The sequence below is a fragment of the Eupeodes corollae genome, chromosome 1 (genome assembly GCF_945859685.1).
Source record: "Eupeodes corollae chromosome 1, idEupCoro1.1, whole genome shotgun sequence".
Classification (NCBI taxonomy): domain Eukaryota; kingdom Metazoa; phylum Arthropoda; class Insecta; order Diptera; family Syrphidae; genus Eupeodes; species Eupeodes corollae.
Window position 1 is genome coordinate 149,146,211 of NC_079147.1, and position 72,089 is coordinate 149,218,299.

Below are 72,089 nucleotides of genomic sequence, written 5' to 3' on the forward strand. Positions count from 1 at the left end.
AGTTGCAAGAGTACTGAAAGACCTTGACATGCACAAATCCGCTGGCCCGGATAGTATCTCCCCAATTGTTCTGAAGAGGTGTTCTTCATCGCTGGCAAAATCACTGCGTAAACTTTTCCATCTTTCCTACTCTACAGGTCTCTTTCCGAGCGGATGAAAAATAGTATTTGTCCAGCCTGTCCCTAAAAAAGGCGAATTCTCCTCTCCCTCTAACTATCGTCCAATAGAACTCACGTCCCTTCATTCCAAGGTCATGGAAACGCTGATTAATTATCAGCTCAACAAATATCTCGAAGAACGGAAGCTTCTTAATGAGCGACAGTATGGTTTTCGTAGCAATAGGTCCACTGGGGATCTCATGGTTCATCTCACCGAATAGTGGAACAAATCTTTACATCGTTTTGGAGAAAGTGAGATTATTGCAGTTGATATTTCAAAAGCGTTTGATAGAGTTTGGCACCAAGCTCTCTTATCGAAAATGCGTGCTTTTGGTATTGATGAATCTCTTCTTCGTTGGATTAGAAATTACCTTTCTAACCATTCAATACAAGTTGTATTGGATGGTTACAAGTCTGAAATTCATAAAATAAATGCTGGTGTTCCCCAGGGCTCCGTTTTGTGTCAGGCACTCTTTCTTATATTATCCATTAACCTGACGACAGTACCCTCAGCTTCTTATACTCGTTTATAGATTCACATCCTTGTCCTTCGGATGTGGAACTTCAACGGCAGCGTATGATAAGCTCATTAAATTCTGATCTTGACAGCATTGTACAATGGGGAATCAAAAACCGTGTAGAATGTAATGCTTCGAAAACTCAATGCTGTCTCCTGTCGTTAACGCGTGACGCACCCCCGATGCCACTATCTATGGGTGGCACTTGCATCCAAGAAACTAATCAACTGTCAGTACTTGGTATATGTATCACAGATCACCTTTCATGGAACGATCATATATTTGATATTGCCAAAAATGCTGCCAGGTGCTTAGGATTTCTCCGACGGTGCAAGAAATGTTTCACCCCTTCTGATCTGGCTGTAATTTACATAGCCTCCATCCGTCCAAAACTTGAATATAATTCGCACATCTGGGCCGGTGCCCCTAAAACAAGTTTAAATCTCTTGGAAAGAATACAAAAAAGGGCTTTAAAAATGATAAGCGATAAAACAATAATGGAAACATTTACATTGCTAGAGTACCGCCGCAATGTTTTATGTTTTATCGATATACAAACAATGTTCTGTAGCCAGTTGCACTCCACACCTTAAATGATTCAGGCGTAATACTCGCACTTCCAGGAATGCCCATCAGTTTACCCTTGAGCTCAATTTCGGGCGTACTGTGAAGTATAGAGATTCTTTCTTAAATCGCACATCAAGAATGTGGAATGCTTTAGCCAACTCTGTTTTTCCGTCCCATTTTGATGTTCAGAACTTTAAGACCAATGTGCACCGGTATCTCCTTTTTAATCCTTCCCTATTTTCCTAATGCTCGCACTGTGTTTAAATATAAACATTTAAAGGGTACTAATAACCCCTTGAGTGATTGCAAATTATAAAAAAAAAAATTGATACTTTGTTTTTGTGTGGAGTTATTCCGTCGTTTCGTCCATCGTTCGCTCGTCCCAGTGTTTATAGATCCATACCTGTGGAAAAAAACTGAAGACTAGAGAAGAGGAAAAAATGCTACTTATGTAACCTCCCTGTTCAACCACTGAAGATTTTGTAGTTGAACACACCCTGGAGAAACCCAATAAACCACCAGATGGCGGAAGTCATTTTGAGGCGGTATTCAAATTTGTTCGTTGGCGAGAGAAAACGTTTTTTAGTGATTTAATAAATATATATATTTAAAGAAAATCTTTATCTTTGATTTTTAATTTTAAAGTATCTTTTAAAGCTCAGAAGTGGGATATACTCCACAAGTTATAATGTTGAATAAACTTAAAATCGGTGAGCTCCGTCAGATGTGCCAGGAATTAAATTTATCGACCAGTGGCACCAAGGCCAGGCTGCGGACAGAATAACTCAGCACAGAGAAAAGGCAAACAATTCTCAGGTGCAAGATCTTTCGAGTAAGGTAATCGCACTCGAGCAGGCAATTGCTAACCTTACTGCAAAGGAAAAGGAAGCACCGTCACCGACTGAAATGTTCCAGTCAATTGACGAACAATCACCGCAGTTTACATCGTTTCCAAAGACGACTACAGCAATATTGGGTAAACGAGGCGACAAGGTTGTGCCGCTTTTCACAACGGCGCCGTCTGACTATCTTGTTGCAACAACTGCGCCGGTGATGTGTTTTTAGGAGCGTGTCGACTAAATTAAATTAAAAACGCGACTCAATGTATTAAAAAATATATGTATGTATTTAAGTATTATTTATAAAGTATTCGATTTAATTAATTAATTGATTGAAACATGAACGACGTTATCTGGCTGAAGGCAAATCGACGAATGATGATGATGAAGCAAAAGTAAAAATGGGTAGATGAATTTGTAACGCACTCTTGCGGCCGATCCGAAATGCTCGATAATATTTCTTTGATATTCAAATTTGAATATTTGAAACAACGGGCGTTGGGTATATAGACTCCTACAACACTCCCCTTCCAGTGACTTTGTTACGATGGGATTGAAGTTAGTTCCTATTTATCCCAAGTCTGTCTGGAATTCGAACTGATCTACCTGATCTAGTTTTTCGGATGATGATGTCATCAGCTGTTTCTGGAGAGACTGGTAGAGATGTTGGTTTTTCTGAGCTGGGATTATGATTGTCTGAAAGTAGAAAAGCCGGTTTTAAACGATCGATTGAAACTGTTACCTCTTTTCCTCGAATCTTAACAACAAAAAATTTATTTGATCTTTTAACGACGGGGAATGGACCTTCATATGGTTGTTGTAGTCCGATTCTAACTGCATCTCTTCTGATGAAAACGTGAGATGATGTAGCTAGTTCTTTGAACACAAAGATTTTTCTGGATCCGTGACGGGATGCTGAAACTGGTGTTAGATGTTCAAAATGAAGTCGAAGTTGGTTGATGAAGGTTGTCGGATCACTGACGCTATCTTTTCGTGGTGACAAAAATTCACCGGGGATTCTGATGGATTCTCCATACAACATTTCGGCTACTGTAGCTTGTAAGTCTTCTTTGTATGCTGTCCTGAGCCCAAGGAGTACAACAGGAAGTTTATCGGCCCATGCTGGGGATTCATGGCACTCAATAGCGGCTTTCAATTGGCGATGGAACCTTTCAACCATGCCATTAGCGGCAGGGTGGTAAGCAGTTGTCGTCAGATGATTGATGCCAAACAATTTTGTCAAAGCCTGAAATAGATCAGACAAAAATTGTCTGCCACGGTCAGATGTAACCTTGAGTGGTACTCCAAAACGGGATATCCAATTAGCGAAGAGTGTTCTTGCAAGTGTCTCAGCAGTGGAATCTTCTAAAGGGTAAGCTTCAGGCCAGCGCGAGTACCTATCGACAACCGTAAGGCAAAATCTGAACCCTCGTGAATATGGCAGTGGTCCAACGAAGTCGACATGTATATGCTCAAACCTCGACGATGGTTGTTCAAAGTTTCCAACAGGGGATGACGTATGACGAGTTATCTTTGATCGTTGGCACGGAATGCATGACTTTGCCCATGCTCTGCAGTCTTTTCGGATTGAAGGCCAGACGAATTTTGATGAAACCAATTTAACTGAAGCGTTTCTTCCAGGATGACTCAAACTGTGCAGTGATTCAAATACTTGATGGCGAAAAGGTTTTGTTACAAACGGTCTAGCAACACCTTTTGACACATCACAAAATATTTGCAATTGAGAGTTAGGAAGCGGAACTTTTACAACCTGTAATGCAGAAGCAGATTTAATAATGTTTTTAAGTTCTCTATCACCTGTTTGAGACATTGCGAGTTCTTCAAAGTTCACTGACTTGCTGATGCCTTCAACTCTTGACAACGTATCTGCTACTATATTTTCCGTTCCAGCGATGTGTTGGATGTCAGTTGAAAATTGACCAATGAGATCAAGACATCTAAACTGTCGAGGTGATGCCTTTTCGGGCTTTTGCTTAAAGGCAAACACCAACGGTTTATGATCCGTGAAAATGGTAAAATTTCTAGCTTCTAACATAAACTTGAAGTACTTTACGGCTGAGTAGATCGCTAAAAGTTCCCTGTCATACGTGCTGTATTTACGTTGAGAGTTGTTGAAACTCTTTGCAAAATATGACAGTGGCTGCCAACCGATTGGGGTTTTCTGTTGTAGGACTGCACCCATGGCACAGTCTGATGCATCAGTGAAAAGTCCCCATTCGAGTGTCGGATCAGGATGTGCAAGCAAGGCAGCTTTAATAAGTCCCTCTTTACAAGCAGCAAAAGCTTGCAAAAGTGGTTTTGTCCAAGTGATGGATTTGTTGCCTTTGATGTCCGGTCCCTTTAAGCACTCGTTCAGTGGAGCTTGAAGGCTGGCTGCGTTTTTGACGAAGCGCCTATAGAAGTTGATAGAACCCAGAAATCTTCTAAGCTGCTTAACTGTCGTTGGTGGCTTACAATCAATAATTGCCTGGATTCGTTCTTCGGGCGGTCGTATGCCATCGCTTGATATCGAATAACCTAAAAATGTTATTTTAGACTTACCAAACTCGCATTTAGCAACATTAATGACAACGCCAAATTTGTTGAGTCTTTCGAAAAGAGTTTGAAGATGGTGAAAATGTTGCTCTTCGTCATCCGATGCCACCAAAATATCGTCCACGTATGGAAAGCAAAAGTCGAGACCATTTGTGACTTCGTCGATGAACCTCTGAAAGGTCTGGGCGGCATTTCGGAGGCCAAACGTCATGAACGCAAACTCAAACAGTCCAAATGGTGTAACTATGGCCGTTTTCTTGATGTCTTTTGGTGCGATCGGAATCTGATTGAACGCTCTTACCAAATCAATCTTGGAAAATATTTTCTTCCCTGAGAGATTAGCTGAACAATCCTGAAGATTTCTTGGAGGATAGTTGTCTGGAATCGTGCGGTCGTTTAAAGAGCGGTAATCTCCACACGGACGCCAATCACCTGACTTTTTGGCAACGAGATGAAGTGGTGATGACCAGCAGCTTTCGGAACGGCGAGCTATTCCCATTTTCAGCATTGTCTCGAACTCACTTTTTGCAATTTTCATCTTGTCAGGTGCTAAACGTCGTGATTTGCAGCTAACTGGAGGGCCTGCTTTCGTATTGATGTGATGAACGGTGGAGTGTCGGATTTCTTTGAAGCTTCCATCTGGTCGAGTCAAACTGGGATACTTTTTAAGCAGCTCGATGTACTTTGAAGTTCCGGAAACTGATTTCACATGTGATGACATCTCAAATGCGTGGCAACCCAGTGCGGAAAGTCCAGTAATTCCGTCTAGCAATCTGCTGTGTGATACGTCCACAAGAAGTTGATAGAAAGCTAGAAAGTCCGCACCGATAATAGGTTTGCTGACTTCTGCTACCACAAAACGCCATGTAAAATCTCGACGGAGGCCTAAGTTCATCTGCAAGGTCCGAAAACCGTAGGTTGGAATCGGGGTTCCGTTTGCAGCGAAAAGAGTATAGTCGGATGGTTTTGACTTTTGACGTGAACCGGTATGTGGAAACACCGAAACGTCCGAGCCCGTATCTACCAAAAATTGCAATTTTGACGTTTTGTCCGTGATGAAAAGACGGCTGGAAGTTTGGCTGTCATTCACCGTCATCAATGACATCCGTTTTCGTTTCCCGCTTGGTTGAAATCACATGGTGGGCGGCAATTTCTTGCTTTAGATCCCCAGTTACGATGGAAATAGCAAAAACTAGTTTGATTGTTGTTTTTCTTCTCGTTCGAAGTTGGTGTTGGATTTCTGTTTTGCCTAGCACGAGAGCGTGATCTCGATCTTGCCAGCCTGCGATTTTGGTCTCCTCGGTTCGTGTACATGGCTTCAACTTGCTTAGCCAGTTGTTCCACTTTCTCTGAGAGACTCAAAAATGAAGGATTTGGGTGGCTAGATGTGCTGGCAACTTGTTGCTGTGGAATGACGTCGTTGATTCTGTCTGCGATGAGACCAAGGTTATCAAGATTTGTTGGATTTTCAGCTGTACCAGGAGGATGTGCAGCAAGTATAGATTGTGTTTGGACAGGCAATCTATCAATCCAAATTGCCTTTAAAGCATCGTCAGTCATTGTACCGCCAGCTAAATCCTTCAATCGTCGAAGAAACTGAGACGGTTTCCTGTCACCTAGCTGTTCTCGATCTAGCATTTGCCTAATCTGTGTGTCTCTAGATGGGGCCAAACGAGAAATAAGTTCTTCTTTTAATCGAACATATGCATTACCTTGTGGTGGATTGATGATTACGTCTTGTACTTCTGTGGCTGTGGTCTGATCCAGATGAGCAATGACGAGGTTAAACTTTCGGGCATCAGATCGCAAATTCACCAATGTAAACTGTGCTTCGAGTTGAGCGAACCAGAGCTTCACATTTTCTCGCCAAAAAGGTGGTGGTCGCACTTGAGCATGGCTAGATTCAACCTCCGTACCTCTCGTTGCCTGCTGGGAAAGTACTTGTTGCTGGAGATCTTGCAATTGCGCTTCCAATGCTTCCATTGAATTGTCTGTCGGAGCATCAGCTTTAGCGTTCACAGGTTGGTCGTTGGTTCCAGGCATTTTCTTTGTTCACCGTGACAAAAAAAAAATCGCAACACAATATACATACGTATATATTTATTTAATTAATTAGTTGGCGTACGCGTCGGGGTCACCAATTTAGGAGCGTGTCGACTAAATTAAATTAAAAACGCGACTCAATGTATTAAAAAATATATGTATGTATTTAAGTATTATTTATAAAGTATTCGATTTAATTAATTAATTGATTGAAACATGAACGACGTTATCTGGCTGAAGGCAAATCGACGAATGATGATGATGAAGCAAAAGTAAAAATGGGTAGATGAATTTGTAACGCACTCTTGCGGCCGATCCGAAATGCTCGATAATATTTCTTTGATATTCAAATTTGAATATTTGAAACAACGGGCGTTGGGTATATAGACTCCTACATGTTCAATGACGCCTCGAGATTCTGCATCTACTGTTGCATTCTCATCTGCAACCCGTCCAACAGTAAGTATTCTTGCACCTAGTACATGCTTTTACAAAGCACAGCAAACTGTTCACCAATCTCACCCTTTTAATGTGCAACAAAATGCTGCATCGAGGGAGCACCGTAATGTTTCATATTTTGCTGCACCGAAGGAACAAAATTATATTCCATACCATGCTGCACCGAGGGAACGTAGCAACATTCCATATGCTGCACCAAGGGAACACCGTACTGTTTCAAATTATGTAGCACCGAGGGAATACGAATACGATCCATGTAACGATACACCGAGGGAACATATTAATGTACCCTATACTGCAGTACCTACGGAATATCCAAACGCCCAACGATACGAACCACCAAGACCATCCTGGTACTACTCGTCTCATGTCGCAACGCCGATACCGAACATTCGCGATATGATAGATGTGCTACCAGATTTCAGCCCACTGGACCGAACTTCGCTTAGCTCCGATCAGTTTGTGAAGCGCACAAACATGCTTATGGAAGCATATCAGCTTGGCCTGGAAATATATTACTTTTAGCACTTCCTGCGAAGACGAAGGGAGCTGCTAAGCTCTGGTTTGACAGCTTGCAAATGATTTTTCAGAGTTGGAGTCATTTTGCTCAACAGCTACAGCAAGACTTTCCGAGTGACTCAAATGATGCCGACATACATCGTGATATGGTGAACTCGTTCCAAAAACCAAACCAAAGTCCTGATCATTTTTACTATGAAATGGTAGGGATTGGGCGCATATACGGTTTAAGACACAACTCGATCATAACCTACATCATCAGAAGGTTAAGAGACAGCAAGATGCAACATGCTCTATCCGGACATCACTTTTCTTCATTGTTGGACTTACTGAGGTCAGTCAATTCGAATGGATAAGTGCAAGTTTTTGTCAACTGAAATCGTCTTCTTAGGGCACCGAGTTTCAGAAAATTCTGTTCGGCCTGGACAGGAAAAATTGTCTTCGATAGCTGATTTCCGGAAGCCCGAAAATATTCATGAAGTGCGAAGATTCCTTGGTCTAACTGTGTATTTTCGAAAGTTCGTCCAGGAATATGCCACTATATCTGCCCACAGCCCGTTGATTTCAAGTGGGAAATAGAACAGAACAAAGCATTCGATAGGTTAAAAACTATTCTTAGTTCTGACGTGGTGCTCGACATTTATGGTAATACGCATTGCTCTTTGGTGGCTCAAATTCCAGGAATTTGACTTCCAACTAGAGCACCGAAGCGCTGACCGAATGCGACACGTTGACGCACTCAGCCGTGCTCCAATCAACGAAGCGAAGGAACCCGAAATTGTTCGAAGCAGCATAATGAAAATCGAGCTTAATAATAATGACTTGATAAACACAATGCAAATGAATGACCCGAAGATAACAGATATTGTCAACATCCTTAAAAATAGGTCACCATCTGATCGTCTAGAGCAGTTATTGAAGGATTACGTTGTCGTGAGGAATTGATTATATAGACAAGTAGGAGACCAGAACAAGTTGGTGATTCCAAAGGCCGTTCGTTGGCGTATAGTGATGTACGCACATGATGACAATAGACACTTTGGATTGGAAAAGACGATGCAACGAATCCTAAAACATTTTTGGTTCTCTAAGATGAGGAAGTATGTGAAAGAATATCTGGCCGCCTGCATTAATTGTCAGTATAACAAATGTACCGGTGGAAGAACTCCAGGTGATCTTTATCTTTGGGATATTGACCCGATTCCGATTCATCGATCATCTTGGACCATTTATTCAAAGTCGTCGGGGAAACCAATACATTGTGGCCATTTCAGGCGTGAAGCCTGGTCGCACGACAAAGACGCAACTAATGATAAGGATATTGAACGAGTTACGATCCTATTTTGGAACTCCACTGAAAATCATCTCAGATCGATGTACGAGCTTCACATCGAGAAGCTTTGAACAATACTGCAAGTTGCATGGAATACAACATGTTAAGAACGCTGTACGGACTCCGAGAGCAAATGGCCAGGTGGAGCGCGCAAATAGGACTATATTGTCATTTCTTCGGACAGTAGTAGAAGTAGATCAAGATTGGGATTTGGAAATGGAAAACCTTCAGTGGACTATCAATACTCAAATCAACTTAACAACCGGGATCACACCCAACTAACTGTTATTTGAATTCGAGCTGAGGGAATCCCAACAGAACGTCCTTATTGACGCTATCAGTGATGATTGTCCAACATCGGAGGAAACGTCAATACAAATAAAACGACAACATGCTGTGGAAAATATCGAAAAATGTAAAGATGCCTGGAAGATACGTTATGACAGCAAACATTCCAAGCCCCACAAATTTAATGAAGATGACATCGTAGCTATCGAAAACGAAGCCCCATCAACTGGTGTGTCAAGGAAACTTGAACCTAAATACAAGGGCCCATATATTGTCGCACGCGTATTGGACCATGACAGGTACGTCATCCAGGATATTCCTGGTATGCAGAGATCAACTAAACCTTTTAGTTCGGTATTCACCGCGGAGAAAATGAGACCATTCTGTGAGGCGGATGATGACACCGGGACGGTGAAGAGTCAGGAAATGCCGAACTGTAACCTCCCTGTTCAACCACTGAAGATTTTGTAGTTGAACACACCCTGGAGAAACCCAATAAACCACCAGATGGCGGAAGTCATTTTGAGGCGGTATTCAAATTTGTTCGTTGGCGAGAGAAAACGTGTTTTAGTGATTTAATAAATATATATAAACGAAAATCTTTATCTTTGATTTTTAATTTTAAAGTATCTATTAAACTTAGCTTTGGCCTCGAGGATTCCTACCACTCCCAGGGTTAGAGTTATGGGTATTATGTTTCCTTCCTTCCATCTGTAGATTCTTTGTTTCTTGTGTGTTTTGGTCCGCACTCGTGCTTGTTTTTATACTTTTTTTGTTTATTCGATTTAAAATAATCACATGGAGGCACATGCGCACGGAACAAAAATTGAAATGAAATAAACAAAGTTACTATCTGACGTCTGTCATAGCTGGTTGACAAGTTAGCGAGGGCCCAAACCCAAACTATGTTAACTAATGCTAACTGATAGAGGGAGTAACTGGCTCTATCGTAATACACAACCGACGACGTCGGTAAGAGGAATCTTATGTATATACAAAAGTAGGAGCCGTTGAAACAGCTGACGGTAATTAATTTACATAAGATGGAATTGAATATGTATCGGATGAGGTGATGGATTAGGTATAGAATTATACCGTCACAAACTCAACCAGAAATAGTGGGTGGCAATCATTTCGGAGGCATCACCGAGTAAAGACGGCCGAGCAAAAAGAATAATTAATATTAATTATTTCATGAGCAGCACTTACAACCAGGAAACTAATCAACGTTCAGTACTCGTTATGTGTATCCGAGATCACCTCTTATGGAATGATCATATATTTGATATTGTCATGTACTTAGGATTTCCCCGAACGGTGCAAGAAATGTTTCACCACTTCTGATCTGGCTGTAATTTACAAAGCCATTACTCGTCCAAAACTTGAACACAAATAAATAAATTAGGTGGCGCAACAGTCCATGAAGAACCAGGGCCTAGTGACTTACAACTCTCAACCATTCCTGTGTGCGAGTAATGTTGTCAGGGATGGAAGGGACCTACAGTTTATATGCTGAAAAGTTTCTTGCCTTTCGTTCTTATACCGATATTTTTATAAACAGTGTTCTGTTAAATTAGACAGTTGCATTCCCTCCCTCAAACCAATAAGCCAGAATACTAGTACTTCTAGGAATGCATATCAGTTTAACATTTAGCTCAATTTCGGACGTGCTGTCAAGTATAGAGATTCTTTTTTTAAAAGCAGAGAATGTGGAATGCTTTACCCAGATTTCTTTTCCGTATCATTTTGATATTCAAAACCTTAAGACTTTAAGACCAATGTGCATCGGTATCTCCTCTTTAATCCTTCCCTATTTTCTTAAAGCCCGCAATGTGTTCAAGCTTTAACCATCTTAAGGGTATTCACAACCCCTTGAGTGCCCGTTAATTATTTAAAAAAAAATTAGATGACTGATATTAAGAGCATTTTGTTAAAATTTGTCAGACTGAGTCAGCCCAATGCTCCATTTAAGACATCTGATCCACGGTCTTCCTCTTCTGTGCTGTTTTGTGGGCGTGGATTCGAAGATTTTCCGGGCTGGAGCATTGTCTCTACGTGCCCCAACCATCTCAGTCGTTCGACTTTTATCCTTATGGCTAAGTCTACGTCACTTTACAGTTCATCAGCATTATGCTAATAATTGGATAGACTTTTGAAAGGTAGTGCCTCTAGTGCTAACGTGTGAGCTCTGCACTACTCTTTCAAGTTCGATGTTAAAAAAATCGCATGACAGCGCATCACCTTGTCTAAAACCTTTTTTGGCATCGAAAGGTTCTGAGGTTCATGGTACGGCAAAGAAGATTTTGAAGGCGATGTTAAGTAGACTGATTCCTCTATAGTTGGTACAGTTTAGAGATTCTCCTTTTTTCAGATTCGGGCAAACAATACTGAAGTTCCACTCATGTTTTCTTCAGAACATATCATACAGATAAATTGACGAAAGCTCAAAACAAATTATCTGCAGCTGATTTGCTTTCAGCGGTTTTGTTAGACTTCAGCTTAGATATGGCAAACTTTACTTCGTCTAAGTCGGAATCGGGAAGACGGGATTGTTGGCTTTTGTCTTCTATATAAAATGGAGAGCTGAATTCGGTTCGATGTCACCGTTTAGCAGTCTGCAGAAGTGATTCTGCCATATTCTCCTGCTGCTGTTACACTATGATGTTTCCACTTTTTTCTTTGGAGCCTTCTGTTCGAGGTTTATCTACTTGTGAATTTCGTTTCACCTGCTCATAAAACTTTCGAATTTCATTTTTGCTTTTAAACCTCTCAACATCTTCGACCGCTTCTCATGCTCTCTTTTTCCTTTTGAGAAGTACCGGTGTCCCTCTCGCTTCTTCTGCACATAGAACTCATGAGCAGCTCTCGTCCTTTTATGCTGCGCCACTTTGCGTGCCTGTTGTTTGACTGCATTTGCCTGCCGACATTCCTCATCAAACCAGGGGTTCCTGGTTTGACATTCGATGGGCCTGAATCGTTTATCGGTAGTGTTGTCGTGCAGGCTGTTATTCCCGATTATTCCACCAAATATGTCTTCCCTTCCTAGCTTGGCATTAATACCGCCCAGGTTAATTTTACTGTCGTAGCTAGAGCGCGAAGAACATATCCTTAGTATTGTCATTCTTCTCTTCTGTGGAGGCGTGCGCGTATATAAGGCTAATATTGCCGAATTTAGAAATGATGCGGATGGTCATCAGACGCTCGCTGATGCACCTATAGATCAAGACTTGTTGCCTAAGTTTGGTTCCAACAAAGCTGCATTCAAATAAGAGTTTTTGGTGTTCTCGGTAGGAGTCACCATACTAAATATAGCAGTTTTTCATCCTCTTTTTGACGGCCCTTCCTAACTTATTTCCTGGTTGGCGGTGATGTCTGCTTTATAGCAGTCTAAGGCCTTCAACTGCAAGTGGTCTATTAAGGACCCTAGAACAATATAACAATAAATCGGTTTGTATCCGAGACCCTGACGCACGACCTTCAACCTGAAGGACCAAGTCCTTGATTTAACTCCAAGGGCGAGAGCCGGCATAACCGCTCCTTACAGGCCTGAGCTTCGAATATATCGTAGTTACCCTATAAGGTAGTCAATAAGTTGTTTAACCTAACTGAAACTGTAGACGCCACCGGCGATTCCATCTTGTGAATTCCTTCGCTGCCGTCTCAATGTAAAAAGAGGTGCCTTAATGGAAACACCTTAAATAGTTAGAGGAAATTATTGAAGTCCAAAGAAGCATGAGACGAGTCAATGGACACCCAATCCCAAGTTCTAGCATTAAACAGTTATAAAAGCCCTTCATTAATTTTTTTTTAAACTTTCGGAGTATATAATGGGCTCTAGATTCCTCAAACCCTATGTCAAAAAGCTACCTGAAGCCTCTTTTATATAGGAAAAGAGGTGGCTATGGAGGAATTCTATTCTTCGTTTATTTATTTTTATCTTGGTCTTCCTCAACAAAATTGTGTGATCAATGACGGGTTTAAAGCCCCCAAAAAAATACGTTTCTAATTCTATTGTAAGGTACTCTTCTTTATTTACACATTTACAAAGTTAAATAAAAACAAAACATAAAAATACACAACTTTTTGAAACAAAACTAAACTAATCAATCTTCTTCAACCATTGGTAAAACAAAAAATTGTATATACACCTGAGCTTCGTCACTCGAATGTATCATAAAATGTAACTCCAGCAATCCACTAGAATCAGTCTTCAGAGCCACTTTAGAACAAGCCGATAGTGCTTTCAAAGTCAAACGAATATGTGAACACTTATAACGTGTTACAGTTTCACCCCGGCAATTGAACATCAGCATCATATCACTCGTCTTAGCCACTTCGATATTAGATTCAGATTGCATTACACCAATTGTAGCTATTCGAAAATGTGGTTCTTTCGGTGAGAGTGTGATTTCCAATTCATCTGCGGTCTTATCGATTTCAGAAAATATCTGTGCCATATCTGGACCACGAATGAAAATTATATTATAACTTGTACTGTTTTCGTTCAACGAATACTCAGTTGATTCTTCATATTGTGAAGTCTTAATTGAGCATTCTGTTAGGACATCCTCATCAGCATGATCTTCTATGACCAACATCAATGGAGCTCCTTCGCCTTTGTAGAACATTTTCATGCTACAATCGCTGCCAGCAAAGAGTCCAATGCATTCAACAAGTATGTTCATGTTGACGCTAAAATTGTATTCACCATCAAGGCAGAATTCTTCGAAGACTTCTTTGGTTATGAAGAGACTGGCTTGTATACTTTTGGCATTTTCCGTCATAATTCGAAAACCGTTTTCATTGATTTGAAATTTTGCAGTCTGAAAACAAAAAATTTAAAATATAAACAAAATTTTGATTGAAAGAGATTTTTACCTCTCCAAAACTTATAGCCTTCATTCCTGAATAGAATGCCTTAACCTTGTCCAATCGGCCGGCAAATTTGAAATTCGAATACTGCGTTTGGGTTAACATTTTAAGATTTTTCAAAATTCCTTTATCATATAAAACCTTCGAATTGTGCATTTAGTCAGCAGCAATTTGTTTTAATATAAAATTGAATTTATGTTTGGGAAGGATTTCAATTTTGAGTTTGTTCAAAATTCTAGCCAATCGAGCGGCTATTACATGTTCACACGTATAGGAAGGTGCTGTTGTGGCTGCATGAAGAATTTCTTCCTTAAAATACGTACAGTGGCAAAAATTGATATCAGGGAAAAGCTTATAGACCGATTGAGATGGCCATGCTTTAGAGATTTCGATCAAATTACCAGGACCGTTCTCTGGGCGGTAGGATATAATGGTATGCGTGTCGATAATGTTAAATGCTTTAAAAAGAACGTCCTCTTGAAAAAGGGCACTCAGTGCTACGTACTCCTCAGTGGTTACTTAAAGAAAGTGCGAGTTTATTTAATTGATACTAACAAAAGGAACATTCTTTTTTACTTACGTTGTTTTTCGAATGAATTAGACAACCGTTGCTCTAGGCGTTCAAACACTTTTTCAATTATTTCAGGGAGAAATGAAGGCTCGATTGCAGGCATTTATTTATTATATTCTAAGGAATCTATATTTTTATTTGGTTTTCTATTTGCTTTCAATTCAAATTTTTGCCGGGTTTTATCATTTTTAGTTTTGGCACATGTCAGAGTTGACAGTCAATGTCCAGGGATGATTTATTCGCTGTACACTTATGACAAAGATATTTGTTAGAAACTTGAAAATGAGCACTGACACATAAATGGAATTCTCCAATTTGTTCCAAGGCTGCACTAGCGAGTATTTTCAAAAAAGTCGGTCGTAATTTACGTTAAGAATGATAATTCAATTAATTTAAACAAATCGCATTTTTTTAAATTAATCACGAAGCAGGACAGTTTACCTCCGCCCGTATCCTCTAAAAAAGTAAGTGAATCTCAGTCCAATGCATTTCAAAATTTCAATTTTGCAAAATAAAACAAATCGTTTGGGATTTTGTAAATTGTTTCGATATTTAATATAATTTGGTATTTTTCAGAACAAAAACCGACTCAACTTTCTATTACCGCAGCACGAATTTCGACTCGCGGTTTTTTTTATTTGATAGATATGTGCAAATAAATAATAACTACAGCAATTTTAAAGCGAGGAAACATTTATTTCTATTTTGTAGTTAATTTTTAAAGTTCACTTTTTTATTTTGACATTTCTTCCTACATGTTTTTAGTTCAGTGTTACCACACTTGTTTTATTTTTGTTGGGTATTTCTTTTATTTTAGTGCTCAAATGCAAAAAGTACTTTGCATGTACCCAAACTCGCACCCACCTCAAATCCTATAGTGATCCGAAGCAGGGGGGTTGCAGGGGGGCAGCATGCCCCCCCCTACATACCTAGCTATTAGTACGTCCTGCTATCAATTAAAAAAGAACTTGTTTTGGGCTCAAAAAATGCAATACAAAAAAGTAGGTTTAAGTCCGAAAAAGAAAATATTTTTTTCTATGACTTAAAGTTGTTTCCTCGCCCTAATATTTAAAAAATGTTCTATTGAGACTCCTACCTAACTGTAAAAAAAAATAAAAAGAAAATTTATGCTGCGGTAATGGAAAGTCGCCCCCAAAAACCTTTATAATGAAGTAATTCAAGTCCATTTCAAGGAATAAACAATAAATTAAGTAAAATTGCAAGTGTAACAATTATTAATTGTTTGTATAGTCTGCGCGAAGCGGGACAGTTCACCTCCGCCGGTTTACCTCTGCCAGTTTACCTCTGCCAGTTTACCTCCGCATGTTTACCTCTGCCAGTTTACCACTGGACAGTTTACCACCGCCGGTTTACATCCGGACGGTTTACCTCCAAAGCAGGTAAGGTAGTTTATTATTTTCAAATCAAAACTAGCTTCGAATAGAAAACTTTTGGCATTTAGTTTTGTATTGTTCTTTATTTTCATTCCTTATGAAATGAATTATGACACTTCCACAACTTTTTTTTTTCTAAAGCTAAATATTCATTTTATATTCAAGTAAGTTTTTGTGTTTTTATGTTTTGTTTGAATATTTAACAGAATTCAATGTTTTTCAGGACAAAAATGTTCATACAAAAATGCAGCGTGTCCTCTAAAAAGTTAAGTAAATCTCAGTCCAGTGTTTAACTCTGCCAAACAAAACATTCAATTTGAGATTCTACAGTTAAGTTTTTGTAAATTATTTTGTTTTGTATAAATATTTAACAGAATCTTTTTCTTTTCTATGGTTCTTTAGGATTTCCAACGTCCTCCGCCTATTCATAAGCCGCCAAATATGATGCAAGCCGACACAAAAAAAAAAACGAATCTTGCGACTACAACTAAAGCAACATGTCCAAAAATAATACAAAGGGAAATTGTGCATTTGTGACATGGTCCGATTGGGATTTTGGAATTTGCCTAGCATAAGAATGTCACAAACGACTTGCCTCAATTTTGTAATCAATGGATCGGCTTACGAGCACTATTCCGGTAATGTTATAATACAAAACTCAGTATATTATTTTATTCTCAAGATACTAAAGTCTAAATTCGGTTTTTAGAATTTGAAAAAGTTTAAAAATCTTTTCTATAGAATAAAAAGATAGTCAATAACATTTTTCGTGTTAACCTATTTTTAGTAAAAATGTAAGAACAATGCTATTTTTTAAAATACAATCAGAATAAATCCAATATTTTTAATCAGTGCCCCTTTATTTGAGGCGAAAATCAGTTTGTACCAACTTTAAATATACATTTTCTAGGTCTTCAAACATTTTTTTATTAGCTGTTTGCCCTATAAATAAAACCGCTTGTTAAATTTTGTTCAACCTTATACTGATTTGGTATTACATCGCAATATATAATATAAAATTTAATTGAAGACTTTACATTCAATTGTGCGTAAGATATTTTTTATTTATTTTTTTTTAATTGTATTCGAAAAAATACACCCACTGAATTTTTTTGAAAACTTTTTCTTCATATTTTGATCTTATTGTCTGTAAAAATTAATTGTAGTCCAAATCTCCACTGGTTCTTGAGATATAGCCGACTAAAAAATGTATCCCAAACTTCTCTAATAGGCGTAACCACTTTTATTCAAATTTTTGAAAATTCAATTCAACTAGCAGGCCATGACTTTCACTGTTTTTTGTATATTTAAAACATGAATTTATCTTTTGTTAAATTTGTGAAGTGCAAGTTCTAATTAACAAAGCTTTAACAGCCGGTAAGTCAAGTTTAAATGAAAAACTTATTTTATTTATTTATTATATACCTATGTACATATATTTCCAGAATAATGGATATGCATAAATCAAAAAGAAACGGTTCAAAAATTTCGTATGAAGGTCACACTTACAATTTTGAGAAATTGAGTGTTGACGGCACCAAAGCGTTTTGGCGCTGCGATAAGCGCATAGCAGACGGGTGCTATGCACGAATCCATACCTTTGCCGATTCTGGCAATTTCATCCAGAAAATAAGGAGCCACACGCATGGAAGCGATGCGGCCGGAGTAGCAGCTTCAAAGGTATTTAAAAATCCTTTTATAATACATATTTAAATTGTCTGCCTTGTCTTACTTGTTCCAAAAAGAAATTGTCACGAAAAAACACATTTCTTTAGAGTGTAATTTATATAACTAAAAAGAAATATTTTTACAGGTCGTGTCAGAAATAAGGGAAAGGGCTGCAACGACACTTGAATCCACGTCGGTTATTTTAAATAAAGCCTATGGCCTATGAGAAGTTACCCAACCACGACGCCTTGATAAAGGTTGTGCAAAGGCAGCGAAACGTGATATCAAGTGTCCCACCTAACCCCAATAGGTTGTGCGACCTAATAATACCACCACAAATGTGTCAATACCGAGTGGGCCCGGATGAGGTGGAAAATTTTCTTTTTTTACGACACAGAGCTTGAGAGTGCGTGTAGAATAATTATATTCGGAAGGGAAAGCCACCGACTCTGGGCAAACCGGATGAAACGTTTGTACATTGACGGTACTTTTCGAATCGCTCCCAGGTTATTCTACCAAGTATATGTGGTAATGGTAGGGAGAAGTGGTTTCGTCTTTCCTGTAGCGTATGGTTTGCTGCCAAATAAGAATCAGGACACCTATGTCCAATTTTTCAACGCCCTTCAAGAGGTTTAGTCTACATTCGCTCCGGAGTGTATTTCATGCGACTATGAAATGGCCGAAATAAATGCTGTTCGGCACGTTTTTCCAAATGCGGCAATTGACGGATGCTTCTTTCACTTTGTGAAAAACATGAAGAAAAAATTGTAGCGATGGCGTTCGTGCCTCCGGAGCGTTTGGAGGAAGCTTTTATTTACCTAGTGTCATAATCACCGCCGATTTTAAATTGGTTCGAAGTAAATTATCTGGGTCGGCCAAATTTAACCGGTGGGTGAAGACAGGCACTTTTTCCATCACAGATTTGGAACGTCTTTGGAAGGACGGTAACCGGTGCTGCCAGAACCAACAACTTCGTTTAGGCCGCTCATCGCAGGATGCGGATCGAATTTGGTGAAGATCATCCAACTATTTGGAAATTTTTAAAAACTTTAAAAGAAAAAATACAGAATGGAAGGGATAAGCACTACGAACAATTTGTTCGTGGAGAAGAGCCTGCCACTAAAAGATCAAAATATGTAACAGCAGACGAAAGGATCTTTCGGCTTATTTCGGAGTTAAACGAAGGTGAGGGAAGGACGCTTGGGGAGTTTTTAAGGGGCATAGCCCATAATTTTGTTATGTAGAGTAGAGTACACTAGTTTAAGGTTAGTTTTAATTATTTTTTTATAAGAATTAATTGTTTATGTTTAAAATATTTAGTTTGTAAGTTTTTATTGTTTATGGTAGATTGTTAACTTAGCTTTAAATACATGATTTTATATACACGTGTAAATAAAAACTGAATTTCAAAAAAAAGTAAAAAAAAATATTTGGAATTACTTTATTTATGCTTAAAGAGTTGTTAATGACTACAACCGAGTATGATTAAGGAAAATTAAATCATTCACCGATTATTTAATAGATATTGTGGGACAACCCTTAAATGAGTAAATCAATCAATTAAAATTCGTTTCGGATTTAAAAAAAACTTACTTCTGGTGGTGTAGCGCTGTTCTTGATGCAATAGTTTTCTTTTTCAAAATTATTTGGGGACAGCGATCGGACTTTTCAGCATTTTCCTTCTTTAACACATTCTTCTTCTTTGGTTTCAAAGTCAAGGGCATCCTCTTCATGCTTCTTAGCTAACTCATCAATATCTTTTCAATTCTTATTGACACTCGGTGTTTCATTTTTTCTTTCAATTTGTTTGCTTTTTTTGTAGGAAAACTTTTTGTCTTATCAAGCTTTTAACGTAAATCTGTTCTTCTTTTTTATTGTCAATTTTCTTGGATTCTCAAACAATTTCGCCACATCGTCATCGTTGTCTTCATGGCGGTATGACGAGAGTTCTTTTTCTTCAGTCACTTGCTCTTTTCGTTAATTTTCCTTTTTAACACAGATCCGTTCGTAGCTTCATATTCAATAGTGCTTTCTTTGGTCGCTTGATAGACATGCTTTTTGGAATCCATTTAGCTTACATCACTCAGGTCTTCGTGGCGCATGCAAATTTCATAATATTAGCGGTGATCATCTAAGCTTCCACCAGCACCAGCACTACTAGTTCCTTGAACTTCGTGATTCTCCTCTGGTTAGGTTAGGTTAGGTTAATGTGGCTGCGGATTTAGAATCCACACACTTAGGCCAAGAGAAAGGCCCGTTGTGACCACATGAATCTAGAGAATTACTTCTAACTAGTCGAACCATTTTGAGCTTTTTATAAAGCGAAGAAGATATTTGATATCCTTTTTAGCTAGTTCACTAGGATTATCAAAAGAGTAGTCCCCCAGATGAAGTTTGCGTCTGAGTGAAAGAGCAGGGCAAGTGCATAAGAGATGAGAGATTGTTTCCTCTTCTTCTTCGTCCATGCAGCTCTTACAGGAGTCATTTGAGACTACGCCAATTCGTATTGCGTGTCTGCCTATAAGACAGTGTCCTGTAATATCAGAAGTTGATATCACGTTTTCTCTTAGCCAGGAGAGAACCTCTTTGATCGCTAAAATTTCCGCTTGAAAGACGCTACAATGATTAGGGAGGCGGAATGAGATGCTTAGATTAAGCTTTTCTGAGTACACACAACTACCAACTCCCTCATTTGTCTTGGATCCATCTGTATAAAAATGAATACTTTTGTTATCCAGGAGTTTTTTGTCTTCCCATTCATCTCTGGATGGAATGGATACCTGGAAGTTTTTTCCAAATAGGGGTTTAGGTATAACGTAGAGGTTCAAAATGATGGAGTGCCCCACATTGTTGTTGGTCCATTGAGATGAGGCGTCGAGTCTTAGCGCTGTACTCGCTGCCACTTGTTTACTGAAGATGTCGAAGGGTGTCAGATGGAGGAGAGTGTCTAACGCTGCTGAGGGTGTGGTTCTCAATGCCCCGCTTATGCAGAGACATGCAGTGCCCTGAACACTGCTGAGTATGTCGCAGTATGTGACATAAGTATTGGTCGGATGACCGATGTGTATAGCCAGTAGGTTATGCGAGGTTGAAAACCCCATTTGCTTCCTATAGCTTTCTTGCAAAGGAAAAGAGCTACTGTAGCTTTTTTAACTCTTTCCTGTATATTTGATTTCCAACTTAATTTTTTGTCCAATATCAGACCAAGGTATTTGGCTTCATTGGTAAAAATTAGTGGTATACCTTTTATTGAAGGAGGTACAATTACTGGGATCTTGTATTTCCGTGTGAAAAGGACAAGGTCTGTGTTTTGAATATTAATACTAAGTCCGCAGTTATCAGCCCATCTAGTGAGCATATTGAGTGCATTTTGGAGGAGGTCTCTCAGTGTATTAGGATGTTCCCCTGTGACATAGCAACATCATCGGCATACGCAACCACTCTGTAGCCATCCCTCTCAAGGGATATTAGTATGTAGTTGGTTAACCACTATGTTCCACAGGAGAGCGGACAGAACACCACTTTGCGGAGTGCCTCTACTGACAGACCTTTTTGTGCAAAAATCTCCCAAACTAGAGTTGATGATCCTGCTTTTTAGCATTAGATTAATCAACTCACAGATTGCGGATGTGTCAACGTTGTTGAAAGCGCCCTCAATATCCAAGAAGGCCACTATAGTGTATTCCTTTTTCTCTAGGGAGTATTCGATAGTTCTTACCAGAGTGTGAAAGGCTGTTTCTACTGATTTCCCTTTGCAGTAAGCATGCTGAGACATTGATAGTCTCTTCTCAATGTTATAACGTATATGGATATCGATCAATCGTTCCAGAGTTTTGAGAATGAAAGATGATAGGCTAATAGGTCTTAGGTCCTTAGGTCCTTAGGGTTGACATGCGAGCTTTTGCCCGCCTTGGGAATGAAAACTACCTTTACATCTCTCCAGCGCTCAGGTATATAGACCAGATTTATACAACTTTTAAAGATCATCTCAATAATGGGCGAAGTTATATCAATGGTATATTGTAGCTCAGCTGGTATGATTTGATCTGGACCTGGAGATTTGTAAGGTTTGAAACTATTCAGAGCCCATGTCAATTTTTCTTTTGTAACCAGACCTTGAGGAAAAATTAAGTTAATACCCGACCCAGGACTGTATGTTGTATTAACGGATTGGGAGATATCTGGGAAGTGGGTGTCTAATAGCAGGCTTAGCGTTTCTTCGCAAGAGTTAGTCCATGTACCATCTGAGTTTTTAAGACAACTAGGCATGGTTGGATTTGTCGAGAGAATCTTCCTTATCCTTGATGCCTCCGCGGATTCTTCTATTGAGTTACAGAAGGATCTCCATGAGGATCTTTTGGCTATTCTCAATTCTAGTTTATACCTTTTGAGGGATTCTTTATAGGAATCCCAATCTTGGGGATGTCTAGTCATTTTTTGCTCGATTAAAAAGCCTTCTACAACCTCTCCTGAGTATATCTAGTTCAGCAGCCCACCAATATGGTTTCTTCTTTCCCCGCACTGTGGTGAGGGAGCAGGCAGTTTCCATGGCCATGGCCACCTCCTCTGGTAGGTGATATGGATTTTTCGCGGATACTGCGCTCGGTTTCTATGAAGAATACGATTAGGAATCTAAATTAAAATGGAATGATGTTCTTTATAAACGGGAACTTACGCGCTTGGACCAAAATACTGCACGTTCCACATCCTTGTATGCTTGCCGAAAAATAGGACTTATTCCATCCGGATTTCATTATTGAAGCTGATTTAAAATATACATTCGTCGATGTGAAAACTATAGACGAAATATATTTTCATCTCATATTTTTCCTCTATGGTGAAAATAATGGCAGCAAATAGCTCGGACTTGACATTGGTTTCCATGCGCTCTACGTGATCCAGCCATCTTAGCCGTTAGACTTTTACCCTTCTGGCTAAGTCTACGTCGCTGTACAGACCTTACAGCGGTCGGAAAGTGCCGCTGACGTTTTTTTAGACATTCAAAAAATAACTTCGTTCTGACGTTTGACCATCGAGTTCTTTGTTAAAATCTACAACTTCAATTTAACCTCGTAGTTCTAAACTTTAGCAAGCTTTTTTTTTAAAGAATGTTATGACATTTATTATTATAAAGTTCCATCTCAGATATTTCCGTATTCTGGGAAATAAAAGTACAATTTCTCATAAAAATGTTTCACTTTTGCAGTCAGAAATTTGTAAAGAGAATTTTCACGATCCGATGTCAACAATTCTCTATCGCATAGGAAGAAAAGCAATGCAAAGCTGATTTGATGGCCAGGTAAGAATATTTAAGGAATTGTGTTTATTTATATTTCATTCTAATGCTCTGTCAATCTGTCAAAGAAAATTCTCAGAAATTTGAGAAATATAAACTGGCCAAATAAATCGCTTGCCAGCTGACAAAAAGACCGCCACATAACATATTGGAGTCATTCATTAAGTTACAGGCTACGTATTCAAGGGATTCTGATTGGCTTACTACAAAAACAAAAGTAATTGAAATTTCCCATCTGACATAGTGTATACATTTTCGTTACAAAGTTAGTGGAGAATGATTTTGACGTTTGACAATCAGCTGCTCGGTAAAGACACAACAATTCAAAATCAAATAAATCGTTCATTATTTATATACAAATATAAATCACTCAAATTCTGTCTTAAATTCGATTTGATTGAATTTAAAAACACAAAAAATAAGTTAAAGTTATCAAATCAGAAATGTTTCTTCTTTTACATATTTGCATTTGTCAGTAATATGACAGTTCCGGATTTACTAGGTTTGTAGAGCAATTTTTCAAACTTTAAGTTCTTTACCTTAAAAAAAAAAACAGTTAGATTTAAATATATAAATACGTTCTGATATAAATTGCTATTATATAAATAAACACTCCAATTAATTCCAGACATTTTACTCCTATTTAAAAAATTATAGATCTCAACGTATTCAAAGGTTTTTCAATAAATTTATTGTTTGTAATTAAACAATGGATTCCTTTAATCACTTCAGTTTTTGGTTTTTTGAGTTGATATATGTACATAAATATAATAAGAAATAGTAAAGCATGAATTTCACTTTACTTCATATTTCTTTTAGCTTGCAGATCCTTAGAGTATATAAACTACAATTAAATGTGAGGACTAAGGACCATTGTTAAACACTTTGAATGCAGTTGAATGCTTCGTTGCAATTTCTTACTTTCAATTACGACCATGAATTGAAAGCGATTTTTTTATAAAACGATTTGTTTACTTAAGGGAAAAAAGGTGAAAAAAGACGTTTTTTGTTTAGGTTTCTTTTCAAAATTGTAACAAAAGTTGAAATTATTTTTGAGAGTCAAAGAATTGAATGTGATGGCCAAGGTCAGCTATATTGTAGATTATCGTACTAATTAATGGATTAAACTACAAATTTTGTTGGGCAAAAATAATTATTAATTCATGGAAACTGCATTAATTGAAAGTAACTAGAAAAGTTCCTAATATAGGTACAAATAGAAAAAAGAAAAGTTCGATGCATTTTTTGACTGCTCTGTCAAAATAGTGCAAAAGTCAAAGCACAACAATTTTCCCAAAGTGCACTGTCACTTAAGTTTCTGATGAGAAAATTTAAAAAAACGTTTCGTTAAGAAACTGCAAAGTAAAGTGGTGAGAAATAGCGTAAGCCACCTACACCTACCTATACTAAATTCGTTATTTGTCTCATATTCTCCGATCACTCAACGAAGAAGCATAATAATAAAATAAATTAGGTTGCGCAACAGTCCATGAAGAACCAGGGCCTTATAACTCTCAAGGCTTAAGACCCCATCCGGACAACCCAGTATAAACAAATCGGGTTCTCCTGCTTCACCCTATCAGTTTGGCCCCGTTCGGACACAGTCCTACTGAACCGAAAGAGCTCTGCTCTGTCTCAGCCTATCTACGATGAGCGGAACTGTCAATGTATCCTGTATCAGACCGCATCTATCTAAAAAGAGAAATGCCTCTGTTGAAATGAAGCCGCTCAAGCGTGCACTCTCTAAATACTCGTCGTACGCCCCGAAAATTAAATTGTTGGTCGAAGACATAGCTCTTGCAATGTGACCTTGAACGAGTTTTATCACTAAATTGTCAATTCTGTTGATTCGAGCCCCGTTGTATTGGAATAGTAATGCACGAAAGAATATTGGGCTATTCGATATAAATATATAAATACTGACCTAACCAGATACCGAGGTACTTCACTACACTTTTGCTCGTTAATCTCTGCCCGTGAAGATCAACGATGACCATCTTACACCAAATCTTGCACGTATCCCTCGTGGCCTTAGCCAACGGAGTCCGGAACAGCTCCCACTGCCTCCAGTTTTTCCTTCAGATCCTCAACTATATAAAAGTCATCGGCGAAGATGGCTTCTTCTGGATCTATTTGCGCTGTCATGTCTCTGTTCTCTTCAGTTCTTTGGATTTTCAGACACGGAAGGTCATTATCGTTTTTTTCCTGAATAACTTGTTGATTTTGGGGAACATACTAGGCTCACCGGAATTAACTGACTTGTGATCCCAGTACTTGTTAATTGATAACCTGTAGTTCTCCTTAATCAACAGGTTGATATTTTTTATTGTCGACTTCAGTGTCTTAGCCTTTAAGTCGTATGGGTCTGTAGGCCACTCTTTTGCATACTTAGTGCTCCAATAGTCGCGTTTCTGTAAGCGTCCATTTGGTCCCTTTGTTTGTACTTTGGTATTGTCCGTTCCATCGTTCGTTTTATTGTTTCGTCCATCTGTTGTAAATGTTGGTCAATTTCTGTATTTACAGGTTTCTGTTGTTTGGAGGGGCTATGTCACTCGAACGAAGTTCTTTCGCTAGGGCGTTGGTGAATCGAGTCCAGTGCATCTTACTGTAATTGTAAGAGTGGTTGCAAAGTATTCCTCCAACTCCACGCGTTCGTTCGGAATCTGCTTTACGGCAGCCAGTCCGCAGTGATCACTGTCGTACTCGACTGTCTGTCAGCAGTTTCGAGGGTGATTACCCACTTTGTCCGTAATTTTCAGTCTGGTGCCGCTTCTTGGATGCGATGGCTTTTCAGTAGCCAGCAGGTCGATGCCACATTCAAAATATAAAGGTTAACAAAGAGAAAATAATATGAAATTCAAGTTTTATAAACAAAATTAAAAGAAATCAAATTTTGTTGCATGGATTGTATCTTAAAACAGGTTTAACTGTTCTTCCAGACCTGGTGACATATGGTTTAGACCCTGTTTGTACCATATACGAACGTGGTGTGTTAGCTGGTTTAACAACAGTGCCAGAGATTCAGTTTCGATTAGGTTGTTGAATGCGGATTTTTTCACCGGGTTGCAAGGGTTGTTTTTGGTGACTTCCTTTATCAGCATAGAACTTGCTTCTGTTCCGGGCTTCAATGAGGTTGTGTTGTACGTTTTGTACAACCTTAGGTTTAAGCGATTGTTCACTGGATGGTATATTTTTTCTGGTTCTTCGGCTCATCAAGCGTTGATTGGGCGATAACAAATCGTTGCTTCGAGGTGTGTTGCGGTAGTTGAGTAGAGCAAGATAAACGTCTGACTGGTCTTTGTGGCACTTTTTAAGTAGGGATTTTGCCACCTGGACGAACCTCTCGGCAAAACCGTTGGATTTTGGATACCTCAGGCTTGAGGTCTGATGAGTAAAGTCCCATTTTTTGGCAAATGCTTTAAACTCTTTGGAGGAAAATTGGGGACCATTGTCCGATTCCAAGATAAACGGTATCCCATGGACGGCAAACATCTTTTTGAGTTGGAGTATGACTTCTGCGCTGGATGATTGCTTTAACTTAACAAAATCAAAGTAACCGGAATAGCTATCTGCAACGAGAAGATATTCATTAGTTTTAAAATAAAATATATCTACTGCAATTATCTCCCAGGGCAGCTAAGGAATCTTTTTGATAATAATTGGCTCTTTCGGTTGAGAACGTTGTTGGCTTTGACAAATACTGCAGGATTCAACGTATTTCGTGATTTCGGTCGTCATCTTGATCCAAAAAAGTTGTTCGCGTGCACTGTTGAGTGTCCGATCAATGCCAAAATGAGCTTGGTGGACTTTATGCATCATCTCCTTCTTCATGTCATCTGGAACGACGACTTTGGATCCTTTGAAAAGTAGACCATCATTGCTGCTGAGCGATTCTCGAAACGTCCAATAATTTTTAATCTCGTTCGGAACGTATTGAATTGTATCAGGCCACTCAGAATTTACGTATTGCAAAACATTTTGTAGATTTTTTTTTTTTTCATTCTTTGTTGCTTCTTGTAGTCGTTTTTTTGTTATATCTGTTAATTGTAGAATTTCATGCACTTCTAGCTCGTCATCTTTTTCTGTATTTTTTGGGTTGTGACAGTCACGGCTGAGTGTGTCTGCGACAGGTATATCTTTGCCTTTCAAATAAATTACATTTGGTTGATACTGAAGAACTTGGAGCATGATTTTTTGTAAACGCATGGGAGCGCTGTGTATAGGCTTCTAAAAAATCGTTTCCAGAGGTTTATGGTCACTTTCGATTGTAAGAGGCTTTCCGAATATTAGGTCATGGAACTTTTCACATGCAAATTTGATCGCAAGCGCTTCTTTTTCGATCTGAGGAGCTAATTTCTGTCTTTCTGTTAGTGCTTTCGATGTATACGCCACTGGCTGGTTATCTTGTAGCAATACGGCACCTGCACTCGACTGGCTGGCATCTACTTGAAGCTTTACTGGAAGATTCGGATCATAATATAGTAATAGTGGTGTTTTTGACAAAGACGACTTAATTTTATTGAAGGATTCTTCTTGTTCTGCACTCCACTGCCATTGAGTGTCTTTTTTAAGAAGTTGTCGCATTGGATTTGTAATTTCGGATAAATTATGAATAAACTTACCTAAGTAAGTTGCCATACCTAATAATCTTTGAAGTTCGGTTTTATTTGTCGGTTGCTTTAAGTTTTTTATTGACTCAATCTTTTCGGGATCTGCTGCAATTCCATCTGATGTGATGATGTGGCCTAAAAAGCGTGCTTTTGTAGTAGCAAATATGCATTTTTGTTTATTTAATTTTATTCCTGCTTCATCAAGCTTTTTAAGCACTTTCTTTGTAAGCACATTTAATGCTTTGACATCAGGAGCATGAATTAAAACGTCATCCATCGAAACCTCTGTATTTTCACAGCCTTCTAATAAATCAGTCATGAGTTTTTGGTAGATTTCTGGGGCGGAAGCAAGACCAAACGGAACACGTAAGAACGACACTCTACCCCAAGGTGTAGCCATAGTCAGACAACCTTTCGTTCGATCTGTTACTCTGATTTGCCAAAAACCATGTTTACAATCGAAAATTGTGAAAAACTTGGAGTTTTGAACCTTTGCTGCAATCTCATCCATGGATTTAAGAGGATGAAATCTTCTTACAATATTTTTGTTTACATCGCATCGGTAGGGTCGAGGCAAATTCTTATTTTCCCTTTCTTGCGTACAATTACCATAGGTAAGGTTGTTGGAGTAGCACCTTCTGTTTTCTCTATGACACCCAATTGAATCATTCTCTCGATCTCTTTTTTTACATCGTCTTGTAATGCGTGTGGTATTTTTCGGGGGGCATAATTCTCAAAGACTGGATTTTCGACTAAATCAATGTCGTAAACAAATTTTTTAATGCAACCTAACCCTTCGAACATATTTTCGTCAATTTTAAGTTCTTCTACATTACATTGCACTGAGCACCCGTATCTAGTTTAACATTTACTTTTTTGTTTTCGATCATTATTTCTTCCATGTAATTATTCTTGTTATCTTTGTTTGTGTCAACTGATAGTACTAGTAAACTATTGTTATCACTATCTTCGCTATCACTTGTTGTTTCGTTTTTAATTTCATGCACTTTTCTGTCTCGTTTTTTTGTTTTCGTTTTGCAGACCGTGGCTAGGTGACCCTTTTTTCTACACTTGTTGCAAACTTTGTTGAATGCTGGGCAGTTTTCTCGTGAGTGAGTAGTTCCACACCTTCGACAGTAAAATTCATTTGCTTCTTGGTTATTTATCAGCTTCCTCGTTTTCTCGTTTTTTTTCTATGTAATTCGTGTAAACGTGTTATATGTTTTATTAGTAGCCATTATCGCGAATCAATTACTATTTGGTTAAAACGCCGAACTTCTGACACCATGTGATACGAGATAAATGATAAGTCAACGACGGATGATAAGTACATAGTATGATATGGTATTGTTACAGACTCAAAGAGCTTTTCAAAAATTAAAAATATTGGCTTCAAACTTATTTTATTTCACAGAAAATATTGTTTTCGATATTCAGTAATTTTTATATAAAAATACAACAATCCATTTATTTATTTATTACAAAATTGCCCTTAGTGGCCGACTTACCCGGTAGGTCCTAATTGGTGATTCTTCTGTTTCAGCTGCTGTTCGCTAACACTAGTAAAGGTTATGTGGCAGGTAGTATATACGTATTGATTGTTCTCTAGTGCAGATATTCTTAAAGTAACTTTAAGTCGTAGTCAAAAGACTTATGTCATATTTTGTGTCTACAGACTTCATATGTTCAATGTATCCACGTTTATCGAGGAATTTTAGCTTGTTAATGAACAAACTTATTGGGCAAGTATCGAATACCTATGTTGAAGCTTGTAAAAATGTGTATTTGATTCTAGAACAACTGATCATTCTATAAAAGGTGTGTTGGTTTACATTTCCAGGTCCTCTAAGAAGGTTACCAAAGTTGATTTCATAAAGCTCAAAAATAGTCTTTTTATTTTGAAAATAATTCATCTGTTTCTTATTGAGTGTTTATCAATACTCTCAATAAGCATATTAATAACTCTTCCACTGAATTTACACCCAAAAAGTGTATAAAACGACTAAAGCCATGGATCATTAGACTTTAATGTAACAAAATAAAAGAATCAAATAAACTAAGAATCTAATGTGCGATTTTTCCACACAACACTTGTTAAAAAAAAAAAAAAAAAAAACAAATATAAAAATGTATGTCAACAAAAAAAAAACTATTTGTCGCGATAATTATCGTTGGGCAAATTATGATTTGGATAGAGGTAATCTGAAAAACGAATGGCAAGTTAGGCAGCATCCCAGAATCTTTTTTTCTTCCGTCTTAAATTTTGGGATTTAGCGTTTTGACGCCAAAAAAATATGCTATACATTTTATTGTTCTTTTTCAATATCGAAATTAAAATGGATGTATGCATGTCATAGTTTATTATGAAATATACAACAAGGATTGTAATTTATTGTGGATTCGAAAATTGCATGTCCACATCCACGGCCAGATATAATTCTTTACCGATGTTGACTTAATGGTTTTGCAACATTTTATAAATTATGCAGATTTATTTGATTTATTATATCTCCAGTTTGATGAAGCATATCTCCTCTGCAATATATTCAACCCATCACGATGTCACCACTGAAGACCAAAGTATGCCGTCGAAATAATAATATTAAAACTTTGATTCACGGCGGCGCCGTCGAACGTTTTCTATTCTGTTAATGGGGGCCTTCAAACTTCTACCTACCTTTACCAAGCTATCACGTCAGGATGTACATACAAACCACATAACACTCTGGTTATATGAATGGTGAATCCCGAGCCTAGTAATAATAAGGACATTATGTTAATCACGTTGCTTGTGGTGGTGGCTGTGGCGTAGCAGTTCGAACAAATTATGTTCCTTCATTTACAAATAATATGAAAAAGCCTGCGGTTATTTCAACGATGCGTACAATGTAAGGAGTTTTAATGGTCCTAAATATGTTTGTTTCATATAAATGTAAAATGTGTATGGATATTAGGGTAGGTATACAAAACAACATTTAGATTTGCGCTTATTACATGTCCTTTGTGTTTTTTTTTTACAAAACACATCACTTTTGAGTTAGAAATGTACAATATTTCACATACTCCACACTTAAATTGAAAATGCATGTTACGGAAAAACGAGATGGTTGGGAGCTGATTTTGCTTTACTATTCTGAAATTCTTTGTAAAAATATAACTAGGTATGCAAACGTCTTGAATCGATTCTAGATCATTGACACACACCTTATCATTCACATGTCACTCACAAAAACAAGTCTAAAGGTGTTTGATTTCAAGATCTCATTTTGGTGAGCGACAACTGCAGGGTTAAACTGTCAAATCGTGAAAGATGACAGCTTCGAATATGAAAGCTGCCCATATATCTCCTTTCACTATTAAACCTCTTATTGAGAGCCCTATTTTTCGAGGAAGCTACCGCAAGCGCATTTTGGAACTTGGTCAAAAAAAAGCAGCTAAAGTCTGGATAGTAAGTGGACTTCCAATGAATTCGATACGCTATCCGCCTCTATCCAGAGGATTGCATCTCATTTCGGGCGCAGTAAGATTGTTGTCACGGACGATTAGGTTGGAGTGGCTGTCCAGATGTCATTGATGCACGTAGACCTCAAGGGTCCATTGTGATACCACTACTGAGGTTACTCATGGGAGAGTAATGAATTTAAACAAACCATTTTGTTCTTTTAATAAAGTTAGAGAGACGTTTTGTGTCAATCGTTCACTGGTGCTATCGAAGAAGGGATTATCGAGAAAGTAATTCCTTCTAATGGAGAGTGCTGGACATGTACATAGAAGGTGTCGGACCGTTTCCTCTTCCTCCTCGTCCATGCAGCTTCTACAGAAGTCATTTGTGTAGACCCCTAGCCTCAGAACATGTCTTCCTATGAGGCAGTGTCCCGTTATTACTTCAATTGTAGAGCTTATACTTTGTCTGCTCAGTGATATCAAGCCTTTTGACCGTTTTAAGTCAATACTTGGCCATATTTGCTTGGTTGCTAGGCAGGTGGTACTCTGTGACCATCTAGCATTTGTTGTTTCTAGAGCATATTGCTTGAGAAGATATTTGCATGTAGCAAGTGGTGTTCCTTTGTTATGTTTTTGTCTAACATGAGGCAGAAGTGTTCCGTTTTTGGCGAGCTCATCGGCTTTGCAATTTACCGGAATGTCTCTGTGGCCCGGCACCCAAATGAGGTGAATGTTAAACTGTTCCGTCATCTCATTCAGAGATGATCGACAATCGTGGACTGTTTGAGCGTTTGTGGAGACAGACGCAAGAGATTTAAGAGCGGCTTGGCTGTCTGAGAAGATTCATATATCCTTACAAGATATAACGTGTTCTTTGAACCAGGATAGTGCTTCTTTAATCACCATTACTTCTGCCTGGAATACACTATATTGATTGGGAAGTCTTAAGGATAGACTAAGATTCATTGTTCTGAAAAAATACCACTTCCAACTCCGTGATCGGTTTTTGAACCGTCAGTATAGAAGTGTACCGCATCGTCTTCCAAGGGTCTCTCTTCTTCCCAGGAGGATCTTGAAGGGATGGACACATGGGAGCTTTTACCAAATACCATTTTTAGGGTGGTATAGTCTAAGCGATCTGGGCTAGATCTGAAATTGTCTAGAATAGTAGTATGCCCAGTATTGTTTCATGTCCATTGAGAGGTGGCTCTAAGCCTTACACATGAGTTGGCAGCCACCTATTTAGAGAAGATATCAAGTGGTGTTAGGTTTAAAAGCACTTCCAGTGCTGCGGTTGGTGTTGAGTGAAGTGCTCCTGTGATGCACATACCTGCTGACGGCTGGACTTTGATGAGCTTATTTAGATTTACCATCTTTTCCAGTGCGGTCCACCATACGACAGCTTCATAAATGAGCCTTTTTACAAGTAAAAAGCGCTAAAGTAGCCTTTTTGAGTCTTTCATCAATATTTGCCTTCCAATTTAGTTTTTTATCTAAAATGACGCCCAAATATTTAGCTTGATCGGAAAAGCTTAATGGTATTCCTCTAATCTTGGGTGGGCTAATCAGAGGAATTTTATATCTTCTCGAAAAGAGTATTAATTCTGTTTTGTGTGGGTTGACGTCGAATCTACATTGCTTCCATTTAGTTAGCCTGTTTAGGGCATTTTCTAGGAGTTCCGAGAGAACTTGGAGGTTGTTCCAAGATACGGATATCGCATAGGCAATCACCTTGAAACCCCCTGCTTCCAATGCTGTAAGTAGGTCGTTTACTACCATGTTCCATAAAAGAGGAGAAAGGACTCCACCTTTGGGAGTGCCTCGATTCACCGATCTGGTGGTAGTAAACATTCTCGTGTTAAAAATTATTGTCCTGCTTTTGAAGGAAGGTATGTCGAGGTTTTCGTTGAGTTCAACCACCTGACCTCAATTAGTTGACGAGCCAATTCGGAATCCTGACGTTGCATGTCAGTCCGCCAACACTCTAGACTTTTTTCTTACCTCTGATGCTAATAACTATGCGATCAGTGTATTGTCGCCTCTAGGCAAATCAGGCATATCTACAAATTTATCATTCTAAAAAACAAAAAACCCAGAGAATACCCCTACGGGAACAGTTTGACAATTTGAGAACTGGGACGGTCTCAACGACTTCTTCAGGAACCTTGACGCTATGCTTCCTCGATAGTGACGTGGATATGGTTACAAATATAAAACTTTTTTTTCTTGTTGAAACAAACTTCGAAGAACGAGAACAACAAAGTGTTTCAGACAGTTTCCGGAAACTTAAATGGATGCAGAAAAAAACTGACCGGTACAAAGCTCTTCTAAATCACAACTTTAATCATCTTCCACAACAGTCAACAGCCACAATAGATGAAATTGAAAACAATATTAGTACCACACTTTTGTTCATTTTATTCCTAAAAACAAATGGTTTGAGAGCGATTGCAATAAATTATGCAAACTCTCATTTAAATATTAAAAGCTCTTTAGAGCAACAAATTCCGAGTATTATAAAAATATGTACCTAAGAGCCAACAAAGATTTAAGACAGCTTTGCGCTGCTAAGAAAATAAGCTACATACAACAAAAACCTTGCACATCAGCTATCAGCTTAGTAAATATTCAAGGGGATCTTGGCAAAAGGCTCGTGAAGTTAGCGGGTGGCGGCAAAGTATAACTCTCTAAGCTCAGACTCTAGGAGCTCATTTTAAAACTCTGTTGTCGGCTGAAGAGAATCTTCCTACTTTCAGCTTTGCGTTAAAGAACACGTGTGTTTCCGAACTGGATTGCTCAATATCGTTTAGTGAATTGGAAATAACTCGCACGAAAATGAAAAACAACAAAGCACCTGGAAGCTATGGAATACCAGTAGAGTTTTTCAAAAATTCGAACAATAGCTTAAAGACCTGCATTCTGGAATTCTTCAACTGCCTCTAAGAGAATGTTTGTGTTCCTTCAAATTTTACTAAAGCCCTTATTTTCACAATATTTAAGAAAGGAGATCCTAATCATCCTGAGAACTGCAGGGGAATATCCATTCTCAACTCGCTTAGAAAGATATTTGCTAGAATTCTTTATGAAAGATTATCTAGCTGAAAGAACTAATCTTCTCAGCATATTTCAAGCTGGCTTCCGCTCTGGGTTCACCACTATGGATCACATATTTGCATTGACTAGCTTAGCTAGAAATCAGATTGAAAAACCAAAAAACTCTATGTTTGTTTCGATGATTTCAAAGCTGCATTCGACACAGTAAGCAGGCAGGCTTTGCTTTATATGACCTCAAATTTCCGAAATCTTCAAACGCAGCTGTATGGGCTGGATCTAAACTGTCAGAGTGGTTCGAAACAATGGCAGGCGTTCCACAAGAATGCATTTTGAGCTCTCCTGATATTCCACCGGGTGCCGTTATCTTTGCGGGAACTCTCTTCAAAGTTTTGCTTTATGCTTACGATTTGATATTACTAGCCGACAATCCTTTTTCATTGCAACTTCAAATTAATAAATTACAGTCGTACTGTCAATCATGGCATCTGAAACTTAACGTCCAAAAAACAAAAGCAATGATATTTGAAAACCGACAATGTAGAAGAGCTCCTGAAAAAACCTGGAGATTTGATACCGAACGGATTGAATGTGTACGTGAATTTAAGTATCTAGGAGTTCTGATTGCATATAACTTAAACTTTTCCAATCACGTCAAGAAAAAAAGCAGTGAAGCTAATATAGCATTGAATTCAATGTGGCCGACTTTTTTTGCAGATCCCGATATTGTCGAAATTCAAGGTTTTGTTATGTGATACAAGCATTTGGGGTTACTACGTTCGAAGAGTTTGAGTTGGTCCAAAGACATTTTCTTAAACACATCTTTCGTTTGTCGAACTCCACGCCGACCTACTCGATTTATGTCGATATCGGTTAGACTATTGCAAGCAAACGCATCACCTGTCAAGGAATGGAACCAGGTGGCCCTATCTCATGACATCGCATTTTCAATAACTAAACGAAATCTGCATGAGTGGTATGATTTTTTTGCGACTATCATCTCAAGAATAGATGACGCAATATCGGATCAACACTTGATTAGATTATCATCGTCTTCTTCTAGAAATATTTATAGTAAACTCAATCACGGAATACCTACGGAAGAAAGCTATTTTAATGTTAAAGACTCAGCTGATTTAATATGTACAGTTTTTAAAGCATGGGTGGAAATTCTCAACCTTAATTTCATCCCCCATAGAGTTGATTTGCAGCATATTTGTAACCTGTGTAACAGAAGAGAACTAGCGGTGTGCTCAATTTTGCAAGAAATTCGACGATTGTATTTCCAAGAAAGGTTTTTGCCTATCAATAGTCTTCACGAAATAATAAATGGTGCTTGGGGCTGGTATAAATTGTTTACATTTTTTAAACATGCTCAAATGTACCGTAATAGTTTCTAATGTAACACGTATGCTCTACATTATTACTTTTTGTGTTTCAAATTATTAAAATTGTAAAAAAAAACAAAAAAAATCAAAACTCTCGCTTCTCAGCCGAAATTATAATAATTAAATTTAACTTAACTCCATCAAAAATCTTTTTGTAAATTTCTGTGGGACGAATGCTCTGGCGCACTCGTTCAGTTGCTAGAGTACTAGTTCATGGAAATGCTGATAAATGTTCAGCTTAACAAATATCTTGAGGAACGAAGACTTCTTAATGACCGGCAGAACGGTTTTCGTAGCAATAGGTACACATGGTTTATCTCACCGAACAGTGGAACAAATGTTTACATCGTTTTGGAGAAAGTAAGATTATTGCAATTGATATTTCAAAAGCGTTTGGCATCAAGCTCTTCTTCGTTGCGTTAGTAATTACCTTTCAGATAGTTTATTTCAAGTAATGTTGAACGAGTTCAATGCCTATATATACAAAATAAGCTCTGGTGTGCCCCAGGGCTTCGTTTTGTTTCCGACACTCTTCCTTGTTTTTATAAATGATCTTTTGCCTGAAACTTCTAACCCACTTAATTATTTCGCTGATGACGTACCTTTTAGCTTTTCATATTCGTTTTTAGATTTTCTATCAATGAAAATTTTGACATTTCTCGACGTTTCAAGGTCCCTAGAGTCGAAATAAAAGAATTTTAAAATGATGTCTGTGCGTGCGTTTGTAGGTACAATCGTACGTTCGCGACGTTTCTTTCGTTGTCCATAGCTCAAGAACAAGAAGAGATATTGACTTCAAATAAGTTTTGAAGTTTTGTTATACAGATAATAATGCAGAAAGATGCAAAAAGGGATCTCAAGAAAATTGCGTGGGTAGTTTTTTTTACCAAGAAAAAGTTGAACATTTTGGTTAACCCGAAATATTTTACGAACCAAAAACGCTAAAGACTTGAATTAAATTTTATATTATGTATTGAAACGTTATGCCAAACAAGTTTATTTTTTGAAAAAATCCAATTAATGTTTTTTTTTTATAAAACAAAAAAACTGAACACAAAATTTGTAACCTCGAAAATTTTATGAATAAAAATGATTTTATCTTCAAAACAATTTTGTGCACCGAAAAATAACGTTTTTAACGTGTGTTAAAATTTTAAGAAAAATCTGTTTTTTTTTTTTATAAAAAATAAAAACCTAAGAAAACATTACTTAAAGTTGGTAAAAATTAAATTTTGACTCAAATATCATTTCAAAAATTTGAGATTATGGATTCCAATTTATTTTATTTTATAAGAAATATTGTTTTCAACATTCAGAAATATTTTGAGAAAAAACGAATTGACAGATTTTTTTACAAAAAATAAAAACCTAACAAAAATATTCAAAGTTAATAACAATTGATTTTCGATTCAAATAACTTTTCAAAACTTTGAGACATTAGCTTTAAAATAATTTCTTTTAAAAAAAATATTGTTGTCAAAATTGAGTACCATTTTGAGAAAAATCGAAGTGACTGTTTTTAACAAAAAATTAATAAAACAAATAAATAATTAACAAAAGTTGGTAAAAATGGATTTTCGACTTAAATATCTTTTCAAAACATCGAGATTTTGGCTCAAATCTAGTTTTATCTTATGAGAAATATTGTTTTAAACATTTGATCAAATATTTTGAAAAAAGTTTTTTAACAAAACATAGAAACCTAAAAAAAGCATTTCTAAAAGTTCGTTAAAATTGATTTTCGACTCAAATGTCTTTTCAAAAATTAAAAAAAATTTGGTTTCAAACTTATTTTATCTCACATAAAATATTGTTTTCGACATTCAGTGAATTTTGAAAATCAACAGTACGTTTTTTTCATAAGGAAATAAAATCTACAAGAAATCAGTACGGGCATTTGGTTCTATATATCACGTGAACAGTGAACAATAGAAGGTATTGACTTCAAATTAATTTCATTCATTCAATTCGTATACATAAGAAATAAAAACTTTTAAGAAGTGCTCCTAAAATTTGTAATAAATGGTTATCGACTAAAGAATCTGGTTAACAAAAATATTATGTTACTAACGTTTAAATATTTTAGAATAATTCATTTGACAACTTTTTTAACAAAACACGAAAACCTACAAACCTTTTAAGCAAGACAAACAGAAGGGAAGTTATCAGGGTGGGTCGCATCCCATTATTGTAAGTTTTAACCTTGTTTTTTGATAATTTCTTTTCAATTCCAATCTTTTTTTTCTAAATTTGTCCCTACCTTCCAAAAATATCATTATCAATTTTTTAACTTCCCATAGAAAGTTATTGTAATGGTCCCGATTTGTCTAATTGAAAATTTTGACATTTCTCGACGTTTCAATATCCCTAGAACGTGTTAGAGACCCTTTTTTCGTTGTCCATAGCTCAAGAACCAGAAGAGATGTCGCCTTCATATAAGTTTTGTTATACAGATAAAAAGGAAGAAAGATGCAGAAAGAGCTCTCAAAAAAATTGCGTGGGCGGTTTTTTTTTATCGTAGGAGTTTAAAAAAAGGTGAACATTTTGGTTAGCCAAAAATATCTTACGAACTAAAAACTATATATATAACGTGATACCAAACCAACATATTTTTGGAAAAAATCCAATTAACGTTTTTTTTTATAAATCGAAAAAAAACTGAAAAAAATTTGTCAAATCGAAAATTTTACGAATACAAAATGATTTTATTTGGAAAAAAAATTTGTGCACCGAACAAAATCGAATTGACAGTTTTTTTTTTATAAAAAATAAAAACATTACTCAAAGTTGGTAAAACTTGAATTTCGACTCAAAAATCTTTTCAAAATTTTGGGATTATAGCTTCCAACTAATGTTTACTTCTAAGAAATATTGTTTTTAACATTCTGAAAAATTTTGAGAAAAATCGAATTGAAAGTTTTTTTTTTTACAAAAAATAAAAACCTAACAAAAAATCTATACTTCAACTTGGTAAAAATGAAATCTCCATTCAAAGAGCTTTACAAAAATTAGAAATATTGCCTTCAAACTTTTTGTATTTCACAGAAAATATTGTTTTCGTAGTTTTTTGTATAAAAATTCAACAGTTCGTTTTTTCATAAAAAAAAATAAAATCTACAAGAAATAGTACGCAAATTTGTAAAAGTTGATGTTCGGTGTTTGATATCTCCCAAATTGATTTTATTCATCCAATTTGTAAAAATTAAAGAAATCCTACTTAAATTGGTAAAAGTTTGTTTTTATTCTAGGCTATTTATTTATATGATAAATGTTGTTGGTAATTTAAAATTTTTAAGAATAATTCAACTGACAACTTTTTTAGCACAACACGAAAACCTACAAACTTGTAAGCAAGACAAATAGGCAGATGGGATGGGAAGTTATCAGTGTGAGTCGCATACCAGCCTCTTTTTTTAAACTTAAAATATTAATTAAAACCTAGGATTACACTATTGGAAGCAATTTAAAATTTTCTAAATCCTTCCAACGTATAGCTTTCATGATCTTACCTTTACTGTTTAATGAAAAGTCCAAGTCCAAAAGCTGCATATGTTTTTGAGTTTATTCAATTATACTTAAAATTAAAACTATAATAATCATATTGCATAAGAAGTATTAAATAATCCAGAGCTGTATTCGTAGCAACGAATGATGTAGCCCATTCTAAATCGAATAAGCCGTAAATTGACAAAATCATTTTCTCTTGCTTAATCATCAAACTCATACTTTGTATCTTAAATTAAAGAAAAAGGCAAAAACACTATAGATAAGTTTTTATTTTAAATATTCATCAATTTACCATCTTTTCCAGTTGATCATTTACTAAAACATGCTGTGGTAATAGTCCTAAAATATCTGCTGGTTCATTACACGAATCAATTATATCGCCACAAATACGAGTAAGCAGCCATAGATTTAAAAAAGCCGTTACCAATGCCAATGATGAGCAAACAAATAGAAAACCTGCATTTTCAAAAGTATCATCCGAAAGTACAAGTAATACAAATGCATAGTTAAACTGCGAAACAATAATTTCCAGCAAAATTAACATTATGCTCATTTGAAAACAGTCTTTAAATTCGACCATGAGCTTCAATACTCCACTGTGAATTCTTGCTATTCTCAAAAATTCACCACACACAAAATTAGTTTTTTCATTCACGGCACTTTTGTTATCATTTTCAAGCAAAACTTCAATTTCCTCCACGATTGATAAAAGATGAAAATTCATTGATTTAAACAGATACAACCCGTACACCATTCCAAAATTTATTTCATTTTCTACTGCGTTTGTTGTGATTACGCCAATTCCATAAATAACCCCCCACAAACAATCTTTTGCTGAGCCACCAATTAATTGATAAAAAGTTGAAGAATATTGAATGGACACTATAGCCAAGGAACACATCAACTTGAAGAACAAGTTCGTGCCGAACTTCAAAATTATTCCGAGCAAGATCGGCCAGATCGAAAAGCCTTATTTTGTCTAGCTCGTCGAATATTTCTTTGATACGACTCCGCATTGTCCAGTTCTTTATTCGACTTACAACAAGGCAACCATAATTTATACCAATCGAGAAATTTCTCCATATCCATGTAAGACGGCGTTTTGAATATAATTCCTCATAACTTCCAAGGGGCGAGTAATGGTAATAAAATGAAGATGTTAGTAAAAGAAAAAGGTCTAAAAGTGCACAATAAACAACTTCAAGAGGTCTATGGATGAGTTTCTTTTGCTTTAAATTGTAGTTAAAAGTGAATACTCCCATAACAGAAAGATATTGAAAAACGTAAGACAGGGTTTTGTCAATAGGATCCAAATAGCCAGGCACAGACGGCATGGTCGCAACCTTAACTCTTTTAGTACATCCAACTTACTGTATCATGCGTAAACATGAATGAATCCACTAGCAGGCGAAATATGTGGCAATTAAAATTACTGAAGGTAGGATAACATCTCATTAAGAAAATTGCATTACCGTGTTGTAGACATAATATATTCATTTAATAATCTGTAATTGCTAATTAATTAACAGTTAATTGAAAAGGTCATTGGCATGTTTAGTGCCTTGCGTTTATCTTGAAGCATAAATAATACAATTGGCATTTAGATTCGCGCCGTTCGTACCTGATACGAGCCATTCTTTTGGAAGCCCAGCACTGACATATTGATTTTGTCCAGGTGCTTTTACGGAAAGTCGATACAAATAACTCCTTAGTCTCGGTATTGAATGGAATAAGGTCTAGTCTAACACATAAAACAGCGAATCTTTGAAATCGCTAGTAAAATTACCCGACAAAAAAATAGGCTGGGATGCGACCCCGTCTGTTTTGATTAAAACTTTAACGAAATAATCATAACAATATTTTGTGTGAGTTAAATAATTTGAAGTCAATATCTTTCTTTGTTCTCCTAATGCTTAAGTCCAAAAGCCATTTCTTATCAATTTTTCGTTACTTCTGTAGATTTTGGCGTCTTCTTAAAAAAGTTATCAGTTGAATTCTTCTAAAGAAAAATGCTAAAAATTACCAATAAAATGTATTTTTTTAACGAGATTTTCACTCCAAAACCAAGTTTTACCAATTTTTGTAGCATTTCTTTAAAGTTATTATTTTTTATGTAAACAAATGCAGATTAAATTTTCTATTAAATTAAGCAGATTGCATTAATCATTTTGAAGTTAATACCTCCATTTATTAACGAGATATCGAGAATCGAACATCAATTTTGCGTTTCTTTTTGTAGATTTTAATTTTTATGAAAAAAAACCGACTGTTGTATTTTCATATACATTTTACTGAATGTCAAAGACAATACTTTCTTCAAGATGTAATTAGTTCGAAGCCAATATTTTTAATGTTTGAAAAGATATTTGAGTAGAAAATACAATTTTACCAAGTAATCATTTTAAGACGTTTATTTCTTATAAGTAAACTGTCAATTCGGTTTTTGTTTTGGTGAAATCTGTCAAACTTTCGCAGATTTCAACTCTGCGAATAAGATGCTACTGATCCAGGAGCTCAAAGTTAATAACCATAAACAACGCCGTTTTTTCGCTGAGTGGACTTCGAATCGTTTGGAAGAGAACCATAATTTGTCCGAAAAATTATATTTAGTGACGATGCGCATTTTTGGGTGACGCTAGGCAGTTTAATTCAACAGGAGCGCTACATAAGGATGATAACTAATTTCATATGGCCGAAATTGTACTATTTGGACCTACACGACATGTGGTTCCAGCACGACGGCGCTACGTGCCACACAGCAAACGCCACAATTGACATTTTGCGTAAATGATTTGAGGGTAAAGTTATCTCTTTCAGGAGCGATGTGAATTTTCCACCAAGGTCATGCGAATTGCCCCACTACTTTTTTCTATGGGGTTTCTTGAACTCACAGATCTATGCAAATAAACCACAATCGACAGGGCATCCGTCGATTAAACATAACACAGAATATCGCTCAAATACAGCCTTATATATGCGGAGGAGTCATTGAAAATTGAACCAAACAAAAAATTTGTCACCTCGAAAACTTTACGAATAAAAATGATTTTATCACCAACAAAAATTTGTGGAAAGAAAAATAACGTTTTTAACATCTGGTAAAATTTTGAGAAAAATCGAATTGACAATTTTTTTTTCAAAGAGTAAAAACCTGAAAAAACACTGCTCAAAGTTGGTAAAAATTGAATTTCGACTCAAATATCTTTTCAATAATCTGAGATTATGGCTTTCAACTTATTTTATCTTGTTGCAAAACTGTTTTCAACATTCGGTAAAATATTGAGAACAATCGATGCGACAGTTTTTTACCAAAAAGTAAATACTTAAAAAAAATTAATAAAAGTTAGTAAAAATTGATTTTCAACACAAATTTTTTTTTTTCAAAATTTAAAATAAGGCTTCAAATTATTTTTATTTTATAAAAATATTGTTTTCAACATTCAGTAATTTTTTAATAAGAATCTAACAGTCAGTTTTTTTTCATAAAAAATAAAATCTACAAAAATAGTAGGCAAAATTTGTAAAAACTGATGTTCGGTTCTCGATATCTCAAAAATAATAGAAAACATTGGCTTCAAATTAATTTTTTTCATTCAAATTTTAACTTGTTTATATAAGAAATAAAAACTTTTAAGAAATGTTCCTTAAATTGGTAAAAATCAGTTTCGAATAAAAATATCGGTAACAAAAATAGATTTTGAAATGAAACTATTCCATTATATGCAGAATATTGGTGGTTATTTTTAATTTGTTTAGAATAATTTAACTGATAGCTTTTTTATCAAAACACGTCAATTTACAAACTTTTAAGCAAGACAAATCGACAGACGGAATGGGAAGTTATCAGTGTGGGTCGCAACAATATGTTGCATATAATGAAATACTTTGATTTCGACCAATTTTTACAAAATTTAGTAAAACTTCTTAAAAGTTTTTATTTCTTATATAAACAAGTTAAAATTTGAATGAAAAAAATTAATTTGAAGCTAATTTTTTCTATTTTTAACGAGATATCGAGAATTGAAAACCATTTTTACCAAATGTTCGTTCTGTAGATTACATTTTTTTTATGAAAAAACGGACTGTTGGATTTTTATCAAATATTCACTGAATGTCGCCAAAAAATTTTTTGTGAGATAAGTTTGAAACCAATACTTTTAGTTTTTGAAAAGGTATTTGAGTCGAACATCGATTTTTACGAACTCTTGAAATGCCTTTTTTTAAATCGATTTTTCTCAAAACTTTATCGAATTTTGGAAACAATATTTCTCATTAGATAAAATTAGATTTAAGCTAAAATCTAAAAGGTTTGAAAATATATTTAAGTCCAAAATCAATTTTTAACTACTTTTGTTAATTATTTTTAAGGTTTTTAATTTTTTGTAAAAAAACTATCAATTTGATTTTTCTCAAAATTTTGACAACAATATTCTTTAAAAAATAAAATTAGTTTAAAGCCAACAAAAAGTACAAAAAAACTGAAAAGTTATTTGAGTCGAAAATCAATTTTTATATAATTTTTTTTTAGGGTTTTTGTTTTTCCTAAGAAAACTGTCAATTCGATTTTTCTCGAAATGTTACCAAATATTGAAAACAATATTTCTTATAAGTTAAAATAATTTGGAAGCCATAATCTCAAATTGTTGAAAAGATATTTGAGTCGAAAATCAATTCTTACCAACTTTGAGTAATGTTTTTTTAGGTCACTGTCAATTGCTTTTACTCAAAATTGTACCAGATATTGAAAACGTTATTTTTAGTTTTAAAAAATTGATTTGTTGATAAAATCATTTTTTATTCGTACAATTTTCGAGGTGACCCATATTTATGTTCAGTTTTTTTGATATATAAAAAGAACTGTTAATTGGATTTTTTACATAATATAATTAATTTAAGTCTGTAGTGGTATTGGTTCGTGAGATATTTAGGGCTAACCGAAATTGTCAGATTTTTTTTAAGCAGCTATTGTAAAAAAAAACCACCCACTCAATGGACGACAAAAAAGTGTCAATGGACGACAAAAAAGTGTCGCGAACGTACGAATTTAGGTATGAACGTACGTACTCACGCACGCCCAGCACATCTTTCTAAAAATCTTTTATTTCGACTCTAGGGACTTGAAATAATGATAAATATCCAATTTTCAATTCGAGAAATCGGACACATTACAATAAATTCCTATGAGAAGTTAAAAATAAAATCTACAAAAAAAATTCTGTTATAACGGGTTATCTAAACTATAGGACTGCAAATCGACAATAAAGTTGGTAAACCAATTTATTTTGTTTTTCAGTTGAAAATCTGACATTTACGAAAATGGATCGCTATCGCACAACACATACAAATTGTTAAAACCTACTTCAAAAATGGTGAGATTGCTACAGCCACTTGTCGTACTTTAAGAGGAGATTATGGTTTACATAATCGTCTAACTACACAAGCAATCAGCAAAATAGTAAAGAAATTTGGAGAGACTGGATTGGCTACAGATATTGTAAGGTTCGAAGATTTGGATCTACATCCTACATCCATATAAAGTCCGACCACACAACAACTAAGACCAGCTGACCATTCACAACGTCATAGAGACGTCGAATGGGTGCTCGAACAACAGACGGTGGTCATTTGATAAACGGCTTTTTATGCCTGCTAAGACCTGGAGAATATGTTATTCCAACAAGACGGTGCTTCCTGACCGCGTAATTTCTCGTCGTGGCAATATCAACTGGCCAACAAGATCATGCGATTTGACATCGCTGGACTTTTTTTTGTAGGCCTAAGCGAAAGACCGTGTTTATGCAGAGAAACCTTTAACTCTTGAGCAGTTAAAAATCAACATTCGTCAATTAAGAGTCGAAAATTGCAGGCTGCTAGCTTTATGCTAACCTAGAAAAGATAAATTATAACTTATAAATTATTATAAGTTGTAAGTCACTAGGCCCTGGTTCTTCATGGACTTTTGCACCTCCTAATTAATTTTAATTTTTAAAAAAGATCTTTCACAGTCAATTCCTTTGTATTATTTAAAAAAAATAGTAGTGCTTTTTAATGAATATTGTCAACAAAAATTTTAATTTTATTAAAACAATATATTTAAATTTAGACAAAGGTAATAATTTGAAAGAAATTCAATTATTGTTTATTTTCTTGCATGTTGCAACCCGCAGCAAATGGAAAATCACAGCCCTGGAACACAACAAAATTTAATATTTAAGTTACCTAACTGAAAAACATATAAAAATTTATTAGAATTTTTCTCACCTGAGTAAATTTATTGAAATGTAAACCAGCTGGACACCTCTGCAAAACTGGAACTCCTCTGTCACACTTGTAAAAGGTTGAACAACTATTTTGGGAAGGAAAATGCACGGCCATGTCGTTGTTACTTTGTTTAGATGGACAAATTACTTCATCAAGACCATCAAATGCAGTAACTAGGACTATGCCTAGCATCAAGCATGCAATAATAAAGCAACCTTTTGTCATCTTTACAACAAACCAAGTTAATAAAATAAAATAATGTATAAACTTCTGTTGTAAAATGTAAAACTTAAAATTTAAAGCATGAGCCAATAAAAAGCTGGGTTGGTTTTTATATCATCACAAAAACAGAATCTGTCTTATCATTTACAACATTTGCTTTGTTTAAAGTCAATAGTGTTAACAAAGTAGGAATTGATGTTCCGCACTAATTGGTTTCAAAAAGTGCCCTTTGATAATAATAAAAATTATAGATTCAATAATAGCAAATAACTTTGATGCGTTTACTACGCCGCCGGCCGTTTCGAAAGCTCAAAAATAGAAAGAGGCTGCTATGCGACCCACACTGACAAATTCCCATTCCGCCTATTTTTTTACAAAGTATTCATAACAATAAATTATGGGAGATAAATAATTTTAAATACAATTTTTTTTTTGTTCTTTTAAAAGTACTTGAGGCGAACCCATTTCTTATCAGGGATGGAATCGGCTAAGGTGATTGTTGATAAACGACAATCGAAATGATAGAATTTTATCTAAGTAAAGTGATAGTCAAATTGATACCTAAAAAGCTGTCACAACAAAAATGTGATTGTCATTTTCAAACAAATATATTTATTCCGAAAAGAGCGTGACCAGGGTAGATGAGGGCAGTGTTGGGCGTCGGTGACTTCTATTCGCCCGACCCTAACTATCGAACTTCACTTAACTTAAAAATATCTATCCTGCACAGGAAAAATACTGTCGCTAATTGGAGGAGTCTCCGTAAGTTAGCCTGAAGATTCAACTTCGTCCTTGCAATTTTAGCTAACTGATGTATATATAGGGATCCACAAATCATTGCCCGGGAGCCACTACGAGGAGATAGAGCAAGAATTTCAACTTGGCAAGAAAATTGCATTGCTGCCATGCGCAACCTTCAATATATATTTGGCGCATAGGCGTAGTCGAGGCCTTCTAAGGGGCCCCCAAAGGACTTAACTGGTCTGCTGACCTAAGTTAGTAAGTAAGTACGTTTGATTATGAAGTCTTGAAATATGTCCTGCCCCAACTCCATTTAAGTCTTTTCGTCCTATCTATTACGGCAATTATTCGGGTATTAAAGCGTATTTTTTCATCTCTTATTCTTTCGCTGGGTCTTATATTGAGGATTTTTCATTGAATTTTTGTCTGATGGATCCTTAGCTGGTCAAATGATTTCGTAGTTAAAAGCGGAATAGCGGAGTCAAAAAGATATTTTCATGATTCTATACTTTCGTCCAGTTCTAAAATCCCTTTCAAGCTCCAAAATTGTTAGCAGCTTCTTGTGTTAATTTGTTTTTACTCTTGGTCTTAAACGATTTTATTTGTCACAGGCATATTATTTTGTTTTCACGTATTCAATTTTGTCTCCGTCCAGAATTATATCTTCTCTGATAAGGTTGGCCATACTCATAAGTTTTGTTTTTGTTTTGATAATTTGCAGTTTATTGTTTTTGAATATGCTAGTGATTTCTTATGTCACCTCCTGTATGTGTACACTTGTACAGCTCTTGCAGAAATAAGGACTATATCTTTGGCAAATCAAAGGTTGTTCAGGAGTTGTTCATATGTCCTTACACCATATTTTGTCTTCTAGTTCGTCTTTTGACAGATATCCTCTAAAACTATATCAAAGTGGGGTTATGAATACCCTTATAATAATTAAACACAAGAAGGATAGGATTCGAAAGGAGAACAAGATGCACATTAGTTTTGAATGTCTGCACAATGTAATGAGTGGGAAGTATTGAGCCTGGTAAAGCATTCCACATTCATGTAATGCGGCTAAAGAAAGAATCTCTGTGTCAGATATTGGGCTCAAGGGTAAACTGATCGGCATTCCCAGCAGTACGGGTATTACGGTTGAATTTTTTAAGGGAAGGAATGCTACTGGCTATTGCAATAGAGCATTGTTTATAAAACTAACGATAAAACAATGACAGGCATGAGACCTTGTGGCTGTGTTTGAAAGAAGTAATCAAGTTTTGGACGAATAAAACATTGTAAATTATAACCAGATCAAAAGGGGTAAAAAACTTTTTGCATCGTTGGCGAAAAACCTAAACACTTAGCAGCATTTTTGGCGATGTCAAATATGTGATTACTCCACAACAAATGGTTTGTGATGCACATACATAGGAATGACAGTTGTTCAGACTCCTCGATGCAAGTACCACTTATGAATGGCATTGGGGGAGAGTTACGCTTTTGCGACAGTAGACAGCAATGAGTTTTCGAAGCATTCAACATTGAACAATGCTGTCACGATCAGAATTTAATGAGATTTTCATATGCTGCCGTTGGTAGTCCACATCCGATGAACAAGGATGAGAATCTAAAAAACGAATATGAAAAGCTGAGAGTACTAACAATTTAAAGGGTTAGAAGTTTCAGACAAAATATCATTTATAAAAATAAGGAAGAGCGCCGGAGACAAAACGGAGCCCTGGGGCACACCAGCGTTTATTTTGTGAATATAAGATTTGAGCCCGTCTAATACTACTTGAATTGAACGCTCCGCAAGGTGATTTCTATCCCAACAAAGAAGACAGAAGCACGCATTTAGTTAGAAGAGAGCTTTATGCCAAACTCTTTCAAATGCCTTTGAAATATCAAGTGCAATAATCTTACTTTCTCCAAAACGATGTAAAGAACTGTTCCACTGTTCGGTGAGATAGAACATGACATCACCAGTGGACCTATTGCAATGAAAGCCATTCTGCCGGTCATTTTGAAGCTTCTTCAAGATATTTCTTAAGCTGAAAATTGATTCGCATTTCCATGACCTTGGAAAGAAGGGACGTAAGTGCAATTGGACGATAGTTATGGGGGGAGGAGGATTCGCCTTTTTTATAGGGACAGGCTGGACAAATGCAGTTTTAAATGCACTCTAAAAGAGACCAGTAGAATAGGACAGATGGAAAAGCTTACGCAGTGGTTTTGCCTGCCTTAAAGAAAACCTCTTCAGAACAAAAGCGGGAATACTATCCGGGGCAGAGGATTTGTGAAGGTCAAGATTTCTTAGTACTTTAGTAACTATACGAGTGCGAAAGAAGATTTGTCCCAAAGAACGTTTACGCTTTCAAGTACAGGAGGAGTCATCCCACTCATTGGCAGCATCGAATTAAAAGCAAACTGTGTTGCAAGCAAATTGACTTTATCAATCGAACTTACAAAAGGAGTTTCATTGCAAAAAAAACTAAAATTTAATGCGTCGTATAATACCGTTACAAATTTTTCTAGCTTGTTTAAACTAATTCCGGTTTTCCTCAGAAGGGAAACTTACATCTTTGATCGTAATAACCTCTTTACAGCTCGAATTAAACCATGAATTTTCTTTAGGTTTGATAGATTTTACCCTATTCGGGATAAAATTTCTCATTCCACAAACAATTAAGTTTCTAACCATATCTGCGCTGTTTGTATTAATTGTTAAATAAAGATGTTAAGATTTCAGAAAACAATTCTGTTCCTGATTATCATTTCTGCGGAGTTTCCATCATATCCAATGCATTTGTAATTTTCTTCAATAATTTCTTTGCAAAATATGGGAGGGAGTTTGTGTTGTGGGGAGATCGGTGTCTATAATATCAATATTTTGATAGTTAATTATATGTTTTTGGTTTAGGAGAAGGATTTGGTTTTTTGATCGGGTATCATTCTAGGTATATAATGTATCTGTACGTGTCTTCTAACGCAAAGTTATAAAAACAGTTTGAAAAATTAGACTTTCTTATTTTTACGGTGAGAAATATAAGGAGGGCATGCTAGACAGATTTCTTTCCAGAACGTTTTTTTTACTATTAAACAATTTACTGAAAGGTTTGCTGACACAGGGTTAAAACCCTTTATACATTTGGTCAGGAAAAAATGACGTTGAAATCTTAATGATTAAATGGAAAAGTGTGCTAATATCGAAAGGCTAAAAAAAAGCTATTGGTACAAAATTTAAATAGCTTATTGTTAAAGACTGAGCAATACATTACTTTACCCAAAACTGTAATTATTATGCTTATGAAGAGATAACATACTATTAATAAAAACGGTTTATCTGAGAACCTACATCCGTAGCTTAATATTTACCTACATACATGGATTAAGGAATACTTAAATGTTGTACAATGTTTTCTGCAATTGTTTCTTAGTTTTCAAGTGCTTGGTCCTACGTAAAGCTTTTATCAAATTGTTTTTAGGAATGCTACAAAACATTTCTGCGTATATGAATACCCACCGGCTGAAAACAAAGAGAAATGGTACTTTGAAGATTCATTTAATTTTGAGTATTTCAGAGAAGTTTATTTTAAATTGGAATTCGTTATTTAAAAAGCAGTTAATGTATTTTTTCTTGTTCATTTCCGTTTCCGTAAGCTATAGTCCAATGTTTTTGAAGTATTGTGCACGTGCAGTGTAGTGCATGTGCGGCTGCAATTTATATTTTCCATCGTCGCGTCGTGTATCGTATAGAGTATAGAGGAATATTTGTATGTCTAAAACACTTTAAATTGGTGATATATGTTTTCCACTGCATCTTGCATCTTTAAATGAAAATTAAATTCACATAGGTACGAATAATAAAGTGAAGCTGCAAATGAATTTAATGTTCTGTTTGTTTCTATTATGGAATTGTTTTAAGTGGCGGTGATGAATTATTATGCAATTTATTTATGTCAATCTGTATAAAATATAACTGTGTTAGTTGTCCGTTCGTCGTATTTTCTTAAATTTTAACAAAATATTAATAACAATATTTGTTGTGAGATACAAAAACCTGAAGTCTAGTAAACTTAACATAGGAAGTTATTGTAATGGGTCCGATTTGTCAAATTGAAAATGTTGACATTTCTCGTAGTTTCAAAGTCCCTAGAGTCGAAATAAAAGATGTCTGTGGGTGCGTGTGTACGTACGTTCGTCCGTCCGTTCGTCCGTACGTTCTCGACGGAGCTCAGGTCGTCCATAGCTCAAGAACCAGAAGGGATATCGACTTCAAATAAATGTAGTTATACAGATAATAATGTAGAAAGGGCTCTCAAGAAAATTGCGTGGGTGTTTTTTTACTATAGCAGTTTAAAAAAAGGTGAACATTTTATTTTAGTTGATGTTCAAATGGTAGACATGTGCATTCAAGAGGACACAAGCGTCCACAGGTTTTTCTCAAAACCCACCTCTGTCTATCAACTCCTACTCTCACCTCCCCGCGGTAAACATCGGGTGCCTAGTACCTCAACTGGAGATTGGGTTCCAACCCCAGTGGAAAGTTGTTGGGGGCAGCAAACGAGAGAGAGGGGGAGAGGTGTTTCCACCTCTCCTTATCCAGGCGGTAGAGTACGAATTCTCGAGATGGAATCAACGGCGGCGTCTACAATTCCAGTAAGGTTGAACTACTTAGTGCACACCTTATAGGCCTTCTTCGACATATTCGGAGCCCAGGCATGTAAGGAGCGGTTTATCCAGCATCCCTTCCTTGGAGTTATACTAAGGATCTGGCCCTCCAGGTTGGGGGTTGTGCCGTCGGGGTGACTTCCTGACCACGTAAAAAATAAATTTAGTTGCGAAGCACCAACAAGCCTCGGATACAGACGGATTGACTGTTGACAACCCACGCAAACGAAATAAGGACAACGAACTTCGGATATGTACGTGGAATGTTAGGTGCCTTAATAGACCACGTGCAACCGAACAATTAGCGGAAACCCTAAACTGCTGCAAAGCAGATATTACTGCCATTCAAGAAGTGCGATGGGATGTACCGGGCAAACGCTAACTAAAAGATTGCTATATATACTACGGCGACTGCTACCGAGAACAAAGACAGCGTCTATTTGGGTGTGGATTTGTTGTTGGAACAAGGCTCAGGCAAAAAGTCTTACCCGAACAGAGGAGAAAGATGAAGACGCCAAAGACATTTTCTTCAAGCTCTTGGACAAGACATATGAGCAGTGCCCTGGCTATAACATTAAAATTGTCTTAGGAGATATTAATGCCAAGTTAGGAAGAGAAGACATATTTGGTGGCATAATCGGGAGATACAATCTGCACGACACCACCTCCAACAACGGATTCAGGCTGGTAGATTTCCAAAAGGGGCGAGACGTTCTGGTAGCTATCACGCAGTTCATGCATCTCAATATCCACAAGGGGACATGAAAATCTCCTGATCAATCAACCGTCAACCAGATTGACCACATTGTGATCGACGCACGGCACTTCTCCAGTATCCAGGATATCCGAACATTCCGAGAGGCCAACATTGACTCGGACCACTACCTCGTTGTAGCCAAGGTACGGCTACGGATATCCCGAAGGAAGCCAAAACAAGGAAGTACTGTGAGAAGATTCGACGTTAGACGGTTCAATCTCAAGACACTGCCATGTCCTTTTCCGATCGAGTCTCTAATAACCTCTTAAAGAGTCCTATACTGCCTGCATTAAGTATTGAAAACCAGTGGCAAAATTGCCTTGCAGCCATCAGAGATGCCACCTCTGAAGTGCTAGGTTTCACACGGCCACCACAGCGAAACTCCTTGTTTGACGACGAATGCCGGCAAGCGCACGCTGCGGAAGAAGAGGCAAACAAAACGACGCTCCACAAAAGGACTAGAGCTGCTCGCGAGCTCTACGAGGAGAAGAGGAGAGAGGAACACCGGCTTCTCAGATGGAAAAACAGAGAGCATGAGAAGCATGCAATCGAGGAGATAGAGAGATGTAACAACAGGAATGAGGTTCGTAAATTTTACCACAATGTAAAAAAAACCTCCCAAGGGTACCAACCACGAACCGAAGCCTGTACAGACGATCAGGGGAACATCGTAATAGAACCGCAGTCGATGCAGAGAATATGGAAAGATCACTTCTCCAAATTATATAACGGCGATGAGGAACCGAATTCCGCTGTAAGGAAGATAGAACCACTCAACCAGATCACCAATTCCGCCTACCCGACCTTGACGAAGTGAAGATAGCTATATCTAAACTTAAGTCAAACAAAGCTGCTGGAGCTGAGGGCATCGCTGCCGAACTATTCAAAGCAGCAGACGATGACTTGGTAGGGAGCATGCACCAACTCATCTGCAAAATATGGTCGGAAGAAAGCAAGCCCGATGAGTGGAATCTCAGCATAGTGTGCCCGATACATAAGAAAGGAGACCCTCTAAACTGCGCCAACTACAGAGGCATCAGTCTCCTTAACATTGCGTATAAGATCCTCTCTGCCGTATCATGTGAACGTCTGAAGCCATTCATCAGCAACCTGATAGGTCCTTATCAGTGTGGCTTCAGACCAGGAAAGTCCACTATCGACCAAATATTCACTGGAGACAGCTAGCTAGGGACCGAGCTGGCTGGAGACGCATGTTGGTTAAGGCCCAGGTCCGCCCCTGAGTGAACCCTAAATATCTCACGAATGAATTACGCTAGAGACTTGAATTAAATTTTATATTATATATTGTAATGTAACATTTTTGCAAAAATCCAGTTAACGGTTTTTTATAAGTCAAAAAACTGTCAGCTGAAATTTTATGAATAAAAAATGATTGTATATCTAAAACAATTTTGTGCAACGAAGAACATCTTGTTAATTTTGAGAAAAATCTAATTGACTGTGTATTATAAAAAATAAAAACCTAAAAAAAAACATAGGTAAAAATTGAACTTTGACTCAATAATGAAAAGTATTGTTTTCAACATTCAGTACAATTTTTAGAAAAATAGAATTGACAGTTTTTTTTTTACAAAAAATGAAAACCTAACCAAAATTTTAATAAAAATTGATTATCGACTCAAATAACTATTCAAAACTTTGAGATTTTGGCTTTAAACTAATTTTATTTTCTAAAAACTATTGTTTTCAACATTCAGCAATTTGTTGAGAAAAATTGAATTGACAGTTTTTTTAACACAAAATTTCATGTATACAATTTGTATTTGTTTATAAGAAATAAACATTTTTAAAAAATGCTACTAAAATTGGGTTTCGACTGAAATTCTCGTTAACAAAAATAGATTGCGAAATCAAACTATGTATTTCAACATATGCAAAATATTGTTAGTAATTTTTAAAATTTGTAAGAATAACTTTTTTTTTGTTAAAAAACACGAAAACCTACAAACTTTGAAGCAAGACAAATCGACAGACGGAATGGGAAGTTAACAGTGTCTGTCGCATCCCAGCCCTTTTTCTCATTATAATTGAGTCGAAAACATGTAATTTTTGTACGATTTCGTATTCTGTAAATAATTTGGCAGTTGAATTTTTTTTTAAAACTTAACTAAAAGTTAGAAACAATATTTTCCATATATAATAAAATAAGTCTAATTGCAGCATCTGGACCTATTGCTAAGGGAGCCATTCTGCCAGGCGATAAGAAGCTTTAGTTCTTCAAGATGGTTCTTAAGCTGATGACGGAAAAAGGACGTAAGTGCTATTCGACAATATATGCAGAAAAAGAAAATACATCTTTTTTAGGGACAGATTGGACAAATGCAGTTTTCTATCTGTCCTGAATAATACAAGTGTATAATGAAAAAGATTAAAAGGTTTATGTAATTCTTTTCATAATGTTTAAGAACACCTCTTTAATGATACAATCCTGGCCAATGGATTTGTGTATCTTAAAGTCTTTCAGACCTCTTGCAACTGCTTAAGCTTGTGATGTACGCTCTCAAGTACAGGAGCATTCAGTACTCACTCTCTGGCAGCGTCGAATTAACAGTAAACTGTTGTTGGGCATTACACTCTTATCGACTTCTATCTCTGAAATAGTTGAGAGCAAGGTTAAATATTTTAGATGCACATTTTTTGGTTGCAATTTTTAGTAAAGTTGAGTTATAGTAACGGAATTATGGTATTCGTCAATTTTGGTACTTTATATCTTCTGTTACAACCACTGAAATTCAGTCTTGCTAATTAATTAATTATATAAATATTATCATGAATAGTAATTTATCTTTGACTCTTTAGGTGCTCTATCTTGTGATGTGACCATCCATCTTGTATTATTGTGAAAATAAAATATTATAGTTTTTTTAATTGAATCATTAAATATTCTTGCCTCTTATTTAACGAAACATAAAACGCAACAATGGCGATCAGAATCACGTTGCTTACCCACGGATTAATTCGAAAAATTGTGATTATAATAAATGGAAGTTGAAGGATTGGCTTACCATCAACACTCATCGAGAATTGTTCCGTTTGAATCGTCTTCCTCCTGGTGTCAAACTGGCACCTGGAGCATTCCAATAACAGTTGATGGATCTAGTCCTTAAGGCAATCGATGGTGTGTCTCCATACTTTGACGACATTCTCGTATCAGCCACTAATGAAGAGGAACATTTACTGAGACTCAAACAAGCCTTCACCTACTTCTATCAAAGCTATGCACCATGCTTAGCGTTCTTTCACACAATCAGAGTAGAACTACAGCCAGGTTGAGAATGAAAGAAGGACTGGCTATCGTCTTTGCAATACAAAAATTTCATATGATGCTTCTGGGTCGACAGTTTCATCTTCAAATCGACCTTTAGCCCCTGTTAACTATTTTCGGATCAAAGAACTGTATCCCAGTGCATACAGCTAACCGACTGCAACATTGGGCCTTGCACTGCTGGGCTACGATTTTACTTTAGAGTATGTGTACACTGAGGACTCACGTCTTATACGTCAATACTTTAAGACCAATGAAGATTTCGTCATCGCTTAAATTACATAAAGCTAACAATTCGAAATAGACTTACATTTCATCACAAGCAACTTGCCTGTTTTTAAAATGATTCATGAAGAATTACAAAAAGATCCATCGTTTACCAAAATCAAAGATTACATAAAGACGTCTTGGCCAAGTAAGAGGGACTACCACGCAATATCCTACCTTTCTATCTAACTATTTCTAGAAAGGATTCTCTTCTCATTGTTTAAGACTGTCTGATGGTTGACGATCTCTTAATTGTACCTAATAAATTTCGTTCCAGGTAACTCAATCAACTTCATTGTGGACACCAGGGAAATTAATTGGCCTCAACTTGATCTCGACATTGAGACCTACGTACAAAATTACTCTAATTTTGTCCGTTGCAAAATATCCAGTCAAATGTACATTGCATTCCTGGTCAATTCCAAATGGACCTTGGTAAAGACTGCACGTTCACTACGCGGGACTTATACAAGGCCAATGGTATCTAGTCATCATCATCATGCATTTCCTAAATGGCCAGAGATTATTGCAACAACAACATCAGCCACAATAAATATTTTGACAGAGGTATTAGCTCGACATAGATACCTTTGCACACTTGCGTCAGATAATAGAACGCAGTTCTGCAGTAAAACAGTTAAAACAGTTTTGCGAATCTGGTTTCGTAGAACACAACCGTACTGCACCATTCCATCCTCAGTCCAACCGGCAGGCTGAGAGATCTGTTGGTACTTTAATACGTGTCCTAAAGAAATTTAAAAAGGAGGAAACTCCGCAACATGTATTACAACAATGTATCAGCATGTATAGAACAGCCCAAAATCGAAACACTCCAAATGGACTTTCTCCAGCTGAGATGATGTACGAGAATAATGATAAACGAGAAATGCAGTTCAATCGTCATCACGGAGCTAAATTTCGAAGGTTTAAACCTGGGGATCTAGTTTTCGTAAAAACATATCGTCTAAAAATGTATGTAATTGGGAGCCAGTTCTTGAACAGATGGGTATGTTAAATTACAATATTCAGTAAATCAAGAGATGTTAGACCTCATGTCAACCAATTACGTCCAAGATCTAAGCTACCAGAAATACAATACATCTAAGGGGTTTCACCGCAATTGAATCCCCTCCACATTTTGGTAGAAGAATTTTCATTATCAACATTAAGGCAAACATTCTCCGACCCATGAGCACATTGATGATGTTTCTCCAGCTTATTCACAAACTGTTGGCCAACCTTAGAAACCGCCACGCCGGCCGGTCGCCGTTTCGAAGCTCTACCAGAGTTCGAAGAATGCCTGGCAGATAAAGTCCACCATAAGCAGCAACTAAATGGGGGACGTGCTACAACCACCCTGTATCCTGATCCGTCCTGGTAAACTTGATATTACAAACACTAATCTATCCGAAATCATATCAGTTTGATCGTTGTACATAATTTGTAGTAGAACCACCCCTATACATGCCTGATCTAGATCAAAAACTCAAGATTTACCTAGGAGAATTCTTGTTTAACGATTTAAGCAATCTCAATCATATAAACATAATTAGTCTTTTATGTTTCGTAAAGGACTCAAAAATGGTTTCATTGGGCTTAGAAGAGAGCCTCAATATTCATGTGGTATCACAATAGGCTACTAAACTGGTCTAAGTATGTCCTACTCCACTTTAACCGAACCTAACCTAACACTAATTCCTTACTTTCGATATTCTATGGAAAGTTTTCCATTCGTAATTTCGAACTCGATATTTTAATCAAAAAAGTATCAATATGATGGTTCCCCGATTCTGTCCGTCTGTCTATCTGTCTGTCCTTGACACTACACCAAATCGCAGGATCGGCCGAAGATTGCGCAAAGTTTTTGGGACACACTCTACGCACTTTGTATAAGAAAATATTGCAAAAGTGCTGCCAACGCAAAAACCCAACCCAGCGTTCTTAAAATGTGCGTTTCTGCTAGGGCACTCTATAATTGTTAATAATTTGTTTTGAATTCTGTCCAAAAGACTTAAGCTTCTTGCGGGATCAACTGCCCAAGTATATGAGTTAAACACAAAAAAAACATTTCATACAGCGCCAACGTCGGAAAATCCTAAAATTGTGCTTGTTAAAAGTTGTAGTGCCAAAACTTGTTACTTTGTTTAAAGATTCAACAATTTCACTTCAAGAGATTAAGTTCACCTGGTTTTTTTTTTAAACACCCAACCCGGGTTTCATTTCACTTAAAGTTAGTGGTATTCACAAAACATCCCTTTGAAATCCCTTAATCTCTCCTTTTCTTGGATTTCGACAGTCACTCTCCTTGTTTCCTAAATAAGGTAAGGGTTATCCTCCTTTTCTTTTGTTAAGTATATACTTGTGATGGAGAATCATTAGTATTCGCGAAATTTCTTTCTTTTTGCTGTTATACGCAGTCATAGTATATAAGTAAGTAAGGTAGGTACGTCAATATAAGTCATTCTGTTTAGGGCATAAATAAGGCATTTTAACGTATAAATCTCATTAATCACTGTGGTTCACTTAAAGGTGAGTTTGCATATTGTTTGTTTGGGTTCTGTTATTTTTTTTTAATTATTCACAATATTAACGTAAGAGTATAAAGCCAACATTTTGAATATATTTCAGAACACACGTATATAAGTATAGAAACTGACTTAATCCGCAAAAATCCTTCCCAAGTTGGAAATATTTTATGTCTTGAAAGGTGGCAACAACTTTTTAGCTTAAGTTGTCCCGAAAACTTATATGTTAATACCTTGAAAGTGTACATCCGTTCCTTCTTTTTTTGCACATAGTTATGTAGTGTAACGTTAACGAAGGTATAGGAATAAGTATTTCAGATTTTATTTATGTTTCTTAGATATATTTATTTTGAGGAAAATAAATAAATTAAAGCAGCTATTTATTTACATAAGTTGGTATTTATTTATTCTCACATAACAGAAAAAATATTTTCTTGAAATTTGATACAGAGCATTTGTATGAAAATAAATTTAAATTTGTGTTGTACTTCATTAGGAGCTGTCAAGGACAGATGTTAATGATTTTTAATCTGAATACTTCGTTTCAGCATCTGTCAAGCTCTTAAACACCTACTATTAGCATCGTTTAACGCTTTCCAAACATGTTGATATTATTTTGAAAAAAAGACTGGTGAGCGACCATACTCTTAACTACCCATCCCATCTGTTGATTTGGTTTGCTTAAAACATAATACTTGAGTCCAAAACAATATCTTGTCAGTTTTTTGGGCAAGAGTACGATAAAGTCACAAACATTCAAATTTTGTACCGTTAGTTCATTCTTTGATTAATCTCCGCTTAAGTAAGGTTAGGTTAGGTTATAGTGACTGTCCAAGATGGAAACGGACACACTTAGGCCAGTTTAATGGCCCATTGTGTTACCACATGAATCTTGAGGCTTCCTCCTAAGCTCAATGGAACCAGTTAGAGTCCCTTACGAAACGTGAGAGGCTGATTATACCGATATGATTTAGATCGTTTAGATCGTTAAAGAAGAATTCTCCTAGGTAATTCTTGCGTTTTCGAGCTAGAGCAGGGCATGTGCAGAGAAGATGAAGAACCGTTTCTTCCTCGTCCATACAGCTTCTGCAAAAGTCATTTGAGAATACGCCTAGTCTCGTGGCGTGCTTTCCTATGTCCGGTTATGACACCTATTATCGAGCTTATATGCGATCTGCTTAGAGAGAGTAAGCACCTTGAACGTTTGTAAATCCAGTGTTGGCCAGATGTTTTTTGTGGCTTGACACGTGGTGATGTTGGTCCACCTGGTGCCTACACTCCTCACACCAGCACCAACCCCTTCTTTGGTCTTTGAGCCATCTGTGTAAAACTGGATTGACTCATCCTCCAAGAATGTCCTACCCTCCCAAAAAGATCTGGTAGGTATAGAAATCTGGAAATTCCTGTCGAATTGTAGTTGGGGGATGGTGTAGTCTGTGTGCTTTGGAATTGATTCTAAGTACCTTAGAATTACGGAGTGGCCTATGTTGTTGAGTAAAGTATAAATAAAAATGGCCGCTAAACACCCATTGCTTCATCCGAAATCAAATTATTTTTCTATTTTTGTTTTTTTTTTAGGGATTCAATGCCACCTATTACAAAACCATTACATTTTTGGAAGAAATTGGACTCATTACATCAAAGTTTTCAGCTGCACCATTATTTTGAACATTCCAATGAATGTGGAAAACAGTACAAATAATAAATTTGGCCGCTCTAAAAAAGTTAATGAAAAGGGGTACAAACATGCAGAAAAACCATTAACCCATCCATGGGAACATTTTTTCATGGACCACAATGTCGTTTAAAGTAAGTAAATAAAAACCTGAACTAAAATTATTATTTATTAATAAAATCTAGAATTTACAGAAGCATACAAAACGGAGCTGTACAGAAAGACCAGAGTTGGTCGCGAGCTCTACGAGCAGAAGAGGAAAGAGAACAACGGCTTCTTAAATGGAAAAAAGAGAGCACGAGAAGCGCGCGATCGAGCGGATGGGGTACCAACCACGAACCGAAGCCTGTTAAGACGATCAGAGAAACATCGTAGTAGAACCGCAGTCTATGTTGAGAATATGGTAAGACCACTTTTCCAAATTATATAACGGCGATAAAGAACCGAATTCTGGTGTAAGGGAGATAGAACCACTCAACCTAGGCGACGCAGATCAACATTTCCGCCTACCAGGCCTCGACGAAGTGAAGATAGCTATATTCAAACAAAGCTGCTGGATCTGACGGAATCGCTGCCAAACTATCCAAAGCAGCAGGCGATGACTTGGTAGGGAGCATGCACCAACTCATCTACAAAATATGGTCGAAAGAAAGTATGCCCGATACATAAGAATCATCAGTCTCCTTAACATTGCGTATAAAATCCTCTTTGCCGTATTATATGAACTTCTGAAGCCGTTCATCAAGAACCTGATAGGTCCTTATCAGTGTGGCTTCAGACCAGTTAAGTCCACTATCGACAAAATTTTCACACTACGGCAGATCTTGGAAAAAAACCCAGGAACTTCAAATCGATACCCAGCATCTCTTCATCGATTTTAAAGCCGCGTATGACAGCAGAAGAGCTCTACAGAGCAATGTCTAGTTTTGGCATCCCTGTCAAACTTATCCGTTTGTGCAGAATGACCATGGGAGAATGCCCGCTGGACATGGACAGCTATAACTTTGAGGTAGTTAAGGACTTTGTCAACCCAGGCACCGCTATTAACGTAGACAGCGATGCCAGTGCTGAAATGAAAAGAAGAATAACTCTTGCAAATCGGTGCTTCTTTGAACTTAGAAGGCAATTTAGAAGTAAAATCCTGTCTCGAGGATCTTAAATCACCATCTATAAGACACTCTTCCTCGCGGTTCTCATTTATGGCGCTGAGGCCTGGATCCTGTCAAAGAAATATGAGAGCGTCTTAGGATGCTTCGAGAGAAAAATTCTTCGGGTGGTTTTTGGTCCCGTACGCATAGATGGAGAATGGAGGAGAAGATATAACGGCGAACTGTACGGGCTGTACAGCGACACTGTTAGTTAGTTAGCAGAGTTAAAGTCCAACGGCTTAGATGACTAGATCATGTAGAGCGGATGGACATCAACGCTCCAGCCCGGAAGGTTTTCGAATCCAATCCCGAGGGACGGCGCAGTAGAGGAAGACCGTGGCTCAGGTGGCGCACGCAGGTGGGAGAGGACCTCAACCAACTTGGCGTGCGAAACTGGAGACAGCTAGCTAGGGACCGAGCTGGATGGAGATGCATGTTGGTTGAGGCCAAGGTCCGCCCCGGACTGTGGCGCCACCTTAAGAAAGTAGATTTTAAATATTATGTATATATATAAGTACTTATTTACAGATCTTTTTTTTAGATCTGGAATGATCTTAAATACAAGGTGAAGAACAAACTAAGAAGTAATAAACTTCACTTAAAAGGCACGGGTCGGGGTCCGTTCCTTCAAAAAACAATCGACGACTTGGAGGAAAAAAGAAGAAGAAGTATCATATCTGGAAGATGTACATAGGTATGTACCTAGTTGTATGAACTCTTATTATTGATTAAATTCTAATAACAAATCTATTTAAAACAACTCAGCTAAAAAGTGAGCTTATCGTCATAAAAAATAAAAAGAAAATTTAATGAAACAATATGTGACTGCAACAGTCACAATCAATACGAAATTGGACAAAATTCATGAAACGCTTTGCAGCATAGAAAACTTAAACTATTCCCGGTAGTTTAAGTTTTCTATAAAAGTACTCCTTAATGGCTCCAAATTTAGAGCTATCAAATTTAATGCATTGCGGACAAAACTTATTTTCCAGGAGACTTAACGTTCGGCGAAAGAACTTGGAAACTGTTGTCTGTGCCTTACTAACCAACACATTTGTTCCAAAATTGGTTTGGTAACTCCCACTGGCTAGGAGATTTAATGTTGCACAAAGCTGTAGAACTAGTGGAATTGATGTTCTTCTTCTGTCTTCTGGAAGATCTAACAAGCGAAAACATTCCTTGTTGACTTTAAAATGCTGCAAAAAGCTAAAAAAAAATTGTTTTACAAATGTTATACATGATCTTTCTTTTCTTTTTGAATGTTTACTCATTTTCACTAAATTCGAATTGGTTGCTATTATCTCTCAAATATCTCCTTTTGATTTTACCATAGGACACTTCTTCGTCTTCACTTTCACTCTCCGAATCAAAGAAAAACATTTCGAAAAAAAACTTAAAATTGAAACTAAAATGAAATAATTTCAAAGAAAACTAATTTGACATTTTTTATAGTTCACAATGACTTTTTTAAGTAAAAGTCACAATGGAACTCGTCTCAAACTACATGCTGTCAAAAATAATTTGTTTCGAGTTGATCGACGATCGACAATCCTCGATTGTATCAAGTTACGTGCTGGCACCCCTGCATCCGGCAACAACTTCAGAAGTGGGATACCCTCAATTTATATAAATAAATGATTTAGTGACTTACAACTCTCAACCATTCCTATGTGTGAGTAATGTTATCAGGGATAGAGAGGACCTACAGTTTTAAGCTAAATCCTAACAACTAATTTGAGAAAGTACTTTTTCAAGAATCAATCATTGAGGATGTGTCAATTCTTTGCAAGAGGCAGTACCCGATAAAAAAAAACTTTAGATGTCACAGGGAGGGATCGAACCCAAGACCTCTGGCATGACGATCCTACGCAAGAACCTTCAAGCCACGGGTACTAATTTAAATAATGTCATACAATTTTTAAGGGTTGATGATGAATAAAGAAGAATTCATAACTGCCCTTACGCGTGCTGAAGTTAAATTTAAAAAAAAAAACTGCAACGCTTAAACAATTATAAAAACTATAAGCAGACTATTTACGTTAAAGTATGAATATGGCGTCTTCTAATAATGAAAGAACTGCGTTTGTTGAAAAAAACTGCAGAAAGAACTAGAAGAAGAAATTTTTCAGCAATACAAAGCCAGATTTAAATGAAATCAATCATTCTATAATACCTTTTTCCAACTATAAATACTATGGTACCAACAAATGGATACTTCGGTATTATCAAACTTCTCAATCAAAATGATTTCGTCATCCGTTTTAGAAGATGAATTATTTCTACGAATTGATAATTCTGTCACGTATCAAGAGTTCCTTAAAAACTTTCTTGTAAATTTTGGATACTTTGTGATTTCTGAAATCATTGATCAAATGAAGAAAACGACATTTTCTTCCGTAAATATAAGTGGGATGGGTTATATTCTCAAGACGCAAGAGCTAGCAGCATGAGCAAATATAGTTGAGATCTAGACAGTAGAATTTATTATTGATAGCTTTCAAGATCAATCTTTCACATCTAAAGCAGTTGGTTTATCGATATGTTCAACTTAGAGAGATGCATGGCTTAAAAAAGGTTCAAGTTGTATACGCAAGTCAAGAATTACTACTTCAAAATCACCTGGAGAACATGATTTCCCTTCTTCTATTGTTGCATCAGCTGTAAGTGTATAATGTTTTAGGTGTTGTGGAATTGGCCATTTTTCGTCTACATGTACTGAGCTAAAACAAAATAGAGGATCTTGTTTTCGATGTAGATCAAATCAACATCTTTTACGAAGCTGTCCTTAGCCAGAACCATACAATTCGAACCAAGTTATTCTTATAGATGAGTTCTGTTACCAACGCCCGTGAACCATCATACAACTTCGTGTGAACTTGCTCTTGGTCTCCGTGAATGTTGCTCGTTTTAACTGACTCTGAACGCACTCATCGTTCTAGAATGTGCGAAAATTTTAAGAAGCCATTTTATATTTGGAAATTGCACAAAGGGAACAGAAATCACGAGCAGCAGCCACGACAGACCAAGAGTAAGTTAAAAATTATTATAAACAAAATTAACTCTATTATTTATTACTTTTTCTAAATAAAGTTTTTTAAAGTCTTTCGAACTAAAACAAGTTTTTGTTTTAAAGAGAAATTCGTATTTTCAGGCACCAGGGAAGTCGGCGACATTTCTTTAAAAGATCTTGTGGCGCTACAACTGGACGCCAACTTTGGCCTATTAATAACCTGAATTATAATAACTCCAGTAATGTACGATGGCGCAAACTAGAAAAGGTCTGGTAGCACTGTAACTGCGTTGGAGTCGACGAAACGGTGGGCAACAGGGATTGAGAGCAGGCAGAAGATGGCTTAGGTGCGTGTTTAGGCATACGCTGTTGGGTGGATAATAGGGATGAGCTAAGCAAAGAACAAGGCGTCGGGCAAAATTTGCTACAGCAAGGTGTCGACTTAGTTACACCCATGGCCACTTTCGTGCCTTTCCACGAGAAGGTTCATGCTTGTCAAGTAGTTTCCAAGGAACTTCCACCTTTAAATGGCCGACCAGAAGAGTGGCCTCTATTCTATAGCAGCTTTGAAACATCAACCAGGTTATGTGGACTTACAAATGAAGAGAATCTTCTTCGGATGCAGCGGTCCCCATTTCAAAATTGCTCAAGCAGCAAGTAGAGTTTTATCTGTTCCCGTTTCAAAAACGAGCAAAGTTGATTGTGAAAGACTTAGGGTACAGCGTGTTGGTTTTCATGGAGACAGCACTGCTTCAAGTTTTAGTTCAATACCGCACGTAAGGTGCATTGTATGCGATGGTATGCATAATATTTCCAAATGTAAATTATTTATGGGAATGAACTACAACGAGAAGTGGAATGTAATAAATGAAAAGAAACTTTGTCGCTATTGTCTCAAGCGACATGATGCCAGATTTTGTCGCGAGCGTAAGGAATGCCAGATTGATAGGTGCCACGTTAAACATCATACGTTGCTTCACAAACCAAACGTGGAACGTAATGAAGCTGCACTCGTAGCCGCACACGATACAGAAACATCTAAAGTGCTATATAGAATTGTGCCAATTACAATTTTCTTATGCGTTCTTAGATGATGGATCAGGTCCGACTCTAATTGAAAAAGGAATTCTTCAGGCTATCGGAGTTCAGGGCGCAAAATCAGAATTGTGTCTCAGGTGGTAAGATGCGACTATTCGAGTTGAGAAAGATTCTCAACATTTGGATCTGTAAATTGCTTCCAAAGATAAGAACACCCATCGATACTCGCTTCGAAATGTACAAACTGTGAATAAACTTGATTTGCCACCTCAAACTTTGAGCATGGATGAGATCACGGAGGAATATAAGCACCTGAAGGGGCTTCTTGTGAAGTCTTACCGAAAAATTGTACCAAGTGTCATCATCGGCTTAAACAACAGGAGTTTAGCAATGCCTTTAAGCTTTCGGGAGGGAAAGACAAATGAGCCGGCTGCTACAAAAACTCGACTTGGGTGGACGATATATGGAGAGCTTGGTAAGAGTACGAATACAAATTCAACAATCCAGAGTGTCAACCTACATGTGTGCGAGTGTAATCATGAGGTCGCCTTAGAAAAGTTGATGGTAGAGAACATGAAAATCGACTGTGAAGGTATAGAACAGATGAATCGACATGCGATAAATACACCTACAAACCTACTCTTGGAAAATAGTGTCAAGCGAGACGGTGATCGTTTTATAGCAAAACTCCTTTGGAAAAACGTTTTCTAAGACTTACGTCCGATAAGTCTTAAAAGACTTATCCTTATCCTCTTTAAGCAATACAACCGAAATCTGAGATTATTCCCACTGCCCACCAAAGAAAATACTAGAGGAGGGATTCTGAGAAATTATATTCAGCAGAGGCGTTTACTCATTCCGAACTGCTTTGAGTAATCCTGATCATCCCGTCCAACCAGCCAACTTGGAAACACTTTACATCCATGAATCGATGAATCCAATTTTCTTAATGTAATTGGAAATATTTGGTCCACATTAAAAATTATCGGCTTCAATCCAATTTCAGAGGCATATCTTACATTCCAACAACCCAATCCCCAACAAAAGAGCCAAAATTTCCTTCAATTATTAAAAAAAAGCTTCATACCACAACTACAGCTGATCGCGAGGCGACAACCTGTCTATCATTCGCACTTGCACTTGCACGAGTCCAACACTAGGTCAGTCCAGTCGTCATCTTGGCCAGAGAGAAAAAACTAATCGAGAGAGTAAAATTTCCTCGTCTCCGTCCCTTTGAAAACTCTTACTCTCATTTTTTATAGCGTGTTGAATTCGTATCAGTGGATACATGTTTTCACCTCGAATAGCAGAGAGAGAGAAAAGACTTCAGTTGAGAGATTGATACATTTGATATTTCTTTCTCTCTCTGGTTTTCACAAATTCATTCCAGCAAACAATTTTCGTTGGTCAATAAATTACGGTAAACGTTATAACAGTAGATCGTGGTGAATTTGGTTTTCCCTTCTCTTTCTCTGAATTGTAGATAGATGGCATTAACAACCAAAACTAGAAAAGATGTGTTCAAAAAGAGTGTAACAAGGTTAAGGTTTTTTAGACTAGACTTTATTTGTATATATGAACGAGTACATGTTTTTTAATAAAAGTATGTTATGTTTATTTTAATAGTATCTTCTGCAATTGCGGTATCAATTGATATTTTCTGGAACTTAGTGTTAGCGTTACATTTATTTGTCATGAATTACTTTTTAAACTTTTTTACACACCAACAAAATTAATTATGAAACTTGGCTGCGATAATAATTACTTGAACACAGCATTTTCTATGTTTATAGTTATTCAGGTTTAGCCCTTAACTTCGATTTGCATTTATTATTGAATAACCTAAAAAGTTTAGCAAACATCTATGAATAAGCCACAATGAAAACAAGATTTTTTTGTTCGCGACTGCCTGTTCTCTGAACAAGAACCTGACCCATCGACGTTTCTAGCCACGACATTTAGAGGCTATTAAACCATTTCCGTTTCCGACTAGCTTAGAAGAATTATGAAAGTGTGTGGGACCTTTCTGAATATTTTTTTCAGTTGTAACTCAACCTTTAAGAAATCTTATACAACCGAATTTCCGTTCCGTTCCGATTTGATTTGTTGCAAAAATGTTCGATCATTTAGTTCTTAATTAAAAACAAAATTCTAAATATTTAATGTCACATAAATTAAAAGTAAAACAAAACTAGACGGACTTTCAATACTTGTACTGTTATATTTAATAGGTTATGGTCTATGGATACGTAGGCATTGTTTTTCGTTTAAACTTTTCACATTATATCGCAATGATATTCAAAATGTAAACAAATTTTCAATTAAAACAGTAATGTCCCTCCACAAACATTGAACAAAGCATAGTGTATTCATATTTACATAATATTGTACGTAGGAGGTATGTATGTGGGTTAGGTATATAGGGATAGGTGTCACAAATCAGGGTAAGGTCCGGATGATATAAAGCCATTAAGTAAAATAACTTAAATGTTTTCAGTTATGCATAAATGTATTTATGTACATAATAGTATAGTTATTACTATTAGGGATTTCTAGGTTAAATTGAAAACAAGGGTTTTGTATAAATCCTAACTTCTGAATAATTTCTGTAACAGACTACAAATTAGGATTGGCACTGCTGTTACTTTCATATGTGGGATACCTAATTGCGGTCGAGCCATCACTTCTATATTGTACAATATTGTTAGAAACTGAAAGACAAAATTCAATTTAAAATAAAATAAAATTCCTAGACCACAAGAAAATGGTCTTGTTTACCCTTTACGACTAATTAAGTTTGTAATGGAATTAGTTATGGGAAAACAATTTAAACAAGAAAAAACACAGGAATTAAATAAATATTTTAAGGCCCACACAACGATGGTATATTTCTATAAATTGTTGAATTAAATATTAAAATTTTCATACACATGGATTTTAAAGAGATTAAACCAAAAAAGGTGTTCTAATAGAAATTAAACTCAAAATCTAATAAGGATAGTCGTATATATAGTAGGTGGTACATATATGAATATGAATATGGTTTTGAAATTGAGATTCGTTTAATAATAAATATCAACCCGTTTCGGATAAGGCTATTTTTAATATGGTAAAAGATTAAAAGAGAGAGATTTAAAATGTTGATATAAACTTTAGTGAGTTTTAAAGAGTTTGATGTTTATTATTATTGCAGCTGTGATTGAACTTAACTTATTTCGTAAGTACTTTTAAAAAAACTGAAACCATAGACGAGTTCTAATTCTGTTTCTGTTTTAAAAGAATAAACTAAATTCATTTTTTAAGGTTCAGAACTAATGAAGTTAAAAACTTCAAATATGCAATATTTAGGCCTGTTTGTTGAATCGTATCATATATTCGTTAAGTATAACACATAGCTTAATTTATGTTGCACGTAAAAACTTTTTCGGAACTTAGGAAAGTAACAGATCTAAAACACTAATAAGTTCACTTCGAAGTACATGTCAACATTTAAACATTTAACATACAGTTATTTAATTATTTAAGTATTTTATTGTTTTGTATTTATACGAAAAGATTAAGCAGGGTTATCCATTTTCAAAAAAAAACACACGTTCATTTTATGTGTGAAACACTACATCATTTAAATGACCACCACGCGAATTGTTGCAAGCATCGATTCTTTTGACGTAGTTTTCGACGACTTTTTGACAAATATTAGGCGGTATCTGTGTCATAACTTGACGCATGTTGGTTTTTAAGTGTTCAAGAGTTAAAGGTTTATCTGCATTAACACGGTCTTTCGCTTAACACTCGCGCGGTATAGAGTCAATGGCTGCTTGAAAATCAACAAAAAAGCATAAAGCTTTTTATTCTTTTTTTTGTAGATCTCTGCCAAAGCTTTTTCATCTGTCCTACTCCTCAGGTCTCGTTCCGAGCTGATGGAAAATCGCATTTGTCCAGCCTATTCCCAAAAAAGGCGAATCTTCCTCACCGTCTAATTATCGACCGATTGCACTTACGTCCCTTCTTTCCAAGGTCATGGAAACGCTGATTAATTATCAGCTCAAGAAATATCCTGAAGAACGGAAGCTTCTCAATGACCGACAGTATGGCTTTCGTAGCAATAGGTCCACTGGTGATCTCATGGTTCATCTCACCGAACAGTGGAACAAATCTTTACATAGTTTTGGAGAAAGTAAGATTATTGCACTAGATATTTCAAAAGCATTTGATAGGGTTTGGCATCAGGCTCTCTTATCGAAAATGCGTGCTTTCGGTTTGCATGAATCCCTCCTTCATTGGATTAGTAATTACCTTTCGAATCGTTCAATACAAGTTGTATTGGATGAATTCAAGTCTGAAAACCACAAAATAAATGCTGGTGTGCCCCAGGGCTCTGTTCTATCTCCAACACTCTTTCTCATTTTTATTAATGATCTCCTGTCTGCAACATCTAATCCAATACATTGTTTCGCTGACGATAGTACTCTCAGCTTTTCATATTCGTTTTCAGATTCACACCCCTCTTCTTCGGATGTGGAACTGCAACGACAAAATATGATAAGCTCATTAAATTCCGACCTAAACAGCATTGTACAATGCGGAATAAGAAACCGCGTGGAATTTAATGCTTCGAAAACGCAATGCTGTCTTGTATCGTTAAATCGAAGTATACCCCCCTTGCCATTATCCATAAATGACACTTGCATCGAGGAAACTGAACATCTCGATATTCTCGGTATGTGTAACACCAACCACCTTTTGTGGAACGATCACATACGCGATGTCGCCAAAAATGCAGGAAGATGTTTGGGTTTTCTAAGGCGATGCCAGAAGTTTTTCTCCCCCTCTGATCTGGCTGTTATTTACAAGACTTATATACGTCCAAAGCTTGATTGTAACTCCCATATCTGGGCTGGTGCTCCCGCAACTTACTTAAGCCTATTGGATAGTATTGAACGTAGAGCATTTAGATTGATTGGTGATATTACCATCATAAGATCATTTACGTCACTTGAACATCGTCGAAATGTTTCTTGTCTCACGCTTTTTTACCGTTATTTTAATGGTTTATGCTCTAGAGAAATAGCCAGCTGCATTCCTCCCCTTAAACAGTTCAACTGTAATACTCGCGCTTCTAGGAATGCTCATCAATATACCCTCGAGCCCATCTTCGGTCATACTGTCAAGTACAGAGATTCGTTCTTTAGCCGTACTATGCGAATGTGGAATGCCTTGTCACACTCTGTCTTTCCTAGCTATTGCAATATTCAGGAATTCAAAACCAATGTGCACCGACATCTCCTTTCAACCCCTCTCTCCCTTTCCTAGTGCTCACACTGTGTCTACATAATAAGGGTAATATATCCCCTTGAGTGTGCGCTTATTATAAAAAAATAGCCTCTCGAATAGCCTCTCCTGAATTCGGCTTGGTACTCATGCAAAATTTTATTGTTTTGTATCTACTAATAAAGTCTTTCATATAAAACGGATGCCCGATGTGTTCAAAAATGATATTCCTCTATAATTAGCCGGATTATCGTAGTCACCCTTTTTTTGGAGCGGATAAACAGTGGTGGACACGAATTTAGCGCATTAAAAAGAGTACAAGTATTTTCCTATTTTTAATTCTTTATTACTTGCAAGTAACAGTTTAATTTTATGTTGTTACTATGACCACCATATATGGTAATAAAAATGTGTAAATGATTGAAAAGTAAAATACCGTTTTGCGAAAAATGAAGATTGTTTGTGATTTGCGTTGTTGTTAGCTGGACATAAATTTAGACCGTTTTGCAATCAAAGAGTGTATTTTTAATTTGTGTGTTTTTATTTTAAGAAAATAATTTTTAAAGTAATTAAATATTCCATTATTGATTTATGTATATTAAAAAAAATAATAATTTAGTCATAGCAAAAGGAAAATGGTGATCAAAGGGAAAAATAAGTCTGATCTTGAAAATGAAGTCAAAATGGCGGACGGTAACATTCATTTCTTAGTTGTTAGAATGCTCCAGGAAGCTGGTTTATAATACCCTTCGTCATTTCAAAAAGTTTCGAGTGATTGAAAACGTTAAACAATACCCCCGGGCCAGAAAGACACCTACAAATGAAGATATAATTAGTTATAGGTTATCGACCTAGGATCCTTTTAAGACCTCCAGCGCCATTCGAAGCGAACTTTCGACGAACTATGGAGTAAATGTTTCCTCAAGGACCATAAGACGCCGATTAAATGGAAACAATCTACGTGGGTGCGTTGCTCAGAGAAACCCGCTTGTATGGTCTGGGCTGCTTTTTCATGGCACGGCGGCGGCGGTGCGGTGTTGGCCCCATCGTAAAAATTGACACCAAAATGGACCAGAACGTGTACATGATCCTGTTGGATCATATATGATACCTACGCAGAAAAAAATTTGCCGTTATTATGCCCGACAACGACTCTAAACACACTTCAAAGTTACAGTAAATTGTGCCTTAAAGGTAAATAAAATCGACTTTTTGAAGTGACCAGCACAATCACCCGATCTTAACCCGATCGAGAATTTGTGGAATGAAGTTGAACACCAAATTGAGCAAAAAAAAAAAAACAACCAATTTAACACAATTGTGGCAGGAGATACAAAATGCTTGGTATGCAATTCCAAAGTCACGATGTGAGGCTTTGGTTGAAAGTTTGGCAAGAAGAATTGCTTCTGTACTGCTAAATAAAGGGTTCCCTACCTAATACTAAGAAAAACTTAGAATTGATAAGGGTAAGTAAAATTTTATCAAGAAATTGTTGAATTTGCTACATTCGTGTCGAGGCGAAAAATTGATGTTTCTACATTCCATACTTTTTTCTTCTTGCAGATATTAAACATATTTCATAATAAGAAAACAAATTAAAAATTAAATAGTTTTTAATTTCTTTAACAAGTGTGCTTGTCCACCACTGTACAATAGATTTGAGGAATGAATCAGGTATTTCAGTTCTTTAAAAAATGTTGTTAAATAATATTGCGAACAAGTTTTTGCACTCGTGTGTGCTATTTTTAAAGAATTCAAACGGGATTCCATCTTCGCCTGGAGTTTTTTTTAACCTCTTCTTTCTCAACGGAGGCAGATCACTTTATTGGGGACTCTTATTGATCATCGAGTGTAAGAGGTGCTGTGTATAGAAAGGGTGTTGAAAGTTGCTTTGCGTTAAGAAGCAGCATGAAATGGTTTTTAAGCTGCTCTGCAGAAAGACCCACTTTAATGGCATTCTTTTCCCTACGACCACTTTAACTGATTTCGGAAACTCGGTTGGTAATCTTGCTGCGTTGATATTTTTTAAATTTTGTTGATCGTATGCTTTTTTCTTTGCGTAACATAGGTTTTTAAGGTTTATAGTTGTTGTTGCATAGTTTCATTGAATACAGCTGTTATTGTCTTTCAAAAACAGTCGTAAAAATG

General features: G+C 36.5%; 4 protein-coding genes across 4 annotated transcripts; all 4 read right to left on the minus strand.

Annotated features, from left to right (window-relative positions):
* Positions 1-5,733: 5,733 nt before the first annotated feature.
* On the minus strand, positions 5,734-6,681 carry LOC129945564 (uncharacterized). Its single transcript, XM_056055377.1, has one exon. The coding sequence runs from the start codon at positions 6,679-6,681 to the stop codon at positions 5,734-5,736; it is 948 nt and encodes a 315-aa protein (XP_055911352.1).
* A 6,604-nt stretch (positions 6,682-13,285) lies between these two features.
* Positions 13,286-14,893, minus strand: LOC129939527 (cell cycle checkpoint protein RAD1). The gene is made up of 3 exons (XM_056047567.1): positions 14,733-14,893; positions 14,159-14,670; positions 13,286-14,103 (listed from the first exon to the last, which is right to left on the minus strand). The coding sequence occupies exons 2-3, from the start codon at positions 14,306-14,308 to the stop codon at positions 13,384-13,386; spliced, it is 870 nt and encodes a 289-aa protein (XP_055903542.1). The 5' UTR covers positions 14,309-14,670; positions 14,733-14,893; the 3' UTR covers positions 13,286-13,383.
* An 11,209-nt stretch (positions 14,894-26,102) lies between these two features.
* Positions 26,103-27,269, minus strand: LOC129945573 (uncharacterized protein K02A2.6-like). The gene is made up of 2 exons (XM_056055390.1): positions 26,783-27,269; positions 26,103-26,650 (listed from the first exon to the last, which is right to left on the minus strand). Exons 1-2 carry the CDS (start codon positions 27,267-27,269, stop codon positions 26,103-26,105), a joined length of 1,035 nt encoding a protein of 344 aa, XP_055911365.1.
* An 11,870-nt stretch (positions 27,270-39,139) lies between these two features.
* Positions 39,140-39,939, minus strand: LOC129945585 (putative gustatory receptor 59d). Its single transcript, XM_056055415.1, has 2 exons — positions 39,374-39,939; positions 39,140-39,307 (listed from the first exon to the last, which is right to left on the minus strand). The coding sequence occupies exons 1-2, from the start codon at positions 39,833-39,835 to the stop codon at positions 39,140-39,142; spliced, it is 630 nt and encodes a 209-aa protein (XP_055911390.1). The 5' UTR covers positions 39,836-39,939.
* Positions 39,940-72,089: the final 32,150 nt, after the last annotated feature.

Coding starts and splice junctions, on each gene's coding strand:
- LOC129945564 (XM_056055377.1), bottom strand. CDS start 6,681: ATGCCTGGAACCAACGACCAACCTGTGAACGCTAAAGCTGATGCTCCG.
- LOC129939527 (XM_056047567.1), bottom strand. CDS start 14,308: ATGCACAATTCGAAGGTTTTATATGATAAAGGAATTTTGAAAAATCTT. Junction 14,104..14,158: donor AGGCTATAAGTTTTGGAGAG/GTAAAAATCTCT, acceptor TTTTGTTTTCAG/ACTGCAAAATTTCAAATCAA.
- LOC129945573 (XM_056055390.1), bottom strand. CDS start 27,269: ATGCTCCAAGTTCTTCAGTATCAACCAAATGTAATTTATTTGAAAGGC. Junction 26,651..26,782: donor GAAATACGTTGAATCCTGCA/GTATTTGTCAAA, acceptor TTCTCGTTGCAG/ATAGCTATTCCGGTTACTTT.
- LOC129945585 (XM_056055415.1), bottom strand. CDS start 39,835: ATGGTGTACGGGTTGTATCTGTTTAAATCAATGAATTTTCATCTTTTA. Junction 39,308..39,373: donor ATGATCAACTGGAAAAGATG/GTAAATTGATGA, acceptor CTTTAATTTAAG/ATACAAAGTATGAGTTTGAT.